General features: G+C 43.4%; 5 protein-coding genes across 11 annotated transcripts; 4 read left to right on the top strand and 1 right to left on the bottom strand.

Annotated features, from left to right (window-relative positions):
* Positions 1–16,122: 16,122 nt before the first annotated feature.
* Positions 16,123–21,412, bottom strand: PSMB9 (proteasome 20S subunit beta 9). 4 transcript variants are annotated; one of them, XM_045497858.1, is made up of 6 exons: positions 21,196–21,412; positions 19,308–19,560; positions 18,162–18,296; positions 17,371–17,500; positions 16,986–17,127; positions 16,123–16,430 (listed from the first exon to the last, which is right to left on the bottom strand). In XM_045497858.1, the coding sequence occupies exons 2-6, from the start codon at positions 19,364–19,366 to the stop codon at positions 16,303–16,305; spliced, it is 594 nt and encodes a 197-aa protein (XP_045353814.1). In that variant the 5' UTR covers positions 19,367–19,560; positions 21,196–21,412; the 3' UTR covers positions 16,123–16,302. The 4 variants fall into 4 exon arrangements, with proteins under 4 accessions (XP_045353814.1, XP_045353815.1, XP_045353812.1 ...); XM_045497859.1 differs by having other exon boundaries at positions 18,162–18,293; XM_045497856.1 differs by having other exon boundaries at positions 19,308–19,375.
* A 457-nt stretch (positions 21,413–21,869) lies between these two features.
* On the top strand, positions 21,870–29,444 carry TAP1 (transporter 1, ATP binding cassette subfamily B member). The gene is made up of 11 exons (XM_045497854.1): positions 21,870–22,467; positions 22,950–23,064; positions 23,221–23,351; positions 24,354–24,559; positions 24,997–25,194; positions 25,982–26,110; positions 26,267–26,455; positions 27,043–27,216; positions 27,471–27,633; positions 27,933–28,069; positions 28,840–29,444. Exons 1-11 carry the CDS (start codon positions 21,870–21,872, stop codon positions 29,050–29,052), a joined length of 2,253 nt encoding a protein of 750 aa, XP_045353810.1. The 3' UTR covers positions 29,053–29,444.
* A 467-nt stretch (positions 29,445–29,911) lies between these two features.
* On the top strand, positions 29,912–33,630 carry PSMB8 (proteasome 20S subunit beta 8). The gene is made up of 7 exons (XM_045497855.1): positions 29,912–29,971; positions 30,601–30,753; positions 31,522–31,669; positions 31,830–31,941; positions 32,370–32,499; positions 32,857–33,061; positions 33,309–33,630. Exons 2-7 carry the CDS (start codon positions 30,607–30,609, stop codon positions 33,395–33,397), a joined length of 831 nt encoding a protein of 276 aa, XP_045353811.1. The 5' UTR covers positions 29,912–29,971; positions 30,601–30,606; the 3' UTR covers positions 33,398–33,630.
* Positions 33,631–35,434: 1,804 nt separating this feature from the next.
* Positions 35,435–46,467, top strand: TAP2 (transporter 2, ATP binding cassette subfamily B member). Of its 2 annotated transcripts, none has more exons than XM_045497852.1 (12): positions 35,435–35,603; positions 36,253–36,750; positions 36,840–36,954; positions 38,484–38,614; positions 38,906–39,111; positions 41,879–42,076; positions 42,547–42,675; positions 44,073–44,261; positions 44,412–44,585; positions 45,002–45,161; positions 45,521–45,657; positions 46,004–46,467. In XM_045497852.1, exons 2-12 carry the CDS (start codon positions 36,261–36,263, stop codon positions 46,181–46,183), a joined length of 2,109 nt encoding a protein of 702 aa, XP_045353808.1. In that variant the 5' UTR covers positions 35,435–35,603; positions 36,253–36,260; the 3' UTR covers positions 46,184–46,467. The 2 variants fall into 2 exon arrangements, with proteins under 2 accessions (XP_045353808.1, XP_045353809.1); XM_045497853.1 differs by lacking the exon at positions 35,435–35,603 and adding an exon at positions 35,623–35,763.
* A 13,767-nt stretch (positions 46,468–60,234) lies between these two features.
* LOC123608210 (HLA class II histocompatibility antigen, DO beta chain-like) lies at positions 60,235–66,126 on the top strand. Of its 3 annotated transcripts, none has more exons than XM_045497851.1 (6): positions 60,235–60,414; positions 63,588–63,857; positions 64,398–64,601; positions 65,075–65,185; positions 65,439–65,470; positions 65,645–66,126. In XM_045497851.1, exons 1-6 carry the CDS (start codon positions 60,288–60,290, stop codon positions 65,669–65,671), a joined length of 771 nt encoding a protein of 256 aa, XP_045353807.1. In that variant the 5' UTR covers positions 60,235–60,287; the 3' UTR covers positions 65,672–66,126. The 3 variants fall into 3 exon arrangements, with proteins under 3 accessions (XP_045353807.1, XP_045353806.1, XP_045353805.1); XM_045497850.1 differs by having other exon boundaries at positions 64,320–64,601; XM_045497849.1 differs by having other exon boundaries at positions 63,588–63,869; positions 64,320–64,601.
* Positions 66,127–69,375: the final 3,249 nt, after the last annotated feature.

Below are 69,375 nucleotides of genomic sequence, written 5' to 3'. Positions count from 1 at the left end.
AAATATCATGTGACTTCACTCATATGAGGACTTTAAGAGACAAAACAGATGAACATAAGGGAAGGGAAGCAAAAATAATATAAAAACAGGGAGGGGGACAAAACATAAGAGACTCTTAAATGTGGAGAACAAACAGAGGGTTACTGGAGGGGTTGTGGGAAGGGGGATGGGATAAATGGGTAAGGTGCATTAAGGAATCTACTCCTGAAATCATTGTTGCACTATATGTTAACTAATTTGGATGTAAATTTAAAAACAAACAAACACATAGACCAATGGATTAGAACAGAGACTACAGAATTAGAACCACAAATGTATGGCCAACTAATCTATGACAAAGCAGGAAAGAGTATCCAATGTAAAAAAGACAGTCTCTTTAACAAATGGTGCTGGGAGAACTGGACAGCAACATGCAGAAGAATGAAACTAGACCACTTTCTTACACCACTCACAAAAATAAACTCAAAATGGATGAAGGACCTGAATGTGAGACAGAAAACCATCAAAACTCTAGAGGAGAAATCAGGAAAAAACCTCTCAGACCTCAGCCACAGCAATTTCTTACTTGACATATCTCCAAAGGCAAAGGAATTAAAAGCAAAAATGAGCTATTGGGACCTCATGAAGATAAAAAGCTTCTGCACTGCAAAGGAAACAATCAACAAAACTAAAAGGCAACCGACAGAATGGGAAAAGATATTTGCAAATGACATATCGGACAAAGGGCTAGTATCCAAAATCTATAAAGAACTCATCAAACTCCACACCCGAAAAACAAGTAATTCAGTGGAGAAATGGGAAGAAGACATGAATAGACACTTTTCTAAAGAAGACATCCAGATGGTCAACAGACACATGAAAAGATGCTCAACGTCACTCCTTATCAAGGAAATACAATTCAAAACCACACTGAGATACCACCTCACACTGGTCTGAGTGGCTAAAATGAACAAATCAGGAGACTATAGATGCTGGCAAGTATGTGGAGAAATGGGAACCCTTTTGCACTGTTGGTGGGAATGCAAACTGGTGCACCCACTCTGGAAAACAATGTGGAGGTTCCTCAAAAAATTAAAAATAGATCTACCTAGGAATAGCACTGCTAGGAATTTACCCAAGGGATACAGGAGTGCTGATGCATAGGGGCACTTGTACCCCAATGTTTATAAACACTTTTAACAATAGTCAAATTATGGAAAGAGCCTAAATGTCCATCAACTGATGAATGGATAAAGAAATTGTGGTTTATATATACAATGGAATACTACTTGGCAATGAGAAAGAATGAAATATGGCCCTTTGTAGCAACTTGGATGGAACTGGAGAGTGTTATGCTAAGTGAAATAAGTCAGGCAGAGAAAGATACCATATGTTTTCACTCATATGTGGATCCTGAGAAACTCAACAGAAGACCAGGGGGGGAGGAAAAGGGGGGAAAAAGTTACAGAGAGGGAAGAAGGTAAGCCATAAGAGACTCTTAAATACTGAGAATAAACTGAAGGTTGATAGGGGGTGGGGGTGAGGGGAAAGTGGATGATCGGCATTGAAGAGGGCACCTGTTGGGATGAGCACTGGGCGTTGTATGGAAACCAATTTGACAATAAATTTCATTAAAAAAAAGAGTCTGACTCTTGATTTTGGCTCAGGTTATGATCTCATGGTTTGTGAGTTCAGTGCAGAGCCTGCTTGGGTTTCTCTCTCTCTGTCTCTGGCCCTCTCCTGGTCACATGTGTGCTTTCTCTTTCTCTCAAAACAAATAAATAAAGTTAGAAAAAAAAAAAGAGTCAGATGCTCAACCACTGAGCCACCCAGGTGCCCCAGGACTAACTAGATTTTAAAACAAAGATGGTAACAGGAGATAAAGAAGGGCACTATATCATAATAAAAGGGACAATCTAACAAGAAAACCTAACAATTGTAAATATTTATATACCCAACATTGAAACATCCAAATATGTAAGATAATTACAAACATAAGGGAACTAATTGATAATAATACAATAATAGTAGGGGGAGACTTTAATACCCCACTTACATCAATGGAGAGATCACCTAAGCAGAAAACCAACAAGGAAGCAATAGCTTTGAATGACATACTGGACAAAATGGACTTATATACTCAGAACATTTCATCCTAAAACAGCAGAATACAAATTCTTTTCAAGTGCACATGGGACATTCTCCAGAGTAGATTACATACCAGGTCACAAATCAGGCCTCAAAAAGTACAAAAAGATTGAGATCATACCATGCATATTTTCTCACCATAATGCTATGTAACTTGAAGTCGACCATAAGAAAAAATTTGGAAAGACCACAAATACATAGAGGTCAAACAACATGATACTAAACAATGAATGGGTCAGCCAGAAAATCAAAGAAGAAAAAAAATATGGAAACAAATGAAAATGAAAACAAAATGGCCCAAACCTTTGCAATGAGCAAAAGTGATCCTAAGAGGGAACTACATAGCAATACAGGCCTACCTCAAGAAGCAAGAAAAGTCTCAAGTAAACAACCTAACCTTACACTTAAAGAAGCTAGAAAAGAACAACAAACTAAGTCTAAAGCCGGTGGAAGGAAGGGCATAATAAAGATTAGAGCATAAATAAATGATATAGAAACTAACAAAAAATAGAACAGATCAATGAAACCAGGTGCTGGTTCTTTGAAAGAATTAATAAAATTAATAACTCCCTAGCCAGACTTCTCAAAGGGAAAAGATAAATGACACAAATAAATAAAATCACAAGTAAGAGAGGATAAATAACAACCAACACCACAGAAATACAAACAAGTATAAAAGAATATTATGAAACACTGTATGCCAACAAATTGGACAACCTGGAAGAAATGGATAAACTCCTAGAAACATATAAACTACCAAAAGTGAAACAGGAAGAAATAGAACACTTGAAAAGACTGATAAGCAAGAAAGAAATTGAATCAGCAGTAAAAAATCTCCCAACAAACAAAAGTCCAGGGCCAGATGGCTTCACAGAATTCTACCAAACCTTTAAAGAAGAGCTAATACCTATTCATCTCAAACTATTCCAAAAAACAGAAAAGGAAGGAAAATTTCCAAGTTCATTTTATGAGGCCAGCATTATCCTGATACCAAAACCAGATAAAGACTCCACTGAAAAAGAGAATTATAGGCTGATATTCCTGATGAACTGGATGCAAAACTTCTCAGTAACATACTAGCAAACTGAATCCAACAGTACGTTAAAATAATCATTTACCACAATCAGGTGGGAGTAATTCCTGGGCTGCAAAGGTGGTTCAATATTGGCAAATCAATCAATGTGATACACCACATTAATAAAAGAAAGGGTAAGAAGAACCATATGATTCTTGAAATAGATGCAGAAAAAGTATTTGACAAAATAAAACATCCATTCATGATAAAAAAAAAAGTCCTCAACAAAGCAGAGTTAGAGGGAACATACCTCAACATAACAAAGAACATATATGGAAAACCCACAGCAAATATCATCCTTGATGGGGAACTGAGAATTTTTCCTTTAGAGTCAGTAACAACACATGGATATCCACTATCATCACTGTTATTTAATATAGTATTGGAAATCCTAACCACAGCAATCAGACAACAAAAAGAAATAAAGGCATTCAAATTGGCAAGGAAGAAATAAAATTTTCACTATGTGTAGATGACATGATACTCTATATAGAAAACCCAAAGACTCCACTAAAACACTGCTAGAACTAAGAAAAAAAATTCAGTAAAGTTGCAGGATACAAAATTAAAGAACAGAAATCTGTTGCATTTCTATTCACCAATAATGAAACAGCAGAAAGAGAAATGAAGAAAACAATCCTATTTACAACTGCACCAAAAATAATAAGATATCTAGGAATAAACCTATCCAAAAAGGTGAAATACCTATATTCTCAAAACTATAAAACACTGATGAAAGAAACTGAAGATGGCACAAAGAAATGGAAAGACATTCCATGCTCATGGATTGGGAGAGCAAATATTGTTAAAATGTCTACATTCCCCAAAGGATTCTACACATTTAATGCAATCCCTATCAAAATACCAACAGCATTTTTCACAAAGCTAGAACAAAAGATGCTGAATAGCCAAAGTAACCTTGAAACAGGAAAGCAAAGCTAAAGTCACAATTCTGGACTTCCAAGTTATATTACAAAGCTATAGTGATCAAGACAGTATGGTACTGGCACAAAAATTAACACATAAATGAATGGAGCAGAATAGAAAACCCAGAAATGAGCCCACCACTATGTGGTCAATTAATCTTTGACAAAGCAGGAAAGAATATCCAATGGAAAAAAAACAGTCTCTTCAACAAATTGTGTTGGGAAAACTGGACAGCAACATGCAAAAGAATGAAACTGGACTACTTTTCTTATACCACACACAAAAATAAATTCAAAATGGATTAAAAACCTAAAAGTGAGAAAGGAAACCATTAAAATAATAGAGGAGAACACAGAGGAGAACCTCTTTGACATTGGCTATAGTAACCTTTATTTGATATATCTCCTGAGGCAAAGGAAACAAAAGAAAAACTATTGGGACTACGTCAAAATAAAAATCTTTTGCACAGCAAAAGAAGCAATCAACAAAACGAAAAGGCAGTTTATGGAATGGAAGAAGATATTTGCAAATGACATATCTAATAAAGGGTGAGTGTCCAAAATCTATAAAGAGCATATCAAACTTAACACCCTCAAAACAAATAATCCAACTAAAAAAAGGGCAGAAGATAAGAATAGATATTTTTCCAAAGAAGACCAACAGATGACCAAAAGATGCATGAAAAGATGTTTGACATCACTAATCATCAGGGACATGCAAATCAAAACTACAATGAGATATCACTTCACACTGGTCAGAATGGCTAAAATTAACAACATAAGAAACAACAGGTATTAACAAAGATGCAGAGAAAAGGAAACACTCTTGCACGTTTGGTGGGAATGCAAACTGGTGCAGCCACTCTGGAAAACAGTATGGAGTTTCCTCAAAAAGTTAAAGACAGGGGCACCCGGGTGGCTCAGTCGGTTGAGCGTCTGACTGCAGCCCAGGTCATGATCTCACAGTTTGTGAGTTCGAGCCCCGTGTCGGGCTCTGTGCTGACAGCTCAGAGCCTGGAGCTGGTTTCAGATTCTGTGTCTCCCTCTCTCTCTGCCCCATCCCCACTCATGCTCTGTCTCTCTCTGTCTTAAAAATAAATAAAACATTTTAAAAAAATTAAAAAAAAAGTTAAAGACAGAACTACCCTGGGATCCAGCAATTGTACTACTAGGTATTTATCCAAAGGTTACAAGAATGCTGACTCAAAGGTCCACATGCACCCCAATGTTTATAGCAGTGTTATCAACAATAGCCAAATTATGTAAAGAGCCCAAACATCTATCAATCGACGAATGGATAAGAAAGACGTGGTAAACACAGACACAGACACACACACACACACACACACACACACACACACACACACACACCGGAATATTACTCAGCCAACACAAAGAATAAAATCTCGCCATTTGCAACAATGTGGATGGAACTAGAGGGTATTATACTAAGTAAATAAATCTGTCAGAGAAAGACAAATATCATGTGATTTCATTCATATGTGGCATTTAAGAAACATAACAGATGAACACAGAGAAAAGTAAGGAAAAATAAAATAAGATAAAAACAGAGAGGGAGGCAAACCATGTGAGACTCTTAAGTATAGAGAACAAACTGTGTTGCTGGAGGGGAGATGGATGGAGAATTGGCTAAATGGGTGATGGGCATTAAAGAAGGCACTTGTTGGGATGAACATTGGGTGTAATATGTGAGTGATGAATCACTAAATTCTACTCCTGAAACCAGTGCTACACTGTATGTTAACTAACTTGAATTTAAGTAAAAAAAAAAAAAAAAAAAAAAAAGAATAATAAAAACAAAAACCAAACCAAACCAAACCAAACAAAAAACCAAAACCAAACAAACAAAACAAACCAGGCCCTACGATCCAGCAATTGCACTACTAGGTATTTAACAAAGAATACAAAAATACTGATTCAATGGGATACATGCACCCTGATGTTTATAGCAGCATTATCTAAAATAGCCAAATTATGGAAACAGCCCAAATGTGCATAGACTGATGAATGGATAAAGAAAATGTACTACACACACACACACACACACACACACACACACACACACACACACATATATATATATATATAAAATGGAATGTTATTACTATATATACAAATGGAAATCTTGCCATTTGCAATGGTGTGGATGGAGCTACAAAGTATTAGGCTAAGTGAAATAAGTCAGTTAGAGAAAGACAAATACCATATGATTTCACTCACATGTGGAATTTAAGAAACAAAACAAATGATCATAGGGGGAAAAAAAAAGAGAGAGGCAAACCAAGAAGCAGACTCGTAACTATAGAGAACTGATGACGGTTACCAGAGGGGAAGTGAGTGGGGGAAATGGGTGAAATAGATGAGGATTAAGGAGTGCACTTGTAATGAGCACTGGGTGTTGTATGGAAGTATGGAATCACTGAACTGTACACCTGACTAATATTACACTGTGTATTAACGAACTGGAATTTATTTATTTTTTTTAATTTTGTTTTTCAACGTTTATTTATTTTTGGGACAGAGAGAGACAGAGCATGAATGGGGAAGGGGCAGAGAGAGAGGGAGACACAGAATCGGAAACAGGCTCCAGGCTCTGAGCCATCAGCCCAGAGCCCGACGCGGGGCTCGAACTCATGGACCGCGAGATCGTGACCTGGCTGAAGTCGGACGCTTAACCGACTGCGCCACCCAGGCGCCCCACGAACTGGAATTTAAATAAAAACTTAAAATTTTTGGTCTTGGGCACCTGAGTGGCTCAGTCAGTTAAGCATCTGACTTTGGTTCAGGTCATGATCTCATGGCTCATGAGTTCAAGCCCCATGTCGGGTCCTGTGCTGACAACTCAGAGCCAGGAGCCTGCTTTGGATTCTGTGTCTCCCTCTCTCTGTCCTTTCCTCATCGCACTCTGTCTCTCTCTCTCTCAAAAATAAACACTAAAAAGAATTCTTTTTGCCTTCTGGCAGAAATAATAGAAAACAACAATCTCAGAAGCTCATTGGAAATGACTCTACTAAGTATTGTTGATTCTTGATATTGCAGATATTAGAATGAGAGAACAAACTTACGGGTTTAAGCACTGGAATTATAGGACTGCTTTAGTACACAGAAAAACCTTGAAAAAGCACAAACACATGGAGGCTAAACAGAAATGCTACTAATCAACCAATGGGTCATTCTAAAAAAATCAAAGAGTAAATAAAAAATAAATGGAGACAAATAAAAATGAAAACACAATAGTCCAAAATCTTCAGGACATAGCACAGGCAGTTTCTAAGAGGAAAGTTTATAGCAACATAGGCCTCCCTCAATAAACAAGACAAATCTCAAATGAACAACCTAACCTTACAACTAAAGGAGCTAGAAAAAGAACAAACAAATCTTAAAGCCAGTAGAAGGAAGGCAATAATAAAGATTATAATGAACTTAATAAATGTAAAAGAGACCAAAAACTCAATAGAAAAGGTCAATGAAACCAAGATCTGGTTTTTGAAAAGATAAACAAAATTCATAAACTTTTAGCCAGATTCATTAAAAAAGAGAGAGAGAGAAAGATGCGGGGTGGAAAATAAATGAAATCAGAAATGAAAGGGGAGAAGACTCCACCAGACAATTTTAGAAGAACAAATGAATTCAGTAAAGTTGTAGGATACAAAATTAATATGCAGAAATTGGTTATATTTTTATATCATAATAACAAACTATCAGAAAGAAATTAAGAAAACAATTCCTTTTGCAATTGTATCAAAAAGAATAAAATACATAAGAATAAACTTAACCAAGAAGGTGAAAGACTTGTACTCTGAAAATTATAAAACATTGATGAAAGAAATTGAAAATGATGGATATAAATGGAAAGATATGCTGTGCTCATGGATTGGAAGAGTTAATATTGTTGAAATGTCTGTACTACCCAAAGCAATATAGAGATTCAATGTAATCTCTACCAAAACACCAATGGTATTTTTCACAGAACAAGAACAAATAATCCTATAATTTGAAGTTCCTCAAAACATTAAAAATAGAAGTACCATACACGCAATTCCACTTCTGGGTACTCACCTAAAGAAAACAAAAACATTAATTTGAAAAAAAATGCACCCTATAGTTATTGCCGCATTATTTATGATAGCCAAGATATAACATGAAAGCAACCTAAGTGTGTATCAATAGATGAATGGATCAAGAAGACATGGTCTACACACAAACACACACACACACACACACACACACACACACACACACAGAGGAATATTAGTCAATCATAAAAAGAAAGAAATCTTGCCATTTGAGACAACATGGATAAACCTGAGGGTAAAATAAGTGAAATAAATCAGAAAGACAAATACTGTATGATCTCACTTATATGTAGAATCTAAAAAACAAAACAAAATGAACAAACAAAACAAACAAAACAAAACAAAACAGAAATAGATTCATAAACACAGAGAACAAACTGGTGGTTGCAAGAGAGGAGGAGAGTGGGAGGATGAGTTAAATAGGTGAAGGAGATTAAACAGTACAAATTCCAGTTATAATAAATCACAGGGAAGTAAAGTACAACATAGGGAATATAGTCAATAATATTGTAATAACTAGACATGGTGACATATGATAATAGGACTTATTGTGGTAGCCATTTTTTAATGTATATAAATGTCAAATTATTATGTTGTACATCTGAAACTAATATAATATTGTGTCTCAACTATACTTCAGTAAAAATAAATAATAAGACCTTGCCTTTGTCAAACACACAACAAGGAAGTCTTTATGTCTGAAATCTAAACTGGCTAAATAAAAGAGACTATCCCTCTAATGATACTGAATTAGAACATTACTGAAAATGTTCTGAAAAATCTTATTTATACAGGAAAAACTGCTCTAAAAATTAGAAATAAGGCAAAAATTTTGCTTGCTTGATTATTCACTCTCATACTTGAATACTTTCTCATAATTCTGCCTGATCACAATCTGGGTGTGTTAGGGATTGTAACTTGACTAAAAAGAACCCAGCCAGCCTTGTACTATTGGAGATTAATCTGTAGAAAGCTGATAAGGTATGATGGCTTTGCTTTTTCTCTGGTAAAGAAGATATGTCAAGGTTGTGATTTTATTGCTCTGTTGTACATTAACCATTTTGAATCTCTAACAGCAATTTTTCCTGACTACATTCATCTTGGTTTTGCAAATCTCTCTCTCACCCCCACCCCCTTTTTTTGTCTTTGAATCAAGTCTCTTTTATTCTTCCTGGGTCCTTCATTAATGAGTTTGATAAGACTTCAAAAAGTCCAAAAAATACATTTCTCTCAGACTTAGAGTTTTAGAGTAGAAATGTGGAGACAACAGATGGAAGGTTCATTATAAACAGGACAAGACACCCCCCCGCACCCCTTCCCCCACCCAGACACAGAATATGTCTGATAAACCGCATCACTGCTGCTGTCCCACTTTTTCTAAACCTTGCTTTTTCCTCTGTTGTTAGGAACGGGACTTTACCACAATTGGTATTGAAGACACCTCCTCAACCACTTCTGTTCCAGGAACTTCTTTTTTTTAACCACTGCTTCCCCAAAGCCAGTCTTCTTCTGTCACCTTTGTTAGTGAAATAAGTGCAGAGTGGACCTCCACTTCCTTCTGTTGCTCAGTGTTGAACTGAAGTCACAGGTGGATGAATTTGATTGGTGCCCTAGCTTTAAAGAGGGCCTAGGGAATTGAGTTTTCTGATTTCTACTCTGGGGAGGCAGGATTCATAATGCAGGGCAAGTTTTAGAGTATTCTAAGGATTGTGGAATCCCATAGTCAGCCAGAAAACATAACTGTTGTCCATATATGGAATGTGAGATGCTGTGTGGAGGATCTGCCGTGAATAAATGCTTTGGTTCATGGGCTACATAAGTACCTCTTAAAGCCCAGTTAACCTACAGACTCTCAGGAGATAATAAAATGATTTGTTTTGTTTTAAGTCATGAAATTTGGGGTGGTTTGCTACACAGCAATATATAACTGAAAGATACTTGTATATATTTTTTGTGTGTCTGCCTTCTTCACTCAATATTGTTTCTATCAGATTTATCCATGCTATTGAATTATTAGTTTATTCATATGGATTTCTTATATAGGATTCCATTGTGTGAATATAGTACATTTTATTTATCTATTTACCATTGAGGAACTATTTTGTTAAACCATTTGAGAATAATCTGTGGACGTTATGACAATGCATCCATCAATAGTTCGGCATGTGTGTTTCAAGAACAAGGATATTTCTCCTACATAACCACAATACCACCAGCATCACCCCCAAGACACTTAAAATTGATACAATATTATCAAATACACAGTCCATATTCAAATGTCTCCTATTGTCCCAATAATGCCCCAAAGTAAAAGTTTATTATTTTAAGCTGCTAAATTTTCGTGCCATTTGTTACACAGCAATAGATAACCAATAGAGTGGGTATGACAGGGTAATAAATAACTAATGCAATGGGTCTGCTTCTGCCAGCAAAGATGTTTGGGAGATTGAGGATTCACAGTTGTCTGACTTCCCTGTGTCTGTTCATATATCACCATGTCATATCTCAGGGCCCAAATCTTCCCAACTAGTGGCCTTACCTTAGCATAAGAGACACTATGGGGTTATACAATTAATAGCTCTATGACCCTCATCTACATCTGTGCTAGGGTACAGAAGAAAAGGTATCCTTTAAAACTGCTACAGTGGTTTTTTAGAATTTCTCATTCATGTCTTGAGTTTGGATGAAAAGCTTTTAATTTGTTCTTTTTTCTGTGTATGCTCTCTAAGGCAGTCTAAGGCAGCTAGCCCATAAAGGTAGGGATGAAAAATCCTCAATGAAATCACTCAGTATTTGTTTGGTACCTAACTTAATCTAAAACCTGTTTGCATGTTACCTGGGATGTGAGGTCAGTCTGACACTTCAGTGATCTTTCATCTGTCCTAATGGGTTAGCACCTAGTCCATTTCCTTCCTCAACATTCCCACCACATTTATCTCAAAGTTGCACCTTGAGCCATGTGATGGCTGATTTTGTGTCAATTGGGTTAGGCTATGGTACCCAGATATGGTACCCAGGTACCCAGAGGACTCTATTACATTTCCTAGAGAAAGCACTTCCCAGAGAAATCCACTCTCTTCCCTGCCAACACAGTTTAGATAAACATTGAATATCTGTACTTCATCTCTGAGTTTTTGAGAGCATATAATCTGTATTACACATACCTATACTCCACATACAACTCTGTCATAAACATTGTTGGGTAAAGTTGAATATTGTTGAACCAATTTCCAATGCTTCTGAATAAGGTTAATGGAATTAAGACAGTTTTCTTCTTACAATGTATGCCCATAACCAGCAGAGTTAAGAATTTGGTAAAGAGGACCAAAGATAATCCATATATTCTGGCTCATTATATAAAAAAGAGGATGTTTATTAGATTCTAAAAGACTTAGAATAAAAAATACATATTACTGGAGATAATTAATTGGAAAGAGATGCTGTAAATGTAGGGAGGAATCTAAGCTTTTTTAATTTCTATCTCCCCTGTCTAAATCCTGATCTTCAACTGAACACTTTAACTATATTCCCTGTATTTAGTTAGATGGAAAAAATAGGGAATTATCGAATATTTGTCATGGAAGTATAGAATAAATTGCTCTCAGAGCTATGATTTTCTTTGAGTCATTAATTTAAAAAAAATCTTACACACAAATAGTAGAATTATATTCCTCAGTTCATGGCACATGGTCATCACTGGTCCATACAAAATCTTCTCTATGTTTGTTACTATTTATTTCTTTTGATGCACGTTTCCCAAATTCCAGTTTCTTTCCCTTCACCAAAGGCAACCCTCCTCCTGTGTTTTGTATATATCTTTTGGTTATATGTATTCTTGAAAAATGTGTATTGTTTTGTGTGTATATATTCTTTATTCAAAGTGAGTTGCTTTGTGCTTAACAGTTCATTCTATTACCTTTTTTGTTCCTCCGCCTTTTTAAAAAATGTTTATTTATTTATTTTGAGAGAGAGAAAGGCAGAGAGAGAGGGAGGGAGAATCCCAAGCAGGCTCTGTGCTGTCAGTGCAGAACCTGACGCGGGGCTCAAACCCACTAACCATGAGATTATGACCTGAGCCGAAATCAAGTGAGATCATGACCCGAGCAGAAATCAAGAGTAGGACACTTAACCAACTCAGCCACCCAGGCGCCCTCCCCATACCTCATTTTGAAATCAAGATTATGCCAGCCTAATAAAATTAGCTGAACAGCTTTAATCTTTTTTCTATTTTCTGGAAAAAAGCACATATGATAGGAGTTGTATACTCTTTGAATGTTTGATGGAACTCACCTGTGAAACCATGTGGGCATTTAAAAAAATTATTTTTATCAGATGCTATTAGCAACTTTTTTCATTTCAATATTTATTGGTATTCTCAAATTTTTATTTCTTGTACAAATTGCATTAGTTTAAATTTTTCTAGGAGCTATCTGTCTCATCGAAATTTTTCAATTTTCAATTTGATAATTATACCCTTTATTAAGTTTCATATCTGTAATATTTGTAGGCTATTCTCCCCTTTTCATTCTGTATTTTGTTTCTTCATTTTCTCTCCCCTTTATTCATCATCAGTCTTGTTCTAAATTTGAGTATCTTACAAATATTTTTTTAAGAAGGAGCTTTCGGTTTTGTGAATTTTTACTACATAGTTTTTGTTCTCTATTAAATTGCTTTCTATTCTTATCTTTATAATTTCCTTCCTTCTTATTGCTTTAAGTTTATTCAATCACTCTTTTTCAAAATTTTGGAGAAATTTTAGGCCATTTATATTTAACTTTTCTTGTTGTAATAAATGTATTTGAAGCTGTAAAATTCTGAGTACTGCTTTAACTGCATCTCATAAAATTTGATATGCAACATTTTTACCACCTAGTTCTAAACATGTTATTTTCTCTCATGACTGCCTTTTATTTTTTAAAATGTCGTTGCCATTTATCATTTACTATTATTGTTATTTTTTAACACTTATTTATTTTTGAGAGACAGAGTGTGAGTGGAGGACAGGCAGACACAGAATGTGAAGCAGACTCTAGGCTCTGAATGGTCAGCACAGAGCCCGATGTGGGGCTTGAACTCATGGGCTGTGAGATCATGACCCGAGCCAAAGTCAGACACTTAACTGGCTGAGCCACCCAGGCACCCCATAACTGCCTTTTAAATCCACGTTATTCATTAATACTTTCTTAGTTTGCAAACTGTGAGAGTTTTAGGTATCCTTTTGTTATCAAGTTCTACTTTTAGTATAATATGGCTATAAAATGTAGCTTTTTTCAAAGATACTGATACTTTGGAATCTACTGTAGTTTCCTTTAGGATATCATGCATATCCTGTTTTTGCAAATCCTCTATGTGACTTGAAAATTTATTCATGTATATAGAGTTGTTTTTGTTGGATGGTTTCTTTTTAGTTAATTTTTAAAAATTGAAGTATGGTTGACACATAATGTTATATTAGTTTCAGGTGTACAACATAGTGACCCCACAAGTTTATGTTATGCTATGTCCAACACAAGTTGTAGCTGCCATCTGTCACCACACAACACTATTACAATATCATTAACTATATTCCCTGTGCTGTACCTTTTATTTTTTTTTACATTAAAAAAGGTTTATTTATTTTTGACAAGAGAGAGAGAGACAGAGAGACAGAGCATGAGCAGGGAGGGGCAGAGATAGAGGGAGACACAGAATCAGAAACAGGCTCCAGGCTGTCAGCACAGAGCCCCATGCGGGGCTCAAACTCATAGACTGCGAGATCGTGACCTGAGCCGAAGTTGGACACTCAACCGACTGAGCCACCCAGGTGCCCCAAGTGCTGTACCTTTTATATGAATCTTTTGAACCTCATACCTGATTTCCTTTCCTTCTTTGTTTTCACCACCTTGTAGCTCAGAGCCAATTGTTTTTAACCCATCTGTAGCTGGTTGATAAATATATGCCCTGTTAAACTGGCTCTCTGGGGAAAAAAATTCTGACGTGTAACATTCCTGGTTTCTGTAGAATAAATACTTCCAATCATGGCCAATGTTAAGATACCCATGGTTAACAATTGTCTTTCACAATTTCTGAATATTTTACAATTTGCTCTTGTTTGCCAGTATAAGACAAATCCAGTACTCCATTTCTTTTCTTTTCTTTTTGATGTTCATTTTTTTAATATGAAATTTATTGTCAAATTGGTTTCCATACAACACCCAGTGCTCATCCCAAAAGGTGCCCTCCTGAATGCCCATCACCCACTCTCCCCTCCCTCCCACCCCCCATCAACCCTCAGTTTGTTCTCAGTTTTTAAGAGTCTCTTATGCTTTGGCTCTCTCCCTCAGAGTCTAACCTCTTTTTTTTTCTTCCCCTCCCCCATGGAACTGGAGAGTGTTATACTAAGTGAAATAAGTCATACAGAGAAAGACAAATACCATATGTTTTTACTGTTATGTGGATCCTGAGAATCTTAACAGAAGATGTTCATTTTGTATTTTAGTTTGATCCCATGGCTTTACTTATTTCCTAGCTTTATTTTCTCTCTGCCCCAGTTTCTTCTCTTCCTTCCCCTTTTTCAGTTGTGTCTGTCTCTGTGAACTGCTACAAGTCCTTTTTGGAATGAGGGACACAAGACACAATTCATTGGCCAATAAAGAAAAAGACAGCTTTCTAATTTTAAAAGGCTTAAATCTTAGTTCAGCTCTCAAAAAGTCCGTGCTGTGCCTCACGTTTGTGTATCTCAGGGTCACTCGGTACTCGTGAGAGTTCCAACCTAGACTCAAGGAATCCCCTTCTCCAGCCAGCTCCCTCATGTGGGAACCCCCCCTGCACTCTTCCCCTACACAGGGTTCCTTTTTTCCGGTTCCTCCATTCCTCCAGCCAGAACAATGCTGTTTCTCTAGGCAATTTAGGGCACTGCGGCTTTGCACCTGAGGCCTGACTTCAGGACAAAGCTGGGAGATGAAAGAGGGAGACAAATCCAAAACTACCCATGGGGAGCGTTCCCTCTCCAAGTTTTGGCTCTCCTCATAGCCCACCTGCTTTTGTCTACTGTTCAGAGTCCTTCCGCACTTGCTTTTTGTCTGCTTTCCAGAGTTTCTAGTTGTGATCAGTAGGAGAGATAGGTTCTTAAGCTATTATTTTAAATTTCAGAATAAATTAAATATCATGGCTAGAAAGAACTCAAGTCTCTACAATTTTAGATTTTTTTCTTCTCCTCCAAATGAAACACATACTCCCGAGGGCATAGGCTTGTTTTAGGGTACTTTGAATTTATATGTTAAGCCCGAGATCAAGAAAGAAAAGCAGACAGCAGCTTCCTGGGTAGCCTACTAGGATTTCTGTTTAATATATCTCTTAACTGCTCACTTATTAGCAAAATGACATTGGATATCCAAGCCATATCCCACCTTAGAAGTAGCTCAACATCTTTACCTGACAGAAGAGGAAGTGAGGGCTCACAGAAGGGGAATAATTTGTCCTGTCGCTTGGGAAGTGCATGGCAAAGACTGGGCTGTAAGTCGGCCTGTTTAACAACAGTTACTCAGGCATCTGGTAATAACTTCTTGAGTGTCAACCACTGTGCTGGCTAACTATTGCAGATTTCAAGGAAGACATGATATACGATGCTTGAGGGAATGGAAAGTTTCATACAGTGGGAGAGGAAGGGCATACGGTAAAAAAAAAAAAGAACTAAATTCCAGATTTCTGCTTTTGAATTTGCTTTGACTTGGGTCAAGGGACTAACCTTTTCTAAGCCTTCATCTGTCTGTAAATGGAAGTAGTAGTCTAATCCATGTAAGTTCTTTTGTTTGGGTTATAAGAGATAAAGTTTATAAGCATTTAGCGAATACCTTGCTCAGTATTTTGATGGTTGTTATTGTTCTTTGAGACTCACAAATCATTCAATTTTAAGCAATTGTCATGTATTGATCTTTAATGTGAATGAACACATTAAGAAAGGGTATCTAACTTCTGGGAGGGAAGAAGCCCCCTCCCCTAACCTTCATCTCCTTGAGCACCCATTTTCCATTGACCATACCAGGTTCTCGTCCCAGACAGTTTATTACAAAATAAGGAAAGGAGGTCTGAGGAAGATTCACTTGTCATAGAATTTTGGCAGCTCATTACCCAAAATTACTTGATGGTCCACACCAGCAGCTGTAATAGTGGCCAGGTAGATGACACCCCCACTAAAGCCATCCCGGTTCATGGCCAGAGCGATAGCTGCAGAGGGTTTCAGGTTGGAGAGAGGGAAAGAGAATGACTTAGCCTCAGAAATCTTTTTCTTCCCGTCCTGTCTATAAGCTTACTACCACTTTCAGACCTGAAAACCCATCTCCTAGGGACACATATCAAGTGGTGTGCTGGTAAACCAACTTAAAAAAATAAAGTCTTTATTGTAATATCTCCTGGTGTTGGTGGTCTCAAAACTCTCACCACAATGGATTTCAAGTTATGAATAGCTAAATAAGCAGCTTATGAATCCTTGAATATTTAACAATTGACTCTCATAAGCTAGCCCAAGCCCACTCTAGCACACCAGTGATTCTTAGAGTAACTGTATATTTTAATATGGGGTACTCAAAAAAATAGTCAGATCTTTGCCTTTGTTCTGAAGTCCCATCTAGTGTAGCATTGTCCTGCATTCTTTCACTCTCAAAAGTGTTCCAGTTTGGACATTAAATGGTCACTCATGTATTCCTCATTGTGTTCCTTACTCTCAACTTCCTTCCTGTGTTTGGAAACCCTCCCCAGGCACTCTTCCACTTGGTTAGTTACCTTTGGTGGTGAAACACCTGCACTCCTCAGGGGACATGCCTGGTTTATATGCCGCATCCACATAACCGTAGATATAGGTGCTGCCAGAGCCCCCGATGGCAAAGGGCTGTCGCGTCAGCATTCCTCCCAGGGTTCCGTACACCTAGGGGAGGTGTCCTCAGGTCAGACTATGGAAGCATCAATCCTCTCCTTGCCACTGAGACAGTCAGGGTGTCTCTATTCTGCAACGAAGCCCCACTATCTCTTTTTCCCGTCCGTTGAGATTATATTATGCTTTTAAAGGCAGTGTCCTTGGAACTCATTGCTAGAATGACATATGACCTCTATCTCCCTCTCTAGGGTAGTGGGGAACACCAAGGGAGAGAGTACATTGGGAAAGACTCACCTGGCCCCCGTCACGTTGGTCCCAGCCAGCTACTATGAGATGTGCAGACAGGTCCTCCCGATATTTATAAGAGATATTCCTTACCACGTTGGCAGCAGCTAGAACAAGCGGACATTCTTCCAGTTCCAACCTAAACGAAGTGTTAGTAATAGGGCTCAATATAGTTTCCAGCACGTTCCATCCTCCTGTGTTGTTACCATGATCCCTGCCAAGGGACACCTGAAATCTGAAACCCATACTTGTAATAGTTCAAACTCCAGCTTCTCTCCCACATGTACAGGGAGACCAATCTCACACCACCAACTGTTAAGAAGATTTCAATGTTCCCCTCCTTTACTCTTTGTCCTACCCACCCATCCACCAATTGTACAACTCTTGGCTGAAACGGCCCTGCCTCTATGGATAAAAGCAGATAAGCTTTACTGCTGCACCAGTGATCTTGGCTTCTCACAGGGTAACTGCCTGATAGTATGGTAGGCCACATCATCATCTTCTTTCTCGTTATTTATATTAGGATAGTGATTTACAATTCTCAAGTCATTTTCGCATGGATCATTTGATTCTCAAAATAACCATTGGGTGAGATAGGGTAGGTATTATTAATTATCTCCACTTTACAGATGCAGAAACCAGGTTTGGGATTCAAGTGCCATTTCAAAGATAATAAAAACAGGAGTCCAAACAAGAATTTTTCACTTTTCACTGCAGTGCTCCTGGAATAGGACACTATAGCGGTTTTCTGGTTGGGAGAACTCTAGTGATTGTGGACTGAGAACCCCAAAGCTTCATACCCATGGAGCTCCAGTTGGTAGGCGGCCATGTCAACCATGGCTTGGGCATCAGCAGCCGAACCAGAGAGAGCACAATAGATGTGTTGATGTAGTGGAGACAGCTTGTTAAACACTCGGTTTACCACTGCCTTTCTGCTGGGAAGGAGTCAACAGTCATCAGCGTTAGTGTTGCCACAATTTTTGAGGTTAATCATCCAGTGTTTGTCAAATTTATTTGACAAGAGAACAGCCACCACAGAGTACATGAAATTTCATACTTGGATTAGAGCAGGAAAAAAAATCATCTCAAATTAAACAAAATATTGCAAGTAATGATCAAAATTAGACTTATTTTTCAGGCTTAGAGTTTATAATAAAACAAAAAATAGTACCTTAAGAATAATGTGCTTAAGCAATTTTTCTTTACTATACCCATCTAGAGGAAGTTGTGTGTTCTTTGGGACATAAAGTAAGCAATATTGACCTAATCCCATATACCCATTTCGCATATGAGGAAACTGGTCAGGATGGAGGAGACAAAATTAGTTCAACAGGTACCGGATGAGAAGCTAGGATATCTGCTTGGCAGAACCATCTTTTCTTTCCTTTCTACTTTATTTTATTTTATTTTACTCTATTTTATTCATCTCATTTCATTTCATTTTAGAGAGAGAGCATGAGTGGCGGAGAGCATGAGTGGGAGAGAGAAACAGAGAGAGGGAGAGAAAGAATCTTAAGCAGGCTTCACACTCAGTGAGGACTTGGGGCTCGATCCCACGACCCTGGGATCATGAGCTGAGCTGAAATCAAGAGTCTGATGCTCAGCTGACTGAACCACCCAGGTGCCCAGAACCATCTTTTCTATTTCTAAACATAGATGGAAGGAGGGACCCTGAAATCTTTGTATCCTACCTCCTTCTCATACCTTATTCTTATATACCGACTCCTGTAGGGACAGGCCACATAAGCATTCAGGCTCCTGATTCTCCTCCATGAATTCAGGGACCCATACACTTGCCATATATCTCATTATAGGGGCCTTTCTGAAAGGTTAACTCAGTTTCTTCAAAGTTCTACTTTACCAGTCTCTTCATGAATGGGTAAGAAAAATCTGTTTTGGGAGCCATTGACTTCCTTCCAGAAGCATTCACCTTGACGGGTACTTACCCTACAGACACCCGGGAGTCAGAACCCACCACAACACCTCCGTCGAACTCCACTGCCATGATGGTCGTCTGTGGAGATGTGGAGGATGGGATGTCAGAGCAGGAAGAGTCTTGATTCTCTCATGTTACAGATGAGGAAACATTCCCAGAGAGGGGAGGTGACCGGCTCAAGGTCATACAGTAATTTAGGCCAAGATGACTCCCAATACGGGATTTCCCTTCCATCTTCCCATTTTCTCTATCTCCTCTCCTAGCTGCAAGAGAAGGTCACAGCCTGGTCGAAAGAATCACATCCGTAGGTCCCAACCTTCCTAAGTAGAATCCTTCCCAACTATAAAGAAAGAGGTGGGATGAGGTTTTCAGAGGTAGACATTTGGCTCAGGGGGACACTTTCAAGCACTGGTGCCCCAGTACTTGTGGTGCAAGGCAGCCCCACAGGTGAATTACGTCCACCACGTGTGCTTGGTGTGTGTGTGTGCAGGTATGGTACGGACCCAACACAGAGCAAGTGACTGTGACCTTGGGAAACAGGGTCATGTCTTCTTTTGGCCCACAATTCTCTACCCCACATCCCCCTTAACTAGCTTATTAAACAGCAGAAAACATCAAGGGCTGCAGTGGTTAGCAGGGTCATGCATTAGTAAGGAGGGAAGCAGCCAGGAACATGAGATGATTTAACATGAAGCTTTCATTTAAGGATTTCTGATCAAGAGGTCAACAGTAGCTAGGGGAAGAGATCTGTACCGTTGAGGCGGCTTGTTGGGGGAGTTTGAGCTGACTTTTTCAGGTCAAGAAAAGAAATTAAGGAAAAGAATTCAGGAATGTGAAAGGAATAAAGCTATACGGTTTCTACTCCTGTTGAGTTGGAAAGAGCCTTAAAGATTCTTGGTTCGAATGAGGAGACTGAATCATAGAGGAGGCAACTGACTTATCAAGGTCACCCAGAGTTAATAGCAGACTGGGACTAAAACCCAGGTCTAACTCCCACCTCTTGTTTTGACTTCTGTTTCCTACTTCCCACTGCTCATCAGGCAGGGAGGGGAGATTTTCTACCTTATAAATGGTTTTAGTGCATTCTCATCACCCCATAAGTTACTCTGGACCCCAGGGCTATAGCCCTGAGTGTGCTTTCAGACATATTGACTTACCATGAAGAGAGGGCCATTGAATAAGGGCAGCCCCATTCTAGAGGTTATTTCTCTAAGACAAAGCTGCCCCCAAGCCAAGGGTGGTGGCAGTAGTTTGGGAGCAGAAGCCAGCCAGCCTTGAGCCTGGGCGGGCGGACGGGAGTGGGCAGGGACGACCCAGGGAAGGGAGCACAGCAGCACCTGGGCCAAGCAAGAGTCTTCGTGGATCAGGCTGGTGAAGGGCACCACCAGCTCACAAGGAACCCCCATTATCAGGGCTGGGGGTATGAGTTACGCAGGGGCCAGTTTATCAAAGATCTGTGTGATGAGCTGTCCCTTCTCAATCAGTGCCCATATTCTCCTCTCCCAAGCGTGCTCCTACTTCACACAGGGCACCATTTCTTCATCCATCTGCACCTTCTCCGACCCCCTTCCTTGATTTAACCAGCCCCTCTCTCTAGTCCAGAGTTGAAAGCGAAAGCGCTTCAGAGAAGCTTCCCCTCGACACTTCCAGCTAAGAGCCAAAGCACCTCCTTCTCCACCAGCCTCGTGCGCCTAGTCCTTCGCGGACCCCTTCAAGACCCCCTTCAGAATAGACATGCCCTGTATTCATCGCAGGGCATCTCTACAGGCACTGACTGGCTGCCACAAACTACCTTCTCACTCTGTTAGTCACCATATTCACACCTCAGAGCTTTCGGGGTCCCCCTGTCTTGCCACCTTCTCCCCCCCTCTGCTAAACCTCTAGCACAGACTACTTACCCCAGTGTGGACCTCGCCAGACCGCAGCATCTCCGCGAGGCGCCGCGCTCCTTGCCGCCTGGGGCACTGGTTTTCTTCCTGGGACCGAGGGCAGCACTCAGCCTGTATAGCCCCGCGCCCTCACCAAGACCGCTAGGGGGCGCCGGGGTCCTTTCGGTGCGGCTTCGCACCAGGCGCTAACCTACTTAGGACAGAACTGCCCAGAGACAAGTGACGAAAAGGCCTGGGGTTAAGAAAGTCCCAAGGCTGGGGTAAAGAAAGTCCCGACAAGTGGGATCCGCAAGAGGTAGCAATGAAAGGAAGGACGAGTGTGCTTGATGGAGAAGGCGGAGCCTCAAGACTTCTCTCTCCAGAACCTCAGATCGGATTCCCACGCCTTCTCCCAAAATAGTCTGGGCGGGCCACATTCTGAAGGGGGGCGGATCTACAGAGCGGCCTGCCGCTTTCGTTTTCCCTTTCCGCGAAACGGCTGGCTTCTAGCTAGCGCGGCCTGAACCTTGCGTTCCGGGGACTTTCCGAAAGCCCTGCCTCCGCCCACCCTTCCCTCTTCTCCCGGCCGCCGGTCCCTGCGCCCTCACCGGCACAGACTCGATCGGCACCCAGAGCCTCCGGCACGGCGGGGACAGCGGAGAGTCCCAGGCGGGGGCGCGACCCCCGGCAGCGCCCGCGCGCCCATGGCCAGCTCTGGGCCCCCCAGGCCTTGCGGGTGCCTCTGCCCTTCCCGAACTTCCCTCGCGTGGCTGGGGATAGCGCTGCTGGTTCTCGTCGACTGGGTGCTGCTCCGGGGCGCGCTCCCCGGAATATGCTCCGTGCTGGTGCCCACCGCGCTGCCGCTGCTCCGGGTCTGGGTGGTGGGCCTGAGCCGCTGGGCTGTGCTGTGGCTGGGGGCCGGTGGGGTTCTCAGGGCAACGGTCGGCTCCGGGAGCGAAAGCGCAGGAGTCCGGGGCTGGCTGGCTGCTTTGCAGTCGTTGGCGGCGGCGCTGAGCTTGGCCCTGCCGGGACTTGCCTTATTCCGAGAGCTGAGCTCATGGAGAGTTCCCAGGGATTCTCACAGCTCCAGGATCCTGCACTGGGGAAGTCGCCTGGATGCCTTCGCCCTCAGTTATGTAGCAGCATTGCCTGCCGCTGCCATTTGGCATAAGCTCAGGGAACTTTGTGTGGCGGAAAGTCACGGGGGTTCAGGAGGTGCGGTGCGCCGGCTTGTAGGCTGCCTGGGTTCAGAGATACGACGCGTCCCGCTCCTGTTGGTCCTGTGTGTCCTCTCCTGTCTTGGTAAGAGGGGTGCGGGGAAAGAGGGACGGACAGTAGGGGACTGGGCGGGCATCAAAAGTAATGGGCAGTGAGATCGGTTAATGTGGGTTCTGGGAAATGTGGATCAGGGGAAGGCGACCCAGCTCTGGTCGTGAGAAGACCACCAGGAAAGGGCTCTGGACTGGGTCGGAGTCAGAGTCGTGGACTCCAATGCTACCTCAGACGTTGCTTCACCGGCCACCTTGGGCCAGTCCTTTCTTTTGGTCAGCACACCCTATGACCTCTGGCCTTCCTAAGCAAACACACAAAAGTCTGGTGGGGCTCAAGGTTGTGAGTTCCAAGGTGACCTGTTCAGGTGCAAGGCTGTGTTCTCAGTGTCCTCTTTCTGCTGGTGCCCTCAGGATACTGGTGACAGTGAAACAGTGGGATGGGCTGGAGGGGGGGTGGGCAGTCTGGTTGGAGCTTATCTGCTTGGCTGACCGGTTCCTCCTTTCTCTCTCCAGGGGAGATGGCCATGCCGTTCTTCACCGGCCGCCTCGTTGACTTCATTCTACAAGATGGGACAGCTTCTGGTTTCATGAGATACATAACGCTCATGTCCATTCTCACCACAGCCAGGTCTGGGGGCTGAATGAAGGCGGAAGGTTGAGAATGGGGGGGCCCAGAAAAAGGGGGAGATAGAAGTTGGGGCAGCTGTCCAAAGTGCACTTCTTTGGGACCTTCTCTCTGTCCTCTGAACACACCCCGATCCTTTTTGTCTCCATCTCTCTCTAGCGCAGTGCTGGAGTTCGTGGGTGACGGGATCTATAACAGCACCATGGGTCGTGTGCACAGCCAGTTGCAGGGAGAAGTATTTCAGGCTGTTCTGCGCCAGGAAACAGAGTTTTTCCAAAAGAACCAAACAGGTGTGTCATGAAACTCTTTCGTTATATATCTACATTCTCCCTATATGCGCCATATATCCTCTTTTACTAATAACTTTGGTCTCTCTCACACATAGACATTGTCATTTCTTATTCTCAGTATACCTTAAGAGCAAAAATACTATGTTATGTTATGTTATAATATTCTGAATTTTTCCATCTAAGATTTTTCCATGATTTATCCCTATGTGTCTATTTAAATAGAAGCTACAGAATTTCAAACCTGGAAATTTGGAGGTCACAGAGTCCAGCTGCCTATTTTACAGAGAAGGAAACTGACACCTGGACCCTAAATGCTGAAACTGGCATGGTCACTTATGGATAGAGAGGAGCTTGGGGATAGAACCGTCTCTTGATTCCCAGCCCAGTGCTCAGTATAGTTTTCTGGACTGCTTTCTAGCAGCACCCTCTGTTTTTCTCCAGCTCTGTTGTGTGACCAGCTTAAGCTCTTCTTGCCCTTGTATGCAGCATGGGGTATTCGTGTTCTTTAAGGAACAAAAATCTGTCAGAGAAATGGAAATTCACATGGGCAGCCTGCCTTCCTTACTTCCTTCCGCCAGGCTTTCTTCTTTCCCTCCCTCCCTCCCTGCCTTCCTTCTTAAATGTTTATTTTTGAGATAGACAGAGCACCAGCAGGGGAGGGGCAGAGAGAGGGGGAGACACATAATCCAAAGCAGGTGCCAGGCTCTGAGCTGTCAGCACAGAGCCCGACATGGGGGCTCGAACTCACAAACTGTGAGATCGTGACCTGAGCTGAAGTCGGATGCTTAACCAACTGAGCCACCCAGGCGCCCCTAGGCTTTTTCTTTCTAATACTCATTCTCCCTACACTGAGATCCCTAAACTGCCCTCTCCCCCTTACCTTGTTTTCCTCAGCCTCCTCAGAACATCGTGTTGTCCCCCCTTCCCTCCCCCTGGCTCATTGCTAGTGCCACCTACCAGAGCCTCTCATTCATCCACTGTCTTCTTCCCAATCCCTGGCAGGAGCCATCACTTCTCGGGTGACAGAGGACACATCCACCCTGAGTGAGTCTCTGAGTGAGGAGCTGAGCCTGTTTTTGTGGTACCTGGTGCGGGGGCTGTGTCTCTTGGGGCTCATGCTCTGGGGGTCACTGTCCCTCACCATGGTCACCCTGGTCGTCCTGCCTCTGCTTTTTCTTATGCCTAAGACGCTGGGGAAATGGTACCAGGTATGTCCAGGGAGATGCCTCACCCTACACAGACCTTCGTTTCCCAGACTAGGCAGAATTCATTCCTCTCAGGGTTCTTTCCTGGCTCCCTCACTTGATTCCCCATCTTCACGGGACTCCCTGGCCCTATAAGCCATGTTCCTGGATTGCTCAGTGTTGAGCTCCATGTTCTGTGTGTACTCTCTTCTAACTTCTGCCCACAATCTTCCTTTACAAACATGATCACTGGTCTCAAGATTATGATTCTCTACGACCCTTCTCAGTGATTTCCTCTCCTGTGTGCCTCTTTAGTATCCAGGGAGTATAACGGTGCCCCTTTCTCTTTTCTTCATTCAGCTGCCTCTTCTCACCTTTAATCTCCAACTAGGTAACTCAGGTATTAGTGTCCCTTACGGTCTGCCAACCCTGTGTGACATCTCTTGCCCATGTCTCCACAGGCACTGGCAGCACAGGTCCAGGAATCTCTGGCAGAATCCAGCCAGGTGGCCATTGAGGTTCTGTCAGCTATGCCCACAGTTCGGAGCTTTGCCAATGAGGAGGGTGAGGCCCAGAAGTTTAGGCAAAAGCTGCAGAATATGAAGACACTCCATCGGAAGGAGGCTCTGGCCTATGCAGTCGACCTCTGGACCATCAGTGTGAGCACCCGGAGATAAATGCCTATTCCCTTGCCCCTGAGATGCCTTGACTCCATTCCCTTTTCCATGACTCTGTTCCACACTCCTCCTCCACTGGGCAATGGTTGGTTCGGTGTTCTCATCCTACTCAGAGTTCCTAACTGCCTCCCTCTTTTTAGGCCCTCTGGATGGCTTCCTTTCACCAAGGTATGCAGAGTCCATCCAGCCCTGTTTTTAGGGAGAGGCCACGTTTTCCAGTCCCAGGGCCTTCCTTTGCCTCTCAGGCAGCACTCAGGGAGCCATAAATTCCTGCACCTGGTCCTGCATCATGCTGGGACTCTGTGGATGTGCTAGTGAGAGCCATTATATAATGGAAAGAGAACCAGAGCCATATTGGGAGCCATATTTGGGAATTCCTGGTTTGGTGGCTGCCATTTACTAGCTCTATGACCATGGGCTAGTAACTTATTTTCTCTTGAGACCGTTCCCTCATTTTAAAAAGTGGGATTGGTATGACCTTGTCTACAGCGTTGTTGATATGAATATTAGATGGCACTACATTCACGAAAGCCTTTTGTGAAGAGCAAAATGCTCAAAAGCGATAATGGTGGTGATGGCTTCTGTGGTGTAACCGAGCAAGACCCCATGGAGCCCCCACGCGGCGTTCTTCCTTTCCCCCTGGGGAGCCTCCGGCTCATACCTGGAGGAAAGGGACTTTACATCTTCATAATGACTAATGAGTCTAGTTCTTTGCACCTCCCTCGAGATTTTTCAACCATAATCCCTTTTCTCTGTGGCTTTCCCACAGCTCTCAGAGATGCTGCTGAAGGTGGGAATCCTATACATCGGTGGGCGGCTGGTGACAAGTGGGGCTGTAAGCAGTGGGGACCTTGTCACATTTATTCTCTACCAGATCCAGTTCACCACGGTAGTTCAGGTGAGACCCTTCCATTTTCATTCTCCCGTGCTTTTCTGTCCCACGTTCTGTCACCACCTGTGTCACCTTCCTTCTGTTCTTTACCCTTCTTGTATCGCATAACCTTGGCAAGCAGATTCGTTCTCCCCCTTCTCAATACTCATAACTCGCCTCCAGGTACTGCTCTCCACCTACCCCAAGGTACAGAAGGCTGTGGGCTCTTCAGAGAAAATATTTGAATACCTGGACCGGATTCCTCGCTGTCCTGCCAGTGGTGTATTGACTTCCGTAAACCTGAAGGGCCGTGTCCAGTTTCAAGATGTCTCCTTTGCCTACCCAAACCGTCCAGATGTCCCAGTGCTGCAGGTACAACCTACCGATCCTTGGTGTTCACCGGCCGCACTCTCGACTCTGCCATCCTAAACTTCCTTCCTGCCTTCAGCTTGCTTAACACAAGGTGCAGATAGATCCTTCCTAATCCTTCGAAGGCAAGGATGAGCACCTTCTACTCCGTACAACTGCCCCACACTCAAGAACGGGTTTGGATTTCTAAAGAGGATGGGAGAAGAGGCTCTCAGGGGGAAGGGTCTCACATCCTAAGGAATTGCTGAAGCAAAATCTGTCTCTAGTCTTCTGTCTTTTCTTTTTGTTTCCAGTTGTGATTTAGAATGTGATTTCTTTTTCTGCTTTCTCATGATATGTAATACCAAGTGTGTGGCATAGCAGTCCTTGGTCTTTGCTCTGGTTTTTGCCTCACCTTCCATCTCTACTCCTTGGGGAGCTGTCATCCCTGAGGAACAGAGGTCTATGCCTATGGGAGGGTAGGAGTGGCCGTATTTCCCAATTTTTTCTCCCTTTCTTCTCTGGGGTAAGACATCATGCTATGTAACAAGACAATGACAGACTCAAGGCCTTAGTCTGCCTCTTTTCTTTTTTGATTCTCTGGCCTCCAGGGGCTGACATTCACCCTGCATCCTGGTCAGGTGATGGCTCTGGTGGGGCCCAATGGGTCTGGGAAGAGCACAGTGGCTGCCCTGCTCCAGAATCTCTACCAGCCCACAACGGGGCAGCTGCTGCTGGATGGGAAGCCCCTTCCCCAATATGAGCATCGCTACCTGCACACACGGGTGAGCAAGAAGATGGCATGGGGGAGGGCAGGGGGCATTGAGTAAGAAGAACTCTCAACGAACACTGTCACCAAGCACTCTGAAAGGAGGGCTAAGGAGCGATGGACCTTGAGTGGAGATGGCGTGTAGTCAGGAGAGAGGCTGTGGTGTGGAATTTTGTGATATGCTTTCGGTAAAGATTTTGAGTCATCAGTCTCTGGATAACCATACTCCTCTGTTCTTGTTCTATGCCTCTTCATCATATTTTGTCCCAGGTGGCTGCAGTGGGACAAGAGCCACAGCTATTTGGAAGGAGTTTTCGAGAAAATATTGCCTATGGCCTGGTCCAGAAGCCAACTGTGGAGGAAGTCATAGCTGCTGCAATGGAGTCTGGAGCCCATAGCTTCATCTCTGAACTTCCTCAGGGCTATAACACAGGTGCTCTCTTAGCTCGTGTCATTACCCAGACATCTTTACTGAAACCTTTATTCAGCATTCTTCCCAACCCACTGAGATCAGTTTGAAGTTGTTGGATCTTGTTCTTATGGCTTCTTCATCCTCACATCTTCTGAACTTCTTCACCTTCCCAGAAGGAAAGTGAATGCATCCAGTCCTTGGGTGTGTGTGTGTGTGTGTGTGTGTGTGTGTGTGTGTGTGCATGCGTGTGCGCACCCGCAGGCAAGCACGTGGACGCACATGTGGTTGTCCAGGCCTCACCTGGGCTCTTATCTCTGCAGAGGTAGGCGAGGCTGGGAGCCAGCTATCAGGGGGTCAGCGACAGGCAGTGGCCTTGGCTCGAGCACTGATCCGGAAACCACGTGTACTCATCTTGGATGATGCTACCAGTGCCCTTGATGCAAATAGCCAGTTACGGGTGAGAGAGACATTTTGTTAGTGACTATATCCCACCCAGTCTTCCCTCCTTCATTCATCCTGTGTGAGGTGTACTAACATAATTATCCAAACCAATTCTTAGAATTCTCAGTTCCCAACAGCTGCTCCCCAAGATGCTTAGAACCAATTCAAAGAGACTGTCTACAGACTCTGAATCTCTGAAGCCAAACATAAGAAGACCATCCTAACAATATTAATATCAATTGAGCTTTTACTCTCTTACTATGTGCCAGACATGCTACTAGGCTCTCTCCATGTACTGTCTCACTCATTTACTAATCATAAATGCCTGTGAGCTGGGTGTTGTTATCCTCGTTCTACAGACGATAAAATGGAGGCTAAGAGAGGTTGAGTAGCCTGCTCACTGTCTTAGAGCTGTTGAATAGCGGAGCGTAGACCCAAAGGCAAGCCTGCCTGATCTGAATGCTCATGCTCTTTACCACTAAGTTATATTTCTTTAAAATAGAATAGAAAATCCCCAGTTTATAGGTAGAGAGGAGAGACTATTTGATACCCTTTACTCTTCCCTTATGGGTTTCACCACAGGACTCTGACTTTTATTCTGCTGTCGCCACCTCATGTAAACAGTCCTTAACAAATCAAAGGCTGGACAGAGGAGCACTCAGAACAAGAATCTTCAGCTCCTTGGGGTTGTTGGCAGAGGTGGCAGTGATCCTGGTGAGATCTGCCCCTGCTCTGGAAACACAGGTGTCTCCCTGGGTTCTTGACAGAGTCTGTGTCTTTTCTCAGGTGGAGCAGCTCCTGTACAAAAGCCCTGAGCGGGGCTCTAGGTCTGTGCTTCTCATCACCCAGTGTCTCAGCTTGGTGGAGCAGGCTGACCAAATCCTTTTTCTGGAAGGAGGCACCATCTGTGAAGCAGGAACCCACCAGCAGCTCATGGAGAGGAACGGACGCTACTGGGACATGATGCAGGCTGCTGACGGGTCAGGTGCTCCAGAATGAAAGCCTTCTCAGACCTGCACATGCCACCTCCCTCCCTTGTTTTTCTGCCCTCTGTAGTGGAGAATTTGGGAACAAAGGTGTTACCAGAGCTGCACAATAGACAGCTGCTTCTAGGAGGAGTGACATCCTAGAACGATGCCTGAAATTCTGCCACGAGTGTTACCCCGTCTCCAAGCTCCTCTTGATAATGCAGATTTCTTGGAAGAAAACAGAGTTCATAACCCCTTGGTGTAACTGGGTTTAGAGCCAGGTTTGTTGTGGATAGAACCCTGAAAATGAGAAGAACTTTAGAACATACAGAAAGAATACTTTCCAATAGGACTAAAGGCATATGCTGGCCCATAAACACACTCTGGATTCTTGGTATTTATAATAAAGGTGGTGTTTTATAACTGTGGTCTCTCCTGTTTTCAGTGCACCAAATGGCTCACCAGCATTTGCACACTTCACAGTCCTAAATATGCCATATCCTCCCTTAAGTTTTCTGTTTCCTATGGTTGCCCCGCCACTTCCCCATGCTCCCACGTCCGCCCCCAAGGATGAGTCAGAGTGGGATACAGCGCCCTCCAAGCACTAGCAGTTGCAGCTCGGAGCGGTGGCCTTTCTGAGGTGGAAGATGATGGGCGAGCGCAACTAGAGGAAGTGCAAGCGCGCCAGGCGCTGAGCTCAGTTTACCACCTGCCACGCCCCGCCTGGGTCCTTTCCCCCAGAGCTCACCGGGCTCAGAAGTGGCACCAGCCGAGGGTAATTTCAGCCTAGTGGGCGGGGTTGTCTAGTAAATCTCGTCCATTCTGGGAGGGCCATGGTCGTGTGACGTAAACAGTTGCCGGGCAGTTTAGGCCAACACAGGTTGCAAGGAGAGGCGGGGCTTAGAGAAGTTCCCTCACCGTGCTCGGTCGAGCGGGAGTCGTGCGAAGAGGTGCGAGCAGAAAGGGCGGTTCTTGCGGGTGGCTGTAGGTTAGAGGGATCGTTGAACCGGGAGAGGCCCTGAGGGACCAAGTCGAAAGGTTCAGACACTGAGCCTTCTCCTTCCCCCAGACGCTGCGGGTATATTCCTTTGCCGGTTGTCCCAGAACCTGTCCTCAAGGCTCACTGCCCCCACGTCCTCCTCTTTCTCCAACTTTTATAAAATGATGCTTCTATGAACACCGCAGCTCCCGGAGGTGAAACTGCTCCCTGCTTCTCGCTGACTTGTAGCTTTCTGGTTGAGGCTAAGCCTTTAAGACCATACAATCCCATACCCACTTCCTAAGTGTCCAGAAGATGCCCGGCGGCGTGTTGGTGTCTACTGAAATCTCAGCGCCAAGAGGGCTTTCGAAGTCGCCCCCTCTCTTTCTCCTTTTCCTCTGACAGTCTATCACCCATGGTTTCCTCAACCCGTATAAGGGCGGCGCAGAGAAACCTGTTCCTAATATTCCTGGTCTCCAGCCGCCCACTGGCCTCTTCTTGGAAAGGGCAGGGGGATGCGGAAAAAATTCTGCTTCCCTCCCCTTAAGGCTGCGGGCTTTCGCTTTCGCTTCCCCTTTCCGACACATCTCCGGGTCCTAGGCGATCATGGCGCTCCTGGAGGTGTGCGGAGCCCCCCGAGGGCAGAGGAAGGATTGCGCTTTCTCCACCCTGGGCAGTCAGCTTCGCTCGGACCCTGGACACTACAGTTTCTCTCTGCGATCTCCGGAGTTCGCCCTCCCCCGAGGAATGCAGGTCAGGGCTGTAAGACACCCCGAGGGAAGGCGGGGAGGAGGGTGCAGGGGGATGGGGGGGGTCTCCCTTGAGACCACCCAGAGGCCAGGAAACCAGAGGGGGCCATCCTTCCGTCAAGGAGAGCCGCGTCCAGCGCGCGGTGCCAGGGCGGGGGCCACGTGGGAATCAGGGGCCGACCGCCTGAGGGTTAGAAAGTACAGATTAGGGCAAAGAGTTAGAGGTGTGGTGGAGGAAGACCAGAGAGCTTTCCTGCCAGTTCTCCATCACACGCAAATCACGGAGCCTTTGGCATGGGGCTATTGTATGCTATAGGGGCCGTGGAGTGCCTTGGAAAACCGGCGAACTTTGGCTGTTAGCCTCCTCTCAGCCACTCAACTGTTGTGTCTTGGCTCAATCACTTAGTCAAGCAAGGTCTGGGGCATCGCTTCTGTAAAATGGGGATATTATTAACAACACCCATTGTGGGGGTTAAAGGACTTATGAATGGAAAAAAAAACCCATTAAAGCCACCCTTACAATATTTAGTTACGGCTAACATTTATTTCCTTTCATATCTATTGTGCTGGAAAATGGAAAAGGTTGGTGTCACGTGCTTCTTCTTTTCCCAGGTCATTTCCTTGTAGAGATTGGTTATTAACCGTTCCAGTTATTGGTGGCTGGAGAATCTCTGCCTATCTCTTCGTTCTCAAAACTCTCCTAAGCCCTTTCCTGGGCCCCGTGATTCAGAAGTTTTCAGTGCCCCTTTCTCTGCCTTTTCTCTCTCATTAGCCCACTGAATTCTTCCAGTCCCATGGTGGGAATGGAGAAAGGAATGTTCAGATCGAGATGGCCCATGGCACCACCACGCTGGCTTTCAAGTTCCAGCATGGAGTGGTTGTGGCGGTGGATTCTCGTGCTTCTGCTGGGACTTACATCGGTGAGTGTGTGTGTTCCAGCAGGCAGAACCTGGGGAGCTGGGCCCCCCTCTCAGCAGGAGCCCAACATCTGCACCAAGGCAGAAGCAGATACTGATTTTGGACACACAGGGAGAGTTGCAGGGTCATTCCTCCTCTCTCAAAACTCCCATCTTCTTCCAGCCACCTTAAGGTGTAATAAGGTGATTGAGATTAACCCTTACCTGCTTGGCACCATGTCTGGCTCTGCGGCGGACTGTCAGTACTGGGAGCGTCTGCTGGCCAAGGAGTGCAGGTAGGCGAGGCCTCTCATCTCCCTCCTAAGCCTTTTGGTCAGTTCTGAATCTTGGAACCTCCAGATCACTGCTCCTCATCCTTTCCCCCTGTGCTAATGTACTACTTCACAAAACAGCCTTTTGGTGATAAAGGCCTTCTCCCAAATCTCAGCCTGTGCTCCAGCTAGTAAGCCAGATAATTTGTCAGTCATTTAGCCCTGGCATCATCAATCCTGGTGGGACGGTATCATTTACTAGGATTTCTTCACGTGGTTTAGATATTTTAAATCCCAAATCTCTCCCTGATCCTTAGATCCTACAAAACCATTCCTCCCAAATGCTTATCTCTTTAATCACTTCCTGTGTATCAAGTGGGTTGCTCAGAGATCCAGCCTTCTGCCACCTCTGAGTGTTCTGCCCCCCCCCCCCCCGACCCTGTTGTACCCAGGCTGTACTATCTGCGGAACGGGGAGCGTATCTCAGTGTCGGCAGCCTCCAAACTGCTCTCCAACATGGTGTTCCAGTACCGGGGCATGGGCCTGTCCATGGGCAGTATGATCTGCGGCTGGGATAAGAAGGTGGGTGCTTTCCATTCTCCATATTCCCTTCGAACAGATGAGAGGCCAGGTTCCCCATCATACATTCCCACTCCCTGCCCTACAAGACACGCGGCGCAGAGAACACTGGGTTATAGAACCGTTCCGGCATATCCATGGGCTGTTTCTGGGTCCAGATGTGGACTACTGTTTCATAAGCTCGTCCCTTTCGATAAAATAGCTGATTCCAACTTTTTTTCCTCCTGAAGTTCTGTGATTGTTACTAAGATGCGGTCCTGCAGTAACTCTTTTATCCACTTTTTTGGCTCATACTTGAACCCGTATGTTACTAAAAACTCCCTCCCCGATACCAACCTGGAACCTTCTTGCTTCCTATAGGGTCCTGGACTCTACTATGTGAATTCAGATGGGACTCGGCTCTCAGGAAATATGTTCTCCACTGGCAGTGGGAACACCTATGCCTATGGGGTCATGGATAGTGGCTACCGGCCCGACCTGAGCCCTGAAGAGGCCTATGAGCTGGGCCGCAGGGCTATCGTTTACGCCACCCACCGAGACAGCTATTCTGGAGGTGTTGTCAATAGTAAGAGACCAATGCTACCACTACCACACTCCGGGGTGGGGAGGAGGGATTTGAGATTGGGAGTGTCAGGGGAGGCACAGTAAGGAGGAGGTTTTCAGCATCAGAAGAGGGGCAATGACGTTCTAGTAATAAGGTATGTTGGCAGCCTATGTTTCAGCGTCTGTTATTGTCACCTTCCACATAACACCATTGACAGAAACTTGCTGAAGTGAAAGGTGACTCCATGTTCATTCTCATTTGCCCACAGTGTACCACATGAAGGAAGACGGTTGGGTGAAATTGGAAAGTACAGACGTCAGTGACCTGCTGCACCGGTACCGGGAGGCTAGTCAGTAATGGCGGCGGCCAGACACGCCTTCTCTGGCAAAACGTGGCCGACTCAGGGACCAGGCCAGCTTACACCCCACAGGAAAGAGGGGCCTGACCTGAGCTCTGTGGAAGCGAACCAGCGGCCAGTGGGGGCAGGGTGGATTTTACCCTATTGGGTGTTCTCCGTTTCAAGGATCATTCCCCCTCCCCCAGCCTCTGGTTGCCCCACTAAACACAATAAAGGAAAATGGTTATAAGTGCCTCTGTGTCGTGGCCGAGTGGGCTTGAGGCTGGGGTTGCTGGGCGGAGGGGCAGGAAATAGAGAAGTTTTCCCTGAGAAGAGACCCAAACCCCTACCTAAGAAATGGGGCTTCACCAAACATTTCTCTTGGGCTTTCCTTCCACACTCCTCTCTCCATGCCCCCAGGAAGGCCGATCATTGTCTGTGGACACCTATTTGCCATTTAGTTTAGGTTAGGATCCTTTTTTATAGGGACGCGACCTGAAGACTCCTGTGTGGTCCATTGTTAATGGTCTGGGCGTCTGGGAGTAGGGTACTAGAGCAACTGTTTTTTTTTTTTTTTTTTTTTAATATATATTTTTTTCAACGTTTATTTATTTTTGGGACAGAGAGAGACAGAGCATGAACGGGGTGGGGCAGAGAGAGAGGGAGACACAGAATCGGAAACAGGCTCCAGGCTCTGAGCCATCAGCCCAGAGCCTGACGCGGGGCTCGAACTCACGGACCGCGAGATCGTGACCTGGCTGAAGTCGGACACTTAACCGACTGCGCCACCCAGGCGCCCCAGAGCAACTGTTTTTGACTTTGTGAAGTCAGATGAAGAAGCTTCCACCTCACATGTATATGGTGATTGTAAACATGGTACCATTTACCTCAAATAACACTTTGGAGATACTGGATATTGAATGCAAAGATGGACACTAGGGGTTCCATTTCATGATGGGTCATGCTCAGGTGGAAGATGACAGGACCATGACTGAAGAGGAAAAGGACTCCCTGAAGAGGAGAATATGAAGAAAAAGTAAGCAGGTTAGAAATATGAAACAGACATGAGGAGATTTTTTGAGTCACGCTGGAGGTGCGTGTCATGGGGTATGTCACCTCTTAAGGAGTTAGTCAAAGGACAAACCTGAAAGTAGGAAGTAGCTGAACAGGGAGCTTTTGCTCAACAGGGAGAGAGCCTTCAAATCCCAGAATGGCAAGGTTGGAGTGATTTCAGTAACCCCCTACTTCAAATCCCCCACCCCTCTTTAAACCAGAAGTGCCTCATTGGTAAACACCCCAGTAACAAAGGGGTAGTTTGGAATGCAAGTGATCCTCACTTTGGGGGTATTTTGAGTTTGGCAGGTTGTTTCAATCTGAAGAGTTATTTCTGGAATAAACAAATCTGCATGTTCCATAGATGGGCCCTGGGTCAGGCGGGATTTAGAATACTGTTTACGGCTTAATCACTGTTAAAATACACCAGGAAAAAAGTCCATTTTCCTCATATGCCAAAGGTGCTCCCAACGTAATTTGAAACGCAAATGTAGAGGCATCTGAACAAGTGCTCTGCTCAAGGTACTATATTGAGGGGGCAGATGAAAATGAAGAATCAGGGCCTTTTGGCTCAAAATCTGGTTAAGTGGAAACCCACGTAGGCCCTGGTGAAAGTGTCTGGAACCTTCTATCTAGGAGAGGTCCTGAGCGTTTTTCGCTCAGGATCTGGCCCTGTTTTGATCCCAGACCCTAAAACTGGGGCTTGGTTGGAGGAAGAGGCAGATCTCAAAATAGGACCAGAGCTTCAGGTAGTAAGAGCTTGAGGCGAGAAAATCTAGTGGTTCTCCAATGACAAAACATCTCAGCTCTTGAAATAGCTTTATTTTACTTAATGACAATTTAAAACACTTGCAACAGTGTTCTGTTCCAGAGTAACTGTTGCTAAGGGCAGGAAGCTCACTGCCAGGCTTGGCGAATGCTCGCCCGGCTCCACACTGGGGCTCCGCCGTCGGCAGGTGTCGCGCGTCCCCTGCTGGCGGCCCTGCCCGGAACCGGGCTGGGTCTGGGGAAGAGAAAGCGAAAGCGGCGGGCGCCGGGACTCCCCAGCTCGAGGAGCGTCGCGGGCAGACAGAAGGGGGAAACGAAGGTGAGCCTGGGCGAGCGAGTTTCAGAGCTCGGGGCTCAGCACGTAGCAGAAAGCCCTCCGGAACTGCAGTCCCGAAGCCGCCGCTGGTGAGTTCGTGCGGCCGGAAGCCTGGAGCGCTAACGGACGCATCCCGACCCGCCACCCACTCCGCGCCCCCTGCTGCCCGTCCCCCTGGACCCCGGGGAGTGCGAGGGAGCCGGGCGGGGACCGCAGGGCGGCTCTTCGGAACTCGGCTGCGGCGGACGGGTGTGTGTGTGTGGGGGGGAGGAGTCGGGGTCGGGGGTCACGGGAATTTTTTTTAAAGGATGAGGCTCCTGGGGCGCCTGGGTGGCTCATTTAAGCGACCGATTTAGGCTCAGGTCATGATCTTGCGGTCTGGGGGCTCAAGACCCGCATCAGGCTCTGTACTGGCAGCTCAGAGCCTGGAGCCTGCTTCATATTCTGTCTGTCTCTCTCTCTGCCCCTCTCCCGCTCATGCTCTGTCTCTCTCAAAAATAAACAAACATTAAAAAAAAATTAAAAAAAAAAAAAAAAAGGATGAGGCTTCCTCTGCTCGGCAGAATGCCTTGTATGGTAGGAGGGACGTACTTATGGGCACCGGGGACCCAGGGGATCTTTCAGGGTAGGGGTGGGTAAAATGAGAAGCCGATGGGCGGGTTGGGCAGAGTCCGGATGGTGAGGCTAAGGGCGAGGATTGGGACCCCACCTCTGTAATTCTTCATCTTCCACCCGTAGATAACACCATGCGCTTCTGTGGCCTGAGAGCTTGGGCCTTCCTGCCGTTGGCCGACTTGGCTCTACTCTGGCTGCTTCAGGGGACTCTGGGGGCTCTGTTTCCCCGAGGGCTTCCAGGCCTGTGGCTGGAGGGGACCCTGCGACTCGGAGGGCTCTGGTGGCTGCTACAGGTGGGAGGACTGCTAGGATTGGTGAGAACACTGCTGCCCCCTCTCTGCCTGGTGATCCCGCTGTTTCTCTCCCTGAGGGCCCTGGTCCCAGGGGCCTTGAGTGCTCCCCCAGTCAGAGTGGCTTCGGCCCCTTGGAGCTGGCTGCTGTTGGAGTACGGGGCTGCGGGGCTAAGCTGGGCAATGTGGGCCCTGCTGAGCTCTCCAGGAGCCCAGGAGAAGCAGGGCCAGGAGAACAACACAGACTTGATGTGGAAGCTGCTGAAGCTTTCCAGGCCAGACCTGCCTTTCCTCCTTTTGGCCTTCATCTTCCTTGGTGGTGCCGTATGGGGTGAGTCAGGAGAGGGCATCGTGAATTGGGGGTTGGCAAAGGTCCTTGGTGCCGGCACCTTCATCTGTTCTCTTTCATACCTATTTCAGGGGAGACATGGATCCCTTACTATACTGGTCGTGTCATTGACATCCTTGGAGGGGATTTCAAGCCTGATGCCTTTGCCAGCGCCATCTTTTCCATGTGCGTCATATCCGTTGTGAGGTAGGTGATGTTTGGGTCCATTTGGTAGTCCACATCTTTACAGGTACCCTCCATTTCCTGACTTTGTTTTCATATCCTTTTGTTCGCAAAGCATAAAATAGTTAAACTGAAATATGCCTGCGTTTATTTATTCACCATTCTATTTTACACACCCATTCACCCATTCTTTCATTCACCGTATTTACCCAACATTATACTTGCATTCCATCCTTGCTACCCTTTGCTGAAACCAGTTACTCAAAAGTACTTATTGGTCAAGCCACTGCTTTTTTTTTTTTTTTTAAATCAGTTCTCTATTCTCTTTGCTTCTTTGTAGCATTTGGCATTTGAATAATCTCTTATTATTGATCTCTTTCTTCAGTTAGCTTTTATAGACTCCCTTTATACTTCCCAATCCACTCTATATCCTCTGGAGAATTTTTCTTCTTCTCTGGACCCTCAAATACAGTCTTTCCTCATGACCCAGTTCTTTGATTCTAAGAAAGCGTTTTCCTCTTGGGCGAGCTCAGCTCATCTGTGCAGGTGACTCTGGGATCCATATTTCTACACCCAGCCCCAATCTTATAATCCGGTTGCCTCCTTGTCATTCCCATTGGATAACCCACTCTCATCTCACACTCCACATACCCAGAGCTCCAAATGTATCATACTCCCTCCTGGTCTTCTTGAAAGTGGCTTCCTCTTCTTATTCCCATTTATGAAATGATCAGTTTCCTAGGCTCCAAGCAGCAGTATCATTGATGCCTTTCTGAAGTTCAGACACTAGCCCCATCACTCTCTGCTTTCAAAGTGCTTTTCCTGTGGCTCTTTTCTGTCCATTCTCACTGTGATCTCCAGAGTTCAAACCCTCCTCATTTTACATCTGACGACCCCAGCAGCCTTCTAAACAGAGTAACTAACTAGGTTTGTGTTAGAAGCCATATTTTGTGAAGTACTATGTTTTCACATTTTTCCTTTAAGTTTTGTTGGAAAAGTGGTTGGTCTAAGAGGAATTCTCAATAGCAGGGACAGTAGAGATGAGGGAACAGCATGACTCTGGGGCTCCAGAGAATGGGAGGGCAAGGGAATTCATTGCTGTGGTTCCCACAATAAAGTATGTGGGACGAGGAAGAAAGACTTCAGAGTGGGGAGGAAAGAGACCAAGACAGAGGGGAAGGCTGAAGGGACAGCACCAAAGGAGGCCAGGTCAGAAGCAAGTCATAGGCTATTTCTCTTGACGACATCTCTTCATTGCTGTTACAGTTTTCCCTTGTGTCTTGCATGGAGTGAACCCCAGAAATGCTCATGGATTTGTATGTGTTATGATTTTGTTCCCATATCTAGCTCACCATGACCTGTTTTTTCTTTCTCTGTTTATTCCTGCCCCTCCCCTTGTCTCCCTCTCTGTTTCTCTTCTGCCTCTTGTGGTACACTTTCTCCAACCTTGCATTTCTTTTCATTCTGTGATTTCTCCTCTGCTTCCCTCACTCATTTCCTCCTTCCCTGCATCTGTTTTCCTGTTCATCCCCTTTCTCCTCCCTACCCCACAGCTCACTGTGCGCAGGCTCCCGAGGAGGCATCTTCACCTTCACCGAGTCCAGTATCAACGTGCGGGTCAGGGAGCAGCTTTTCTCCTCCCTTCTGCGCCAGGACCTCAGTTTCTTCCAGGAGACTAAGACAGGTGGGGCCTGGAGTCCAGGTGTGGGATTCCCCTGGACATTTCTTGCCCCTCAGTGACCACTACCCCTCCCTGCCCCCAAACAGTTTCTCTTCCCGCCTCCACCTGCCGTGCTGCACAAGGAGCTGCTGTGCTCTCTTTGGGACAGGGTAGTGGGGTGGCTTCCACCCATCTCTCTGCAACTGAGGGGGTGTTTGGATGAGGGGGCTGTGTCAATGGGGAGGGTCGGGGCGGGGGGTGTCTCTGGGGCTCCTCCATTACACACCATTTCCTCACTGGCTCTGTCCTCCCCAGGGGAACTGAATTCAAGGTTGAGCTCGGATACCAAAATGTTGAGCCAGTGGCTTGCTTTTAATGCCAATGTGCTCTTGCGAAGCCTGGTCAAAACGGTGGGGCTGTATTGCTTCATGATCAGCCTGTCCCCTCGACTCACCCTCCTCTCTTTGCTCGAGATGCCTCTGGTAATAGCTGGTGAAAAGATGTACAATGTCCGCCATCAGGTATGTGTGGCTGTTGGGGAATCCCCAGAGGAGAAGAAAGCTCTCCCAAAGGTCTTCTCTTCTCAGCCCCAAGAGCAGCAATTCTGACAGGCTTCAGAAGGGCCCTGACCCCTGGGACTTTATATAAATGTGTGTGTGCATATGTGTGTGCGCACGTGTGTGTGTGTGTGTGTGTATGTATGTGTGTGTTTGAGAGAGAGAGAGAGAGAGAAGGAGACAGGAAGGAGAGGGAGCATTTTTCTGGGGAGAGGATAAACTTTTTTTTTTAATTTTTAAAAAATATTTTACTTATTTTTAAATAGCAGACAGAGAGCAGACAGAGGGGGACAGAGGATCAGAAGGAGGCTCCATGCTGACAGCAGAGATCCCAACATGGGGCTCAATCTCATGAACCCTTGAGATCATGACCTGAGCCGAAGTCATACACTCAACCGACTGAGCCACCCAGGCGCCCCGGGAGAGGATAACTTCTTATCAGATTCTCAAAGGAGTCTGTACATACCTTCCCCACAAAAGATTAAAGTGCTGTCTTAGAGGGTTTTAGATAGAATTTTCCCCCTTATAATTAGGGGAGGGAATTTGGATGGAGTGTAGAGAAAAGTAGAAACATGGAGTCAGGAAGTCCTGAGTCTGAATATCAGCTCCACTTTCTCTCTTTTTAGAAAAATTGTGGTAAAGTATATATAATGTAAAAATTACCATTTTTACTGTTTTTAATTATGCCATTTCAGTGGCATTAAGTGCATTCCACATTGCTGTGCAACCATCACCACCCTCCATCTCCAGAACTTTCTTCATCTTCCCGAGCTGAAACCCGGTACCTAAGTAGATGATAACTCCCCATTGCCCCTCCTCCCAGCGCCTGGCAATGACCATTCTACTTTCTGTCTCTATGAATTTGATTACTCTAGGTATCTCATACAGGACGGATCATACAGTAGTTGTCTTTTTGTGATGGCTTATTTCATTTACTGTAATGTCCTCCAGGTTCATTCATGTGGTAGAACGTGTCAGAATTTTCTTCCGCTTCAAGGCTAATCATCCATTGATGCATAGACCACAGTTTGTTTATCTGTTGCTGGACACTTGGGTAGCTTCCACCTTTTGGCTATAGTGAATAATGCTGCTGTGAACATGGGTGTGCAGATATCTGTTCGAGTCTCTGCATTCAGTTCTTTTGGGCATATATCCAGCAGTAGAATCACTGGGTCATATGGCGCCTCTGTATTTAATATTTTGAAGAGCCGCCATACTGGTTTCCACAGTGCCTGCACCATTTTACGTTCCCACTGGCAATACCCAAAGATTTCTGTTTCTCCACATCCCGCTCCAGCACTTGTTATCTTCTGTTTGTTTCTTCTTTATTACATTCCCCAGTACTTAGCATAGAACTGGAAGTTTGTACCTTTTGACCACCTTCCTCTAATCAATCCCTTATTGAACCTACAAACCGCAAGATCACGACCTGAGCCACCCCTACCTCCGGTCTCTGGTAACTGCAGATCTGATGATCTCTTTTTCTGTGAAATTTTTTTTTCTTTAGATTCCACATATAAATGACATCATAGAGTATTTGTCTTACTCTGTCTAGCTCATTTCACTTAGTGTAATGCCCTCAAGTTCCCTCCATGTTGTCGCAAATCGTGGGATTTTCTTCTTTTTTATGGCTGAATAAAATTCTGTTGTATACATATATGTACCACTTTTTAAAAAATAAGGACTGGGGTGCCTGGTTGGCTCAGTACTTCGGCTCAAGTCATGATCTCATGGTTCGTGAGTTCGAGCCCCATGTCGGGCTCTGGCTCTGTGCTCACAGCTCAGAGTCTGGAGCCTACTTCGGATCCTGTGTCCTCCTCTCTCTCTGCCCCTCCCCTACTCATGCTTTGTCTGTCTCTATCTCTGTCTCAAAAATAAAATAAAAAGCATTAAAAATAAAAAAAGAATAAAAAATAAGGGCCACCCTAATGGTTATGAAGTGATATCTCACCATGGTTTTGATTTGCATTTCCTTAATGATTAGTGGTGTTGAGCATCTTTTCATGTGCTTATTGGCTATTTTTATATATTTTGTGGAGAAATGTCTATTTAAGTCCTTTGCTCGTTTTAAAAATTGGGTTGTGTTTTACTTGTTGAGTCGTAGGAGTTCTTTCAATATTCTGGAGATTAGCCCTTTATCAGATACATCATTTGGAAATGTTTTGTCCCATTCTGTGGGTTTCCTTTTCTCTCTGTTGATGGAGTCCTCTGATACATGAAAGTTTTTAATTTTGATGAAGGCCAACTTATCTGTTTTTTCTTTTGTTGCTTGTGCTTTAAGTGTTATATCCAAGCAATCATCGCCAAATCTAGTGTCCTGAAGATTTGCCCCTATGTTTTCTTCTAAGAGTTTTATGGTTTTAGCTGTGGTTTAGGTTTTTGATCCATTTTGAGTTACATCCCCACCTTTTGTTAACTAGCTGTGGCCCTTTAGGAAAACTACCCCTTCTTTCTTCATTCAGACACTGAAACTGGTGTGAATTACCTTAAATGAAGGAACACAAATAGCGTGTATCTCCCACACTACCTAGCACTGAGAGCTTGGTAATATTTTGTTCCCTCCCTCTCTACTGTCATGAGTCCTTCTGGAAAGAAATGGAAGAAGAGTGAAAGAGGACAGTTTGATATTTTTAGGTAGATCAGCAGAGCATCCCAAGGGCAGGAATGAGACCTGGGGGTGTCCTATCTTCTCCCAAGTCAGCCCCTCATATCCCCTGCCCTCCTTTTCCAGGCAGTGCTCCAGGAGATCCAGAACGCAGTGGCAAAAGCAGGGCAGGTGGTGCGGGAGGCAGTTGGAGGGCTGCAGACTGTGCGCAGTTTTGGGGCTGAGGAGCTGGAGATCTGTCTCTATAAGGAGGCCCTGGAGCGATGCCGGCAGCTGTGGTGGCAACGAGACCTGGAACATACCCTCTATGGGCTCTTTCGGAGGGTGAGAAGGCTGCATGGCAGGGGATGGAGGGGAGAGGTGAGGGGGGTGGGGGTCAAGGGGGCTGGGGTATGGGGGAGTGAGGAGAGGTGGGGGGGTGGGGGTAGGACCTAGGTAGGGGCAAGGAAAGCAATGGGAAACTTCCAGCTCATCCTGGGGTCTCTGCTGTTCAATGTGGTAGGAGTGGGGAGGGCAAAGAATGTGGACTCTTTCTCAGTGCCTTTCTCTTTTTTTAAGTTTATTTATTTTGAGAGAGAGAGAGAGAGAAGAGAGAGAGAGCGCATGATCAGGGAGCAGGGGAAGGGCAGAGAGAGAACATCCCAAGCAGGCTCTGCACTGTCAGCATGGAGCCCAATGCGAGGCTTGAACCTACAAACCGCGAGATCATGACCTGAGCCAAAATCAAGAATCTGACACTTAACGGACTGAGCCACTGAGGTGCCCCTCTCAGTGCCTTTCTTTTCACCTTCCAGATGCTGCGTTTGGGAATGCAGGCACTGCTGCTGTACCGTGGACTGCAGCAGATTCTGGCTGGGGACCTCACCCAGGGTGCACTGCTCTCCTTTCTGCTCTACCAGGAGGTGGCGGCCGAGCATGTGCATGTGAGTCAGGAACCTGTGCATACTGTTTGTCCCCCTGTTTTCTTTCCTCTCTGGCCTCTGGGCCTTCGGCTTTATCTGCTGCCCTTAAAAAGACAAAACAAAACAAAACAACCCCCAACTCACTGTGTTATGGAGAATTTCAAACATATGCAAAAAAAAAAAAAAAAAAGAAAAGATAAACTGTAATGAATCTGCATGTACCCATCACCTACTTTAAAATTCTCAACTCATGGCCAGTCTGACTCCTCTGTATCCCCACCCATATTATTTTCAGGCAAATTGAAGATATAGTTTTATCTGTAAATGCTTTAGTAAGTATCTCTAAATCTCTCTATATTTACAAAATCTGGCCACAAAGCCCTCATCACACCAAAAAAAAAAAAAAAAAAAAAAAAAAAAGTCACAGTAATTCTTCAAATTCATGCACTACAGTGGTTTCATACAGGTAACATATGTGTATGTACTCCATTTATCTCTCTCTTGTGTATATGTGTGGGGGCGTCAGCCATGAATGCTCAGTGCCTAGACCCCTTGAATTATTAGGATTTGCAAAACAGGGACACATTCCCCTTCCTCCATTTACTAGCCGGAATGCATCTATATGCAGGGAGACTTCCCCTCATCTGCTCTTTGGTTACCCAGTGGTACAGGTTGAGTAGGAAAAGCAAAATAGCATTTAGTTCTTTCCCAATATTTACTGGTTTTCAAAAAATAATTAGTTACTTAGTCTTGGTCTTTATTGTATAATTTTCCTAGATGTTTGTGAAACATCTTACATGTATGGAGAATTGGGCTAGGTACCCTGGTGGCTGTAAAGATGAGGTGGGCACCGTGCCTGCTTTTAAGGAGCTCCCTATCTATCTAGTTAGACAAGACGGAGTGTGCCCAAATGATACGGAACAGTGATAGGAAGGGTCTGGGGATAGAAATAGTGCCATATGGGAGGGTTGTGGACCTCTCCATCCTTTATGTTGTGAATTGGCAGAAGTGGGGTTTTGGGTTGCCTTTAAATTCCATCTAAATTATACATTTGAAGGTAGGGAATCCTTTTTTTAAAAAATTTTTTTAAGTTTATTCATTTTTGAGAGAGAGACAGAATGTGAACAGGGGAGGGGCAGAGAGAGGGAGACACGGAATCTGAAGCAGGCTCCAGGCTCTGAGCTGTCAGCACAGAGCCTGACGCCAGGCTCGAATTCACGAATCGAATCGTGAGATCATGACTTGAGCTGAAGGACGCTTAACACACTGAGCCACCCAGGTGCCCCTAGGGGATCCTTTTTGGATGAGGGGAGGAGAGACTTGGCCAGGGTGTCTCAGGGGAGTGTGTGAGGAGCTGGGGAGTTGGCGTCTGGGGAAGCTACGTTTGATTAGCTGACCCCTCCCTTTCTGTTTTCCAGGCCCTGGTATACATGTGTGGAGATATGCTCTGCAACATAGGGGCTGCCGAGAAAGTTTTCCAATACCTCGACCGAGAGCCAAATATGCCTCCTTTGGGGACGCTGGCGCCTTCCACTCTGCAGGGGCTTGTGGAATTCCAAGATGTCTCTTTTGCATATCCCAGTTGCCCTGACCAGCCTGTGCTCAAGGTGTCGGAAAGGGGGAGGGAATCTGGACCCCTTGCTCCCAGGGGGCGAGGCCTGTAGACCATTTGCCTCTGAGAAGTTGATCTTACCTCTGATAGAAAGAGAAGGGGAGGGTCCGGAGGCAAGCCTCTAACTGTTTCCTGACTTTTCTAGGGGCTGACGTTCACCCTACGTCCTGGTCAGATGACTGCACTGGTGGGACCCAATGGGTCTGGGAAGAGCACCGTGGCTGCCCTGCTGCAGAATCTGTATCAGCCCACTAAAGGGCAGGTGCTGCTGGACGGGAGGCCCGTCTCCCAGTATGAACACCGCTACCTGCACCGGCAGGTGGGTGGGGAGGAAGAAGAGGGTTAGGAGGAGATAGGAGGGAAGAACCATGTGCAGACAGCATGGGAGATCCGTGGAAGAAACACAAGGAGCCCGTTCTTTTTTTTCTTTTTTAAGTTCATTTATTTGGAGAGAGAGCGAGTGTGTGTGTGTGAATGGGGGCAGGGCAGAGAGAGAAGGAGAGAGAGAGAATTCCAAGCAGGCTCCATGTTGTCACGTGGAGCCCAACTCGGGCCTCGATCTTATGAACTCTGAGATCATGATCTGAGCCGAAATCAAGAGTCAGATGCTTAACCGACTGAGCCACCCAGGCACCCCATGAAGAATCCATTCTGAGGGAGGCAGACGAGGAGGTAAGGAGGATCCCTGCCATGGGGGTTTACGCACAGGCCTCTGCGCCCATCGCCTCTGCACAGGTGGCTTCGGTTGGGCAGGAGCCTGTGCTGTTCTCGGGTTCTGTGAGGGACAACATTGCTTATGGGCTGAAGAGCTGCGGTGATGAGAAGGTGATGGCTGCTGCCCGCGGTGCCAGTGCAGACAGGTTCATACAGGAGATGGAGCATGGACTGGATTCAGGTACCTTCGGTCAGAAGAGAAACTGGAGATTCTTGGGGGTGTGGGTTGTGTCCCCGCAAGTCCATGTCTGGTGTTTCCTTGCCCTTTGCTTGGCTCCGACTTCTCCTTCCCCAACACCAGGAGTTCTTTAGTTGCCCGTCCTGTCCGGGAATCTTTGTTCCCAACAGCCGGTGGGAGTAGTGCTCCCTCTATGAAGCGTGCTTCCTCTATGAGGGCAGCCCTCACAGGTCCTCACACCGGCTCTCATACCCCCTGATGCGTGCGAGGGGAAATACCAGTTGTACACTTGCCCCTGCTCCTGAGGAGGATGTTGTTGTGGCCACTGGTGTCTGAAGAAGGGTATTTCTCCATTTCTTCAGATGTAGGGGAGAAAGGGAATCAGTTGGCTGTGGGACAGAAACAATGTCTGGCCATCGCCCGGGCCCTTGTGCGGGACCCACAAGTCCTCATTCTGGATGAAGCCACCAGTGCCCTGGACGTCCAGTGTGAGCAGTCTGTAAGTACTGGTGTGGGAGGGCAGGACAGTGGGACCTGAGGAGGCATGTTTGAAGGACCAGTCTATGCAGAATTGGGCGGATGAGTCTCTGTGCCTTTTCAGGGGGTGGGGAATGGAATGGAGAATACCAGGTGTGGGAACACCCCCTCTTTCTCCACAGCTCCCTTTCCTATCTGCCTCCTGCAGTGGGACAGCTGAGAGGGAAGGGCAGTTTATCTTGCACTCATTCCAACTTTCTGGTCTTTCATGCTTTCTTCACCCTGTGCCACAAGAGATGGTGCCCACTGGGGACGTGGTGCCCACCCCGTTCTTACCTTTCTGAGGTGTTGTGACCCTCCCCCTTCAGCTGCAGGACTGGAGATCCCGCCGGGACCGAACGGTGCTGGTGATCGCGCACAGGCTGCAGACGGTGAAGAGTGCGGACCAGATCCTGGTGCTCAGGCAGGGAGAGCTGCTGGAGCACACTCAGCTCGCCGAGGGGCAGGACCTCTATTCCCTTCTGCTGCAGACACAACTGGAGGACTGAGGCCCCAGGACACCAAGCCCTCTCATGGCCACCTCCGTGACCCAGAGCAGCTCGAGCTTTCAGTTTCCCTGGGCTCCTGTCTCTGGGTAGTCATTCCTGGAGTCTGGGAGGCATGCTGGAAGTTTGGACCACGTGTGCTCTTATTGCCGCTGGCAGTGGCGGGGGGGGGGGGGGGTGCGGTGTGTGTTATCTGTGACCATTTCCCTGGTGCTGAGTAGTGTATTGTGATATAATACATCTATTTAAAAATTGTTTTCTTATTAAAAGAGACTCATAAATATGGAGAACAAACTGAGGGTTGCTGGAGGGGTTGCGGGAGGGGGGATGGGCTAAATGGGTAAAGGAGCATTAAGGAATCTACTCCTGAAATCATTGCTTCACCATATACTAACTAATTTGGATGTAAATTTTAAAAAGTAAAAAGTAAAGTCAAATTACAAAAAAATTGTTTTCTTATTACGTAAATGGCACATATTCGTAAAACTAACCCTTGTTTCACTTTCCAGAGGTAACCGTAGCTACTACTTTGCCAGCTACTTTATCAGTGTCTTATCCGTTCTTTCAGATAAATATTAGCCAATATGACATAAATATTCACCAGGTTGCCTCTCTCTATCTTTCCCCATTCTCACTGATGTCTGTAGAGTATGGGGTGGGAGTAGAGCACAGTTCCCTAATTAACAGTGTTAATAAGACATTTGATAATATCTACCATTTATTAGAGTTTTAATATGAATAAGAACTATGCTAAATGTTTTTCAGGTATTATCATATTTAGTCCTTTTCCTCTCAACCCTATGAGATTGGTTGTTATTATCCCCATCTTACAGATGAGGAAACAGTCTCAAAGGTATTAAATAACTTCCAAGGTTATACAGTGGTGGAGTTGGAGTTGAATCCAGGCCTGACCTCTGAGTCCACAATCTCAACCAACAAATTATATTATATCTTGTGTTCATAATCTTGAATTCATAATCAGATCAGGTAAATGGCTCTGAATCCACTCTCTGTCTCTAGTCCCGTTGTTATTATAACTTGTATTTAGTCTTAGGGGCATCTGGATGGCTCAGTCAGCTGAGCATCCGACTCTTAATTTTGGCTCAGGTCATGATCTCATGGTTTCGTGGGTTCGAGCCCAGCATCAGGCTCTGTGCTGACAGTGTGGAGCCTGCTTGGAATTCTTCCTTTCTGTCCCTCTCCGGTTTAAGCTCTCTCTGTCCTCTCTCAAAATAAATAAATAAATAAAAACTAAAACAAACAACTTTCATTTAGTCTTATATGATCTCATCTCCAAAGAAGTTTCCACACCATTGGTTCATCTCCTCCAGCTATTATTCACGAAGTCATTGTTTTCCTAGCAGACACATAGGGTGATGTCACTTCTGTGAAGTCCTTCAAGTGATCTTCATTCTTTTCTGCTCAGATCTTCCTCAGAGTATGCAAGGTGGTCCAGCCCATTTGTAGCCCCCTTTCCTGTTGTGTTAAGCTTCAGCCACAGCTAACTTCCTGCCCTCCTAAGTTCTTTGTGCCTTTGCATATGGTGTGTTCTTCCCATTCCCTGAACCACCCTTCCAATTTATCCCAAGTTCTTCAAGATTTAACTCAGTGGTCGGGTCTAGGAAGACTTTCCTTATCTCCTTAGTCTGGAGAAAGTACTTTTGTTGCTTCAGAGCTTGCCTTTTTCACAGCTTTTATTAAACTATCCTCCCACACCTTTGTTCTTCCACTAGACCATGAACTCCTGGATGGAAGGCTGTTTTTCTTATTAAGCTTCCTATTGACTACCTGGCACAGGGCTCCATTCATAGTAGACAATGAGCAAATGTCTGTTGCACAAATGAATAAATCTCAGTTCTCCCTACACACGCCAAGCACTGAAGATTCAAAGCCATGTACATTACTGCCTTTTGGGAAGGACTTACCTTTGAAGGTTCCTATTCTAGGAAAGAGAAACTTTCACATTTCCAGAAACAGCAGGTACTTTCCAGTTCAAGCAATGAACTAGCCAGCATGTCTGCTGTTCTGGATTTTTTTTTTTTTTTTTTTTTTTTTTGCCTGGCAACTGTTGGGAACAGGGTGGGGCGAAAGTAGGTAGCTTCTTATGCAGATAAGCCTTTGCTTCATTCTGCTGTTTATGTCTTGACTATCACAGAGCATGAAATACCTGTTTGGAAGGAGAGAAATCTGGCCTGATTCCTTCCTTCCTCTATTTATACAATAGGAATAATAATTCCTGTATCTCTCAACCTTATGGAAACTGTAGCCCTCTGGAAGAAGATAATTTGTTAAAATTCTTTGATATCTTCACTATAATGACACCCATAGATTCCTAATACTTTAAGCCTGGAAGTCATCTTAAAAATAACTAGCAGTCAAATCTTATTTTAAAGAAAGGGAAACCAGCCTGAAATCACACGGCTAGTCAGTGATTGAGCTGGGAAGAAAACTCAGGCATCCAGATGGGCAGGTCAGAAAGTTGTAGCAGACCTTAGGATCTTAGGATATCTTGAAAGATGGCTATCTCAAGGAAACTCCCAGCTAGACCTGATGTCAGGGACACGTTCTGAAAATGTTTCCTGGTGGTGAAAGTGTGGACCTTAGGCAAATGCCTACAAGTGTGGTCTGTTTGGTAACCACAGATATTATTAATTTTGGTTTGTTCCAGAGTCCTAATTCTTTTTTAAAATTAATTAATTAATTACTTTTTAATTTATATCCAAATTAGTTAGCATATAGTGCAACAATGATTTCAGAAGCAGATTCCTTAATGCCCCTTACCCATTTAGCCCATCTCCCCTCCCACAATCCCTCCAGCAACCCTCTGTTTGTTCTCTATACTTAAGAGTCTCTTATGTTTTGTCCCCCTCCCTGTTTTTCTATTATTTTTTGCTTCTCTTCCCTTATGTTCATCTGTTTTGTATTTTAAATTCCTCATATGAGTGAAGTCATATGATATTTGTCTTTCTCTGACTAGCTAATTTCTCTTAGCATAATACCCTCCAGATCCATCCATGTAGTTGCAAATGGCAAGATTTCATTCTTTTTGATTGCCGAGTAATGCTCCATTGTATATATATACCACATGAATGAATATATCCATTCATCCGTTGATGGACATTTGGACTCTTTCCATACTTTGGCTATTGTTGATAGCACTGCTATAAACATTGGGGTGCATGTGCCCCTTTGAAACAGCACACCTGTATCCCTTGAATAAATACCTAGTAGTGCAATTGCTGGGTAGTTCTATTTTAAATTTTTTGAGGAACCTCCATACTGTTTTGCAGAGTGGCTGCACCAGTTGTCATTCCCACCAGCAGTGCCAAAGAGATCCTCTTTCTCCACATCTGCTGTTGCCTGAGTTGTTAATTTTAACCATTCTGACTGGTGTGAAGTGGTATCTCATTGTGGTTTTGATTTGTATTTTCCTGATGATGAGTGATGTTGAGCATTTTTTCATGTGTCGGTTGGCCATCTCTCTGGATGTCTTCTTTGGAGAAGTGTCTATTCATGTCTTTTGTCCATTTCTTCACTGGATTATTTGTTTTTTGGGTGTTGAGTCTGATAAGTTCTTTATAGATTTTGGGTACTAATTCTTTATCCAATATGTCATTTGCAATTATCCTTTCCCATTCTGTTGGTTGCCTTTTAGTTTTGCTGATTGTTTCCTTTGCTGTGCAGCAGCTGAGGTCAAAGAGGTTTTTGCCTGTTTTCTCCTCTAGGATTTTGATGGCTTCCTGTCTTATGTTTAGGTCTTTCATCCATTTTGAGTTTATTGTTGTGTTTGGTGTAAGAAAGTGGTCCAGGTTCATTTTTCTGCATGTCGCTGTCCAGTTTTCCCAGCACCATTTCCTGAAGAGACTGTCTTTTTTTCCATTGGATATTCTTTCCTGCTTTGTCAAAGATTAGTTGGCCATGAATTTGTGGGTTCATTTCTGGGTTCTTTATTCTGTTCCATTGGTTTGAGGGTGTGTTTTTGTGCCAGTACCATACTGTCTTGATGATTACAGATTTGTAATACATCTTGAAGCCCAGGATTGGGATGCCTCCAGCTTCGGTTTTCTTTTTCTTTAATTTATTTTTGAGAGAGAGAGAGAGAGAGAGAGAGAGAGATCGCCAATGGGGAAGGGGCAGAGAGAGAGGGAGACACAGAATCTGAAGCAGGCTCCAGGCTCCGAGCTGTCAGCACAGAGCCTGATGCGGGGCTCGACCCCACGACCTGTGAGATCATGACCTGAGCTGAAGCCAGAACTGACTTAACTGACTGAGCCACCCAGGCACCGCTTGGTTTTCTTTTTCAAGATTGTTTTGGCTATTCGGGGTCTTTTCTGGTTCCATACAAATTGTAGGATTGTTCTAGCTCTGTGAAGAATGCTGGTGTTATTTTGATAGGGATTGCCCAAGTTCTAATTCTTTTCATTCACCCCACCTACCCTCCAATGCCATTTGATCTTCTGGCCCCTCAACTTCCCCATCTTGTCACTTACCTTCAGCATCTTTTCTATTCAGTCATATTTTAATCTTTCCAAAGGAAGAAGGGAGACCTTAGGAAACTCTCATAGATTTCTTTTGGAGCCCCCAGAAAACCTCCCATTCCATCTGCTTTTCCCTGTGTGGAAATGGAGTTGAATTTCAAGTCCTTTATGCCCCAGCCCAATAGGGTAACCAACTTACAGTCCACAGTGCAGTTGTGATTCAAGAGGAGGAAGAGTGGAGTTGTCAGAATTTTGGGGAAAAGACTAGGGTGTAGGGAAAACAAAGATGTTCCCAGTTTTTGGTGCTGAGTAAAAAAGCACCCATCTTATTGAGTCTGATGCCCATCTGGTGGTCCTAGGAAATACTGGGTTTTGAAACTAGAGTTTTATGGACTTAAAAGTTGTAATAATTTAAATTTATTTTATTTTACATTTCTTTATTTTTTGAGAGACATAGAGAGAACACAAGTTGGGGAGGGGCAGAGAGAGAAGGAGACACAGAATTCGAAGCAGGCTCCAGGCTCCGAGCTGTTGGCACAGAGCCCAACGCGGGGCTCGAACTCACAAACCATGAGATCATGACCAGAGCCAAAGTCAGACACTTAACTGAGCCACCCAGGTGCCCCAACAAGTTGTAAGAATTTTAATGCCAATAATCATTCTAGTGCTATACTATGTGCCTGACATGTATCTTCTTACTTTATCTTCAGGATAATCCTATGTGACAGATAATACTATATCAATTCTAAGAATGAGAAAATGGAGGTTTAGACACAGTTACTAACTTGCCTGCATCACAAAGCTTTGGAAAAGATGGACTCTGCCCAGCTTTACTACAAAACTCCTTGAAAGAGTTGCCTATACTCCCTCTATCTGCTTACTTTCTTACTATTTCCTTTTTTAAAGATACAATTTATTTGAATAGGCCTTTATATTAATGTGATTTAAAATTCAAAAGCCACAAAAAGGTATACAAAGGCAACTCTCACTCCCATCCTTCTCATGGTTCACCAAGACACCTTGCATGCACAATCCATGTTCCAAGCTTTATGATTGTCCTTCCAGGGAAATTTTATGAAAATTTAAGCAAATATGTGTATATGTTCTTGTTCCCTATTTTTTACAAAGAGCAGGTCCTTAGACCCACTGTTGTGAACATTATTTTTTTACACTTAGAAACATATGTCTATATAGTATTCTGTTTTATGGAAGTACCATATTTCATTTAGCCCGTCTTCTCCTATAGGTTATTGGAAGTCTTTGGTTTTATAAACAATGCCTTACATAAACATATTAATACACATGTGCAAGAATATCAGTAGGATAAAATTCTAAAGAGGGAGTTGCTGAGTTCAAGTGTATATATATTACTAATATTGATACTTGTTGCAAAATTGCCTTCATATAGTTTATATTCATGCACAGTTCCATCAGCAATATACGAATTCATCTGTTTCCTCACCAACACAAAGTGTTAATTAAAAAAAAAAATTAAGTTTATTTATTTATTTTGAGAGAGACAGAGACAGCATGAGTCAGGGGTGGGGGGCAGAGAGAATCCCAAGCAGGCTCCACACCATCAGTGTAGAGCCTGATGTGGGGCTTGAACTCATGAAACTGTGAGGTCATGACTTGAGCTGAAACCAAGAGTCTGGTGCTTTACCAACTGAGCCACCCAGGTATCCCAAGTGTTGTTAATTTTTTAGATTTCATCAATCTTATGGATAAAAAATGATATCATATGGTATTGTCATTTGTTTTTATTACCACTTACATAAGAAGGATTCTAAATTCAGCAAGAAGAACTGGGACACAAAGATGAGAAACACACACACACACACACACAAAACAACAGCAGAAAAACATCTGTGTAAAATATTGGTAAATTAGGGGTTCCTGGGTGCTCAGTTGGTTAAGCGTCTGACTCTTGATCTCGGCTCAGATCATGATCTCATGATTCATGAGTTTGAGCCCTATGTTGGGCTCTGCGCTGACAGTGTGGAGTCTGCTTGGGATTCTCTCTCACCCTCTCTCTCTGCCCCTCACCCACTCATGGTTACTCTCTCTCAAAATAAATAAACTAAAAAAAATATTGGTAAATCAGAATAAGGAAAGAAAAATGACTATAACTATAAAAACCACTAACAGATATGACTATTAAATGTAAGAAAATGATGGAACAATCACAACATGAGAATGAGGCAGATTAAAACATTGTAAAGCCTTTGTCTTATTTGGAAGGAGGGTAGAGATTAACTTTGGATATTGCCAATTTAGGTAGCCATGTTAAAAATGTAGGAGTAACTCTTTTTTTTTTTTAATTTTTTTTTCAACGTTTATTTATTTTTGGGACAGAGAGAGAGAGAGCATGAACGGGGGAGGGGCAGAGAGAGAGGGAGACACAGAATCGGAAACAGGCTCCAGGCTCTGAGCCATCAACCCAGAGCCCGACGCGGGGCTCGAACTCACGGACTGCGAGATCGTGACCTGGCTGAAGCCAGACGCCTAACCGACTGCGCCACCCAGGCGCCCCAAAAAAGTAGGAGTAACTCTTAACTAATACAATTAGAATTTAAAATTCTTCTTTATTTATTTTTATTTAAAAAAATGTTTTCTTTATTTTTTGGGAGAGATGATGTGAGCAGGGGAGGGGCAGAGAGAGAGGGGAAAAGAGGATCTGAAGCTGGCTCTGTGCTGACAGGGTGACCACAGAGAGCCCAATGTGGGGCTCAAACTCAAGAACCACAAGATCATGATCCAAGCCAAAGTAGGATGCTTATCCAATGGAGCCAGTAGGAGGAAATTAAAATTAGATTAAAATTAATTAAAATTAAAATTAGATTAAAAATCTTATGCCAGTAGGAGGAAATTAGAGAATACTTTAAAATGTAATCAATTTAATATGAATGATGAAAGGAGGAAAAAAAAGGAAGCAGAGAAAGAACATAACAAAATAGAAAACACAATAATAGTAGAAACAAATTCAGATAATTTAAGAATCCCAGTAAATGTAAACAGTTTGAATATGGAGTTAAAAGAAAAAGGTTTTCAGATTGGGTAAATAATACAGTTGTCCTTATCTAAGGGGGATACATTCTAAGACCCCCCCAGTGGATGCCTGAAACCACAGATAGCAACTGAACTCTATGTATAGTTTGTTTTTCCTATGCATGCATACCTTGGTAAAGTTTAATTTATAAATTAGGCATAGTAAGAGATTAACAACAAAAATTAACAATAAAATAGAACAAATGTAACAAGATGCTGTAATAAAAGTTTTGTATTGTCTCCTTCAAAATATTGTATTGTACTCACCCTTCTTCACCTTGTGATGATGTGAAATGATAAAAGGACTATGTGATGAGATGAAGTGAGGCAAGTGATGTAGGCATTGTGACCTAGCATTAGGTTGACCTTCTGACCTGATGTCAGAGGGAGGATCATTGACTTATGGGCAGTCACTGAAACTGCAAAAAGTGAAACTGTGGGAAAGGGGATCACAAAATCCAGTTATATGCTCTTCTCATTAATCACAAAGAAAACCTAAAGACATGAAAGGGTTAAAATCAAGACATGCAATAAGATACACAAAACTAACACTAACAGAAGACAATGTGGTCACTTTGATATCTAAAAATATAGTCTAAGACCAAAGGCATTAGTAGAGACAAAGACGATCAGTGCATAATGCTAGCAAGAAGTCACTAGAACATTATACTAAAACAGGGTCAATGTACACCTCGCAAAAATGCCACAAAATGTGTCGGAAAATATAGACACAATTATAAGAATAAACTGACAAAAAGAAACATATTTCTCAATAATTATAGATTAAATGGAAAAATGAGTAAGGATATAGAACAAGCTTACTGATGGCCTTGTCTGTAGTATTTGAAAAACTGCAATTTAGGAAACATGAGACACAATGAGGAGCACAATGGCTCAGTCAGTTAAGTGTCTGACTCTTGATATCGGCTCAAGTTGTGATCTCAGGTCAGTCATGAGATAGAGCCCTGCATCGGGCTCTGTGCTGACAGTGTGGAGCCTGCTTGGGATTCTCTCTATCTCTCTCTCTCTTTGTCCCTCATCTGCTCATGCTCTTTCTCTCCAAATAGATAAATAAACTAAAACAAAACAAAACAAAACAAAACAAAAAACATGAGACATAATGAAAGACTTTCTAAAAGAAATACTCATATAAACGGCATATTTAACAGAAAATAGTGTTACTTACAGGTCACAAATTACACTGAATCTATTTGCTATATTAATTGTAAATGAGTATACTGATACATAAAATAAAAATAGTTTTGGATTAGATTGAGAGAAAAACTTTGCTGTTTGCAATATACAAAAACAACAAACAAACAAAAAACCCAAAACACCTAAAATAGAGTGACTCAGAAGGTCCACTCATTTATTCAAAAAATAAAATTATGAGAAGGCATAACAAGAGAATGTAAACAAAAAGGAAGCAGAGCAAAAGTCGTGATACCATTATTAAACAGATGAAATTCAAACAGAAAAAAACTGAGACAAGAAGGCACTTTATAATGTAAAGTGTAAAATTCATAATGCATATATAAGGGACACATTCAAGTTCCAAATAGCACATCAGCAACTCTAATAAGATTGAAATTAAGGGAGATACAAGGAAAATATTCAGAAGTGTTCTAGTGTTAGGTGACTTTAATTTACTTTTCTCAGTGGACAAAAATAAGGACGATCACAGAAGATGCTCCAACAGTATAAAATTAGATCTGATGGGTCTACATTAAACTTTATTGATAAGAAATAGAGAACACATCTTTTCAAGTTCCAGCAGAACATAAATGAAAATGGACTACATATTACAGCACAAAAAGCCTCTATAAATTCCTAAAAGTAGAAATGCTATAGACACTATCTTCTAACCTTAATGGAACAAGCTGGATAATTATAAAAAAAAAAAATCAGAAAAGATAAATACTTCTCCACATAGAAAGTTAAACTGTCTTTTTCTTGATCAGAGAGAAAAAACCAAAAATTTCTAGAAAAATTATAATTCAAAATCAGACTTCAAAGTTCTGAGATATAGCTAAGGCAGTGCTCAGTGGAGAATTTATGGCCTTGATCAATTAAAAGAAAGAATGAAACCACATGGCTTGGTGAAAAGAACAACACAATCAGTCACACGAAAGCAGAAGCAGATAATAAACATAAAAGCAGAAATGAAGAGTTAGAAAATGGGAAAACAGAATAAATTCAAAAGCTTAAAATTTTTCAATAAAATAAACCACTGAAAAACCTAATCAAGAAAAAAGTAGAGAAAATAAGAAATGACAAGGAAAAAATTAATACATGAACAGGAAAAAAATCATAAGAAATTATTTTGTTCAATTTTATAAAAATAAACTTGAAAACTTAGATTAAATGAATAATTAGTTTGAAAAATATACCCAGACCAATCTCTTTAGAGGTAGAATGCACATATAGAGTAGTTTCCAATGAAGAAACAGAAAAAAACTTGTCAAAGAGCTACCCCAAGAAATGCACGAGTTCCAGATATATAGGCCAATGTAATAATATCTTTAAAGAAAAAGAAAAAGAGAATTCTAATCCTAATTAAATGCTTCAACTGCAGCAAATGTGTTCTTTTAGTGAAGTATAGTATCAGCATTAAACTATGACAATGCACCAAAATAAAAACTATAGATGAATTTACTTATTGATGCAAAAATCCTTAGAAATATTTACAATATTCTGTTTACAATAGAATCTAGTGCAAATTGAAAACAAAAACAAAAATAAAAACACATCAAAATAGGAAGCCCAGCCACATTATTGCCTGCAGAGGAGGAGTAAACAGGCTTGGATTTAAGCCTCTTCCACCCTCTCATGCTTTTGCTCCTTGGGATAATCTCCATGTCAGGTTCTCATTCACTTAGCTTGAAGTTGAAACATTTTTCTCTACTTCCATATGAGATAAAATACATGGGAAAGATTAAGGTAAGTGTAGGTAGGAAGAAGGGAAGAAGTTAAAACTCAGTGGCTTGAGCTCTTTCTGATTGCCACTTTTTCACTCAGCTCCACACTTGCCCCCCAGGTGGGAGCAATGCAACCATTTGCCTCTAGAAGAAGTACCCAATGTCATGGGTCATATGCTCTGTATATGGAGTCTACCAGTTTTGGGCTGGGCTCAGATTTCCAATTCATGAATATTCAAATCTACCTGAGAGATATGGAGGGGGCAGGTAAACATTCTTGTTCTTGTCCTATATTAGTTAGGTTAAGCTAGGCTAGACTGTGATAACAACCTTCAGAGCCTTAATGAAGCAAAAGTTATCTCTTATTCATGTAGCATCTGTTGTGGTTTTGGGTGATTCTCTAAGGGCTTCTGCTCTTCATGATGACTCAGCTAATTAGACTGCTTTTATATTCTGATTCGAGATTCCACCATTTCAGCACAAGGTTGTCCTAGTTGACTTGGTGAGGGAAGAAGAGTCATAAAATGGTAGTTAAATTCTTTGACCAAGAACCTTTTGTTCACTAGCCATTGGCTAGAACTGGTCACATAGTCCCGGGAAATCAGGAAGTATAGTTTTCCATGTGCCCAGGAAGTAGAGGATGTCGGTGAACACTAGTGATGTCTTCCACATCTCCCCATCTTTTGATCTGTCATGATCTCCCAGGAGACGGAATTATTATTCTGATTGGTCAGATTCCAGGGCAGAGCATGTTTACTAAGAGTTCCAGGGCCACAGTATTTAAAGTTTACAAAGTTGCATTTCACCTCTTTTCGGAATGCTATTTCTGCCTTCGGTGAACAGAGTCCCTTTGGGACCCACACTATTACTCATATGCTTGGGAGTTCTTAATCCTTCAGGGTTTACAGCTCGATAGTGGTACAAGTGGTGTATAAGAGGGAACATTAGACCTTGCTTGGGTCTCATGCTTCAGAGACGCTTACCATAAAATCTTCTATTGGGGTATATGAGAGATTTGACCAGCTAATAATAGAGTCAGTCTTTGATTTACAATTTGCTATTACTACTTATGGGTAGAGATTTCCTGAGGGCCTCCCAGCGTACTTGGCAAGGCATAACTCAAGTATTCCTTGGTGTTCTGGTTAACGACCATCATAATCCTACTTTACACACCCATCAGAACATGTGCATTCTCTTAGGGAAGCGAAGAATAAAAAAAAATTGTATCTTTTCCCATTTAGTGAAGTACTATGCATGTATTTATTTATTGAAGATAATCAGAAATTTTAAATGAATTCCAGAAAAACTTTTTGTTTCACTGTTTGTCTCCATTCTGTTGTCCATTAGTACTGGGTATTTCAAATTCAAAAAAATCTCTGCTTGGTAGGTCTGTTGTATCAAATATTAACTTTATCATGAACTCTTTCTAGATTAAGTTAAAATCTACTCTTTTGCGTACCCAAACATTACCAAATTAATCTCATTCTTCCTGACATTACAGTGGACTGTTTCCTTGTCACTCTGCTTAGGTTATGTATTTCTTGAGAATAAGGAACATGGCTGTGTCATCGCTGCGTGGCCCGTAGTATCAGACATGGATGGCTCTGTGCTAAATAAATTATAATGTACTTACAGACTATTTTGGTTAAAAAGCAGCCTTCTCTCCTTAGCTGTCAAATAGATTTTCTTCCAACTCCTTTTTAGCAGAAGATTTTGCCTTGTCCTAAACTGAGTCCATTGAAGCCATACAACTGGAACTTCCTCGTTCCCCTCTTTCTCACTTCTAATCTCCCTATCTTCATTCCAGTCTCTGAACAAGTATTCCTTTTTATTACCAAGTCTGACAATCTTTTTCTTTGGATTCCATTAAGAATTTGGGGGGTAGTTTCTCTTTTCTTCTCTCTCATATACAGATAACTTCCACTTAACTTAGAAACTTGTTAAGGTCTTTTTTTTTTCTGTTTCAAGTTAAAAAAATCTTTTAATGTTTGTGTTTTTGAGAGAGAGAGAGAGGGAGAGAGAGGTAGAGAACAAGCAGGGAAGGGGCAGAGAGAGAGGGAGACACAGAATTGGAAGCAGGCTCCCGGCTCTGAGCTCTCAGCACAGAGCCTGACGCGGGGCTTGAACTCGCAGACTGCGAGATCATTACCTGAGCTGCAGTCAGCAGCCCAACCGACTGAGCCATCCAGGTGTCCCAGTTTTATTTAAATTCTAGTTAGTTATTATACAGGGTAATATTAGTTTCAGGAGTAGAATTCAGTGGGTCATTACTTACATAGAACACCCAGTGCTTATCACAATAAGTGCCTTCCTTTTTTTAAAAAAATTTTTAATGCTTATTTATTTTGGAGAGAGACAGACAGAGCATGAGCAGAAGAGGGGCAGAGAGAGAGGGAGACACAGAATCCGAAGCAGGCTCCAGGCTCTGAACTGTCAGCAGAGAGCCTGATGTGGGGATCGAACTCATGAACTGTGAAGTCATGACCTGACCTGAAGTCAGATGCTTAACTGACTGAGCCACCCAGACACGCCAATAAGTGCCCTCCTTAACACCCATCACCCATTTAGCTGTTAAGGTCTTTCTTATACATAACTTTCCTGTAGTGTGGCTTTTTGCTCAAGTTTGAGTCCCATCCTTTCCCTTGTTTTCATTTCCAACACTTTTTTTTTAAGTTTATTTATTTATCTTGAAAGACAGAGAGAGAGCTGGGAAGGGGAAGAGAGAGTGAGAAGGAGAGAGAGAGAGAGAGAGAGAGAGAAAGAAAGAATCCCTACTTGGGATTCTCCCAAGGGGCTGGGATTCTCCTCAGCACCCTCCGTGCTGAGGGTGCGGGACTCGAGCTCACAGTGAGATCATGACCTGAGCCAAAACCAAGTGTCAGACACTTAACTGACTGAGCCATCCAGGTGTCGCTCACTTCCAACACTCTTGAAGGACTGTTTATATCTGCTGCCTTCATTTCCAATTTGCTCTTTACTCTTTTGAAATATAGCTTCTACCCTTAACACTCTATGTCCCAATGGAGGTTATTGGTGCTCCACTAATTATATAACACAATAATGTTTCTTCTATTTTATCTTCTGGAACATTTTTTGCACCTTTTTATTCTTTTAAGAATCCTCTCTTCATTTTACTTTTTGTGGCCCTCTCTTGGTTTATGAGAAATCATACTCTCCAGGTGATTCTCAATGTCTTCTGTTTCTTCTCTGATAATCACTTCATTAACTCCTCTTAGGGCAAATGCTTCAGAATGCTGTCTACTTTCTGCTTTATTTGCACACTCCATTGACAACGTCAACCACACCACAGGAGGAAGAGACTCATTGGTTAGAAGATAGCAGAATGCATAATAAACAATCTGTGTAGTTCTTCTAGGATCACATATTATATACACTATTTAAAAAAGTTTTTTTTTCACAGCCCATTTTCCACATAGCTTAAACTACTGTCAGTGATTAAGCAGGTAACCGATTCTTGAGTGGTATAACACAACTTTATGGAAGTAGTCTACCTAGCATCCGATGATGCAAAACTCTTCTATCGTAATTGGTTATCAGTGTGAAGAGTTTCCAATCCTGAGGTAGGCAGGAAAGTATTCATACTCTTAATAAATATTTTTTGACTGAGTTTTGTGGGGGGTATGCCCCATTCTGAAGAAGTTGATGATTTTACTGTCTCACTTAGTTTTTCCTTCCAGAATGCGTTCTGGGTGGGTTTCCTGGATGGTGGTTCTGCAAGTGAGTGTAATCAGGCTGGATTCCTCCATGACTCAAGGCAGAGACTCTCCAGGTAAGAACAGAGCAATTTTTTTTTTCCAGGTGTGCATGCAAGAATTGGCATGGGGGAGGAATGCCTTTCCCTGTGGGTCCAGGCTGCAGACCAGACTAGAATTGGCTTCTGGCTTCAAAGTGTTCTTTCCTTTGGAAGAAAAATAAGGCTCTCTCTTTACCACACACAATGTGGGAAAAGGGACTTCCTGTACCAGAGCCGCAGATTCAAGGAGTAGGGTAACAGGAAGAAGGGAAACATTTTGTCTTGCTTAGGGCCCTTATTGTGTCAATGTCTGTCTCAAGAACTGTATAAACTGGAGGCAGTCTGAAAATAGTTGCCAGTTGTTTAGACCTGAGTTTGCTCTGATGATTGTGACTGTTTTTATATTTATCCAATCGAGATACACGTGGACAAAAGAAATTGGAAACAAAGTTTCTTCTTTTGGCATTTATTAACCCCAGTTTTGAGAAATAAGAGAAGTTGAATGCATTATCCTCAGACTGTCCCCAGGCTACTAAGTACATGTATTTATTGCTGTTATTTTTCTAGCTGAGGAGATAGGCTATACAAACATGAGGCAATATTGCACCCTGAAGACATATTTATCAGCAGAAAACGGGATGTGATGTGCTAAACACAGAACCTGTCTGAATGTCAGTTTCATTAACTACAAAAGAGGAACCAACCTGGGAGGGTGCGGTGGGTGGAAGATCTTTGTTCTTCAAGAATAGAAACCTCTCTGAGCCATAATGTCCATTTAACAACACAGATGAAGAAAAAGTCAGTGCAGATCTTAAATCTGACACAAATCTGACTAAAAAATTATTTTCTTTTTCTGATTTAAACTGTAAGAAGGAAGAGCATTGGAGGTTGGAGCTGACCTTAGCTACTAAGAGATGAGTATGGCTGGCCCAGGAAGGATTCTGCCGTCCTTAAGCTCCACTCAGTAGCTCGCAGAGGAGGAGCTGAGAAATGAGAGCAAATTTACAACTCGAGATCAGTAACTACTATCCTTCAAGCCTTAACTCATGCTGTTTCTTCTGGCCAACCTGCATTATTAACCCATTTGAATTTCCTTTTTTTAAATTGTTGTTCTCAAGTGCACATAATTGCATTAATCTTACCCAAAGAGTTCACAGCACTTTGTTATCATTTGTCTGTGCAAGGACTCTCTCCTCTTCCCTTGTCTCCATTTTCACACCCTCCTTTCCTTAGAGAGCCATTCTAACATGTCTTTAACTATGGGGTGGCCTTTAAGAATATTTAGCATTGTTTTTCACGTGTATTTAAAAATCTTAATAAATGTCATTGTGCATTAAATCACATTCTGTTTCTTTTCTGTCTTAACACTATGCTTTTGAGCTCTCCTTCAGTGTCGTTATCAAAGGAAAGCAGGTCAGGGAGGGTAAGTGGTTCTATGTAAAACTATCAGATATAGAACTAGAATTCAAGCCAACGGGAACATAACCCAGGGCCATTTACCAATTGGTTGTTTAAAAATGTTCAAATCTTCAAATCTACGAAGTGTCTTAATCCATTCTGGTGACTGCAACAAAATACCACAGCCTGGGTGACTTATAAACAACAGAAATTTATTTCTCAGAGTTCTGAAGTCTGGCGAGTCTAAGATCAGGTGTCAATATGGCTGTGTACTTATTTATTTATTTATTTATTATTTATTTTTAATTTTTTGCTTACTTATTTTGAGAGAGAGAGAGAGAGGTGACCAGGAGAGGGGCAGAGAGAGAGGGAGACAGAATCCGAAACAAGCTCCAGGCTCTGAGCTGCCAGCACAGAGCCTGATGAGGGACTCGAACTCACAAACCATGAGATCATGACCTGAGCTGAAGTCAGACACTTCTCGACTGAGCCACCCAGATGCCCCAGTATGGCTGTGTTCTGATGAAGACTCTCTTCCTGGTTCATAGCTGGCACCTTATCTCTGTGTTCTCATGTGGTAGAAGGGGCTTGAGATCTCTCTGAAGCCTCCGTTATAAGGGCTGATCCTATTCATGAGAGAGGGCTCCACTGTTATGACCCAAACACCTCCCAAAGGCACCTCCTACTGATAATACCACCTTTGGGGGTCAGGATATCAACATAAGAATTTGGGGGCAGGGGCACAAACACTCAGACCATAGCACACTGTGTGTTCAACAAATAAGAATGATCCTTTTTCTTACCTGTGAGGACAGATTACATAATTTTTGAATGTGAAATTACATTGAAGAATAGCAGAGTAGACAGTGTATGAAACAATATGTAGCTCAAGCTAATCACTATCGATATCAGTAAGGTGCTCTGAAAGTAGAAAATTGTAACGGACCATGGAATTAGATTTTTTTATTCCACCTTTAATGGCAGTATTTCATGTAAAAATCCCCAAAGACGCTTAACCTAATTGTATATTTTCTATCACCATGTTGTTGTAGCTACTGGTATGGTAGGTATAGTGCCAACGATACTGATAGCAATATTAATCTTTGAGCCATGGATTAGTATTATTTTACTTAACACCAACAAAGGTAATTAAATCATTACCTTATTAGAGCCAACAGAGGGGTGAAGTCTAAGTAAAAGTGCAAGGGGAAAGGTCCAAAAGGAAATTCTTGGAGAAAACCCATAGTGAGTGAAAAGTGGAAGGGGTTAATTTCACATCAAACGTGTACCGAGTCTGAATTTCTTTGCCCACCTCCATCACTCCTTCACTCTGCTCCAGAGGGAATGTATTGAATGAACCTGCCATGGGCAAGAGTGCTGTTGAATTACTCCACATGGGGATGGATCTTTCTGACTTGATAACAAAGGGGGTTAAAGTCTTGGGCTTCTGAAAGCTTGGCTTGGAGAAACCAAGCACAGTGTCAGCAAAACACAAATGGTCAATAAATGTTTGTGGAATGAATGTTTATGTCTCTTGGGACTCTCTTTTCGGCTTGCCTTTTTGGGATTACACATCTTCCGTTTGGCTGGCCCTGTAGGATGGATCTCAGACTGCTTTCCACCATGGATGTCTCTTTGCTAAAAGGAACCAGATGTGGCCCAGGGGAGAAGAGGCCACTTTGACCTATTTACTGAGGTCAAAAGCCTCCTCTCAAATCCATGTGTTCTGGCATAATTTACCACGTATGGGTTCCTAAAAGTGAGGGTTGGTTTGTTGTCTATTTTTTTTTTTTTTTTTTTTGGATTTCCAGAAGATTTTGTGATTCAGGCAAAGGCTGACTGTTACTTCACCAATGGGACAGAGAAGGTGCAGTTTGTGGTGAGATTCATTTTTAACTTGGAAGAGTATGCACGTTTCGACAGCGATGTGGGAATGTTTGTGGCATTGACAGAGCTGGGGAAGCCTGATGCTGAGCTGTGGAACAATCGGCCGGATATATTGGAGAGGAGTAAAGCTTCTGTGGATGCACTCTGCAGACATAACTACAAGCTGGGTGCACCCTTCACTGTGGGGAGAAAAGGTGAGGTGGAAGGTGAGGTCTTGTGAGGTTCAGGAATCTCCTACATGTGAACGTGACCATGGGCTTTACTTCCTCATGATGGGCAATTTCTTGCTTCAGGATAAATGGCTTGTAAGCAGGGGAGTCTGTATATGTTCTGTCCCTAGTTGTGATTCATTAATTATCCTCACAGGTCAGGTCACTGTGGTCTTGGTCCCAGACCCCCCAAATTCTCAAAGACTTTAAGGACTAGTGGGCTCTCAAATAAAGGGGGTAATTGTGGGAGTCTCTGATAAGGCCTAACTCATCCTTGGGGCATTGACATACCCAGTTTCTGAATCTTGGGGGCAGAGATTTCCCCACATTTCCAGTTTCCACCTGGGTGATGTGAGAAGATTAGGGGAAGAGATTGTCTCTCAAGGAAACCTTGTCCTGGCTTAGTGGTTTTCCTTCACAATGTCTCATGTTTTTCTCTCTTCCCAGTGCAACCAGAGGTGGCGGTGTATCCAGAGAGGACCCCATCCCTGCAACACCACAATCTGCTGCTTTGCTCTGTGACAGGTTTCTATCCAGGGGACATCAAGATCATGTGGTTCCGGAATGGGCAGCAGGAGAGAGTAGGGGTCATGTCCACTGGCCTTATCAGGAATGGAGACTGGACCTTTCAGACAATGGTGATGCTGGAAATGACTCCTGAACTTGGAGATGTCTACACCTGCCTTGTTAATCATTCCAGCCTGCTGAGCCCTATTTCTGTGGAGTGGAGTAAGAATCAGCTTCTTGTACTCTCTGGGCCTGACTCAGGTTGATGCTGACTCAGCACATGGCCTGCATTATCTCTGCATTCATCTTGGTCCCGATAGTCATTCTTCTTTCCCCTGATCTGAGGGGTCATGGAATTCGGGTCCTTGGGTTAGGGTGGGAGAAGACACGACAGATATCTATCCTTGTATCTGCCAAGAAATAAGGAGGTCTAATCACCTCATCACTTATTTCAAACTTTGGGAACGAGTATACTCTAATAATTTGTTTTAGTATTTTAGGGGGCATTCTTACGGGCTGCAAAATTCAGTAACAGGAACTCCATGGGTGCAAACCTTGGTTTCAAAGAACCATATCTAAATGTACTTCTTCTCTAGATAGCATTTGATCTGGTGTCCAGAATGGACTCTGAGATTTCAGGAAGGCACGCCAAACATTGGGAGCTTTTTACTAATTTTCAGACCTGTTTCCCATAGGAGCTCAGTCTGCATATTCTTGGAGAAAGATGCTAAGTGGAATTGCAGCCTTCCTGCTTGGGCTGATCTTCCTTCTGGTGGGGACTGTCATCTGCCTCAGGGCTCAGAAAGGTAATGAGCCTCTCAGGAGTCCCCTGTCACCTGCCCTGTGGCTTCTCCCACTTCCCCTAACTTCAAAGATGTGAGGCAGGGAAAGCTGATTGTACTTCTCAGAGGTCACCATGATAGTCTTTTCTGAATCCAGAAACATTTCAGGGGGTCAACAGAGCTGGAGTATTGATATTTCAGTTCGTCCCTATCTGTCAGGATAATCACAACATTTGGTCCTAACTAGAGGCATTCTATTTGTTTCCTCTCATTCCAGGGTATGTGGAGACGCAGTTGTCTGGTGATGAGGTAATGTCTTCTTCCTTGTCTTTGGGTGGCCAATTGTTGTCCCTGTGCTTTGGCCAGAGGGAGAGGTCTTGGGGATAGGGTGTGAGGGTGGCTTTGGCTGGGTGGCGCTGGGTGCCGAGTCTCTGGAATGGGAGGGTGGAGTCCCTCCTGAGACTTTGATCACTATTCCTGCAGGTCTCAAGAGCAGTTCCCTCACCATAGCCACACTAAGGTCCCAATCAGAGCTTCTTGCCCTGGAGGCTGAAATAGTACCGAATGACTTGAGTCCAAGTGACTAAGTAAAGGACTCTCATGAGGTCCATGTTCCGGAGCTACTTCCATGAGTCCTTGGAGGAGTCCTGACTTGATTCTAGAGTTCTGTTTTCTGAGATCATCTCTCACTCGTCTGCCCTTCTTCCTCCTCCTTGCCTGTGCCATTAGTCCCCATTTCCAAGGATAGTGTACAGAAATTCCCACCAAAGCTGACTCCCACCAGCCCCAACCTGCATACCTCCTATGGTCCAGCTCTAACCTTGTGAGTTATCCTCATGTCTTCCTGTTTCCAACTGCACTCTCCACTGTCTCCAGAAGACAAATGCTCAGAGGCACTGTTTCCTTTTCACCGTTTTTTATGACCTTTTTTATTGTAAAATAAAACTGAGGAACAGATAACCATACAAAATGTAGAATTTAATGAATTATTTAAGGTCAAGAAATAGAACTTTACCAGTCAGGGCAGGAGTCTCCCTGTGCCATAGGCCAATCAATCCCCTCCCCCTCCTCTCAAAAGTAATTATATTCTGGGAGGCCTGGGTGGCTCAGTCAGTTAAGTGTCAGGCTCTTGATTTCGGCTTGGGTCATGATCTCACGGTTCATGAGATTGAGCCCTGCATTGGGCTCTGTGCTGACAGTGCAGAGCTTCCTTGGGATTCTTTCTCCCTCTCTGTGCTCCTCCCCTGCTTGTGCTCTCTCTCTTTCTCTCTCAAAATAAATAAACTTTAGAAAAAAGTAATTGCATTCTGTTAATCACTTTTTAAATTTTTTTTAATGTTTATTTATTTTTGAGAGAGAGGGAGAAACAGAGTGTGAGCAGGGAAAGGGCAGAGAGGGAGGGAGACACAGAATCTGAAGCAGGCTTCAGGCTCTATGCTGTCAGCACAGAGCCTGATGCAGGGCTCAAACCCAGGAATCAGGAACCATGAGATCATGACCTTAGCTGAAGTCAGACACTTAACCGACTGAGCCACCTAGGTGCTCCTTAAATATTTTTAAAAAATGTTTATTTATTTTTGAGAGAGAGAGAGCACAAGCAGGGGAGGGGCAGAGAGAGAGAGAGAGAGAGCGAGATTGAGAGGTAGACACAGAATCTGAAGCAGGCTCCAGGCTCTGAGCTGTCAGTTCAGAGTCTGATACGGGGTTCGAACCCATGAATTGGGAGATCATGACCTGAGATGAAGTCAGACACTTAACCGACTGAGCCACCCAGGTGCCCCAGCTTAGTTGTCTTTTATGTCTCATACTTTACTATTTATCCTCCATCCCCTTTGCCCCCCTTATGACTAATACGTTGAAAAGCCTAAGACATTTAACCTACAAAGTTTTCCATAGTTTGGATTTTACCAATTGCATGCATCTGGTGCAGTTTAGCATGTCCTTCTGTCCTCTGCATTTCTTGCAAGTTGGCAAATGGATGCAGAGGTTGGATAGACAGGTTTAATTTCTTTGATGAGTCTGTAGGTGGAGGTGTGTTTTTTACCATGAGGCCCAAACTGTCCAATTGTGTCTCTTTTTACGGTGCATTCACCTTTGGTGCTCATTGCCTAGGCCCTTGAATTCACTTGAATTCTACCAGTCCTTCTTTGTTTATATGCTTTATTGCTTCTGTAAAGAGACATTTCTCTTCATTTACTGGTGGGTTGCCCAGTGATACAGTGGAAAGAAAGGATCAGTGTTTTAGTTCTTTTACTTTTTTAATTTTCAAGTTACTGAATTTGTTTCCTACTATTACCCAAAGGTGGACAATTAGGTTCTACTTTTTATTTTATTTCTTGTATCCTTATGAACTCAAGGATTTAAATGTATTTGATGGATTTTAACTCCTGGTGGTTTTTAGCCACGAGTTCAATCATATCATCCTAGGTGCATGGAAACTTCTTCAAGTGGCTCCTGAGTCCTTTTGACACAAGTCTTTTGATCATTTCTTTGTTATCTGCATGCCAAAATGTTCCAGGTTTATTCTGTATGTTTCCCGCTCAGACCTGAAATCAACTATTGTTTTAGAAAGCCCTGGATTATTTTAGTGGGAAATGTCACTAAGACCGTAAGCGGGAGTTAGGAGTTCATCACTATATCAGGTCTTTTTGGTGGAAGTACAAATGTTTCTATGTAACGTTCATATTTATAGAAGCACAAAGTTTATGTATATACAAATAAAAAATTAATCTCTTCTATATTACAGTTGTGTCTCCTTTCTTCCACACCAAGAGTTCTGGTTTTCAAACACACAGGGAGACCTACAATTAGAATATCCACTTTTACTCATTTGCTTTTCCTGAATGAACACACACAGCAGTCTGAGGATGATGATACTTGTGCTACGACCACCAAAATGATTACTGAAAACAGTTAATATTCCTTTTGCCTCTGTTCTCCTCATCATCTTTCCTTTTTATAGTTGTCCTATATCTATGTTATGGATCATATACCATTTCAGAAGATACTTGCTCCCTTTTTAGTCTTAGTGCTGTGAGTAATAACATGTTTAATGATGACTACTATTCCTTATGTCAGTGCCCTTGAAGTGCAGGGGTGCTCCAGTTGTGGTCTATGGACTCCTGGAGGTCCCTGAGACCCTTTTGGGAAGTCCGAAAGATCAAAACTATTTTTATAATAATAATAAGATCTTATTTACCATTTTCACTGTATTTGTACTGGTAATGCAAAGTTTACAGTGGGTAAAACGTTTGGCGCTTTAGTACAAATCAGGGCAGTGACACCAAATTCTATAAGCAGTCATGGCATTCTTGACTGCCATGCACTTGCAGTGAAAAACCCTCAAAAGTGCCAGTTTCACTTAAAGATAGCCTTGATGAAACAATAATAATCATTAGTTTTTACTAACTCTTGAATCTCAAGTAGGCACCTTTTAAATATATAGTGTGACAAACTAGCATTTCTGCTGCAAAGTGATGGAAAGACATTTATTTTGTGGAAAAGCACTGTGTAATTGCCTGAGTTGTGGGTGAAACGAGCCACCTCTTCTTTCTCTAATGGACTGTCATTTTTCTTGAAAGAATGACTGACAGACGCAGTATGGTTATTTGGCCCTGGGTATTTGGTAGGCATTTTCTCAAAATAAACAAAAGAAGAATGCCACTTCAAAGAAAATGATATTGACAATGAAAATTAGATTTTCCAGAGAAAATCAAAATTTTGGAAAACTTGCGTTTGCCACAGATTCCCCATAACAAAGGTTTTTGGATGAGATTGATGGTGATATTACCAAATACGATTTTTTCATATTGTTTAGTGACCCGTGTCAACATTTTGGAGATCTGCATAATCCTGTGGACCCCCTTCCAAATGATCAATGCATGATACTGCAAAATTATCACGGATAGAAGGCCCACTCAAAGCACAAGGTAGACCAATGAATTTTAACATAACATAACATGAAAAGACCACTGATAAGATTTCAGATTCCACATTGTAACTAATTTGTAAAGATTTATCATTTGTTGAGTTGTAGTATCTTATCAAAGAAGAATATACACAATAGCTGAAAGGCTATTAAAATTCTTCCCCTCTTTCCTACTACATATCTGAGTGCAACCACATTTTCTTCATGCATTTTAACTAAAACAACATATTACAGGCTAAATGTAGAAGAATACACGACTAAGTGAATCAGTACTAAGTGAGATATT

This window comes from Leopardus geoffroyi, chromosome B2, assembly GCF_018350155.1.
Source record: "Leopardus geoffroyi isolate Oge1 chromosome B2, O.geoffroyi_Oge1_pat1.0, whole genome shotgun sequence".
Classification (NCBI taxonomy): Eukaryota; Metazoa; Chordata; class Mammalia; order Carnivora; family Felidae; genus Leopardus; species Leopardus geoffroyi.
Note: the sequence above shows the minus strand (reverse complement) of the source record. Positions and strands in the feature narration are given on the sequence as shown.

Bases quoted from the DNA above. Each gene is read 5' to 3' on its own strand.
- LOC123608210 (XM_045497849.1), top strand. From the start codon at position 60,288: ATGATTTTACTGTCTCACTTAGTTTTTCCTTCCAGAATGCGTTCTGGG. The intron at 60,415-63,587 runs GTAAGAACAGAG...TTGGATTTCCAG, and splicing joins TCAAGGCAGAGACTCTCCAG to AAGATTTTGTGATTCAGGCA. The intron at 63,870-64,319 runs GTGAGGTCTTGT...CTCTCTTCCCAG, and splicing joins GAGAAAAGGTGAGGTGGAAG to TGCAACCAGAGGTGGCGGTG.
- TAP1 (XM_045497854.1), top strand. From the start codon at position 21,870: ATGGCCAGCTCTGGGCCCCCCAGGCCTTGCGGGTGCCTCTGCCCTTCC. The intron at 23,065-23,220 runs GTCTGGGGGCTG...ATCTCTCTCTAG, and splicing joins TCCATTCTCACCACAGCCAG to CGCAGTGCTGGAGTTCGTGG. The intron at 26,456-27,042 runs GTACAACCTACC...TCTGGCCTCCAG, and splicing joins CAGATGTCCCAGTGCTGCAG to GGGCTGACATTCACCCTGCA.
- PSMB8 (XM_045497855.1), top strand. From the start codon at position 30,607: ATGGCGCTCCTGGAGGTGTGCGGAGCCCCCCGAGGGCAGAGGAAGGAT. The intron at 31,670-31,829 runs GTGAGTGTGTGT...ATCTTCTTCCAG, and splicing joins TTCTGCTGGGACTTACATCG to CCACCTTAAGGTGTAATAAG. The intron at 31,942-32,369 runs GTAGGCGAGGCC...TGTTGTACCCAG, and splicing joins CTGCTGGCCAAGGAGTGCAG to GCTGTACTATCTGCGGAACG.
- PSMB9 (XM_045497856.1), bottom strand. From the start codon at position 21,225: ATGCTGCGGTCTGGCGAGGTCCACACTGGG. The intron at 18,297-19,307 runs GTAAGTACCCGT...ACTCCTTCCCAG, and splicing joins GACTCCCGGGTGTCTGTAGG to CAGAAAGGCAGTGGTAAACC. The intron at 16,431-16,985 runs GTAACTAACCAA...AACCCTCTGCAG, and splicing joins CAGGTGTTTCACCACCAAAG to CTATCGCTCTGGCCATGAAC.
- TAP2 (XM_045497852.1), top strand. From the start codon at position 36,261: ATGCGCTTCTGTGGCCTGAGAGCTTGGGCCTTCCTGCCGTTGGCCGAC. The intron at 42,077-42,546 runs GTGAGAAGGCTG...TTCACCTTCCAG, and splicing joins TCTATGGGCTCTTTCGGAGG to ATGCTGCGTTTGGGAATGCA. The intron at 42,676-44,072 runs GTGAGTCAGGAA...TCTGTTTTCCAG, and splicing joins TGGCGGCCGAGCATGTGCAT to GCCCTGGTATACATGTGTGG.